Source organism: Rhinopithecus roxellana, chromosome 9 (genome assembly GCF_007565055.1).
Source record: "Rhinopithecus roxellana isolate Shanxi Qingling chromosome 9, ASM756505v1, whole genome shotgun sequence".
NCBI lineage: Eukaryota > Metazoa > Chordata > Mammalia > Primates > Cercopithecidae > Rhinopithecus > Rhinopithecus roxellana.
Window position 1 is genome coordinate 64,192,815 of NC_044557.1, and position 72,089 is coordinate 64,264,903.

The 72,089-nt window shown below is 37.9% G+C and overlaps 1 protein-coding gene across 3 annotated transcripts; it reads right to left on the reverse strand.

Annotated features, from left to right (window-relative positions):
* Positions 1-593: 593 nt before the first annotated feature.
* On the reverse strand, positions 594-55,178 carry RNF19A (ring finger protein 19A, RBR E3 ubiquitin protein ligase). 3 transcript variants are annotated; one of them, XM_010374168.2, is made up of 10 exons: positions 54,880-55,178; positions 31,969-32,735; positions 19,228-19,436; positions 13,849-13,993; positions 12,701-12,863; positions 8,240-8,354; positions 7,573-7,734; positions 5,076-5,289; positions 3,376-3,519; positions 594-2,763 (listed from the first exon to the last, which is right to left on the reverse strand). In XM_010374168.2, the coding sequence occupies exons 2-10, from the start codon at positions 32,640-32,642 to the stop codon at positions 2,073-2,075; spliced, it is 2,517 nt and encodes an 838-aa protein (XP_010372470.1). In that variant the 5' UTR covers positions 32,643-32,735; positions 54,880-55,178; the 3' UTR covers positions 594-2,072. The 3 variants fall into 3 exon arrangements, with proteins under 3 accessions (XP_010372470.1, XP_030793624.1, XP_030793623.1); XM_030937764.1 differs by lacking the exon at positions 54,880-55,178 and adding an exon at positions 45,615-47,274; XM_030937763.1 differs by lacking the exon at positions 54,880-55,178 and adding an exon at positions 44,755-44,773.
* Between the last annotated feature and the right edge of the window lie 16,911 nt (positions 55,179-72,089).

A 72,089-nucleotide genomic window follows, 5' to 3' on the forward strand; every position in this document is an offset into this window, starting at 1 on the left:
TTGGGCTACAAAGTGAGACTTCATCTCAAAAAAAAAAAAAAAAAAGAACAAAAAAAAATAGTATTTTCATGAAGTATTAACTATATACCAGAGAAACTGAAAAACCATCTATGTATTTTACAGAGGCTACAAGAATAGAAAGCATCTGATTACAATTAGCTTGAATTTAAATGGCTCCAGTTTCATAATCTAATGTTGCTAGAATAGAATCTCTTAAAACAGTCTTTTAAGATCTTTTTACTTTTTTCCCCTTTTCCCAAGTTAGCTGATCTTTCCACTTTTCTAAGATGAGGATTTATAATACTGATTTCTCTTCACAATTTAATGATAGATATATTTACTCAAGTTAAATTCAACCAATTTACTCAAAAAAATTATGTTGATGTATATGGCATCTTTTCTTCTGGTGGAAAAGCAGGAATTAGGAAAAAAGGGTAGTTTCTAACACTGTTGAAAAGTTCAGCAAATGCTTTCCTTTGGGCTGAGACCAAAAGGCAGAATAATCACAAAGGCCTGCAATATTTATGAATACTACCACAGGGCCAATGAATATTCCCATTCTTATAAGAAAACACTTGTGCACACACCAGAAGGCAGCAACACATTAGTATTTACATTTATTTAATGTATGCAGTTTACACACTCATTATTAAACAAAATTGGAATGCAAACAAATATACAAATACCATAAGCATTATCAAATAAAATAACTGGCACTAGTGTTATAAGCATATTAATGGACCTGGTAAGGAAAAGTGATGGAAGAAGACTGCAGCCCATGGCATTTTTCTTTTTACCAAAAGAAAACGCTCAGTAGCACCATAATGGTAATACTTAAAAGAAATACATAAGATAGAACATTTTAACTGCTATCATTGAGGTTAACCTGCTTTTATTTAAGTGAATTATACAGGAAATTAACAGTACAGGCAGTATTTTGGCCAACTTCTGCTTATGTCAGCTGAACATTGTCCATAAACAAAAGCAAAAGAAAATAATGCTAATCATACATGGACCTTTTGTACTTGGTACAAGCTCTGCACCGTGCTTTGATTTCATGGTTGGAGAAGATACGCATGTGTTAAAAATTGAGGTTATGTAAAGTTATTCACTAAAGCCTGAGTGTGTCTTTGGTAGGCTAATACTTTTTCAGCATTATTATTAATCACATTCATGTTTATCTATTTCCTGTATTTTTCTATATAATCCAAGGTGACCAGAGAAGACATGGAAAACAACACAGCAAAATCCTCAAATAACTAGGCCATTAAAACCCAGTCAAACCCAAAGGCACCAAGAATCAATGGGGTACAAATTTCCCCTTAGAGAAAGGTGGTTTTTTTGTAATACTTATAACCTAATGGGACTTTATTTTGTAGTTTTATATATCTTATTTGTTGCTGTCATATGCTTACTTACCTTTACATTTTTCCTCTAAGATGGCATCAACAATATACAAGATAGAGTACCAGGTATTTCTATTTCAAAGTTGTGCAAAAACTGCCACAATCTTGCTCAAAGTGTCTAAGTATCCAAATGGTAGCAAATGAGCTGCTTTAAGCTTTATATAACCACATTGCATATGAAGAAAAAAAATGAAATTTATACCCAGATATAAATAGAAATGTTACAAAGAGTATCATATACTGAGAGTAACCTATGCAGTTCCTTTAAACTTATCTCTTAGTGGTTTCAATAAAATATCACTAACCACTTATCCCTAAAGCCTCAAGTTTTCATTTGAATGCTGTAGAATTGCATTAGTATTTTATATTGATTATAAATTAAGACCAATTTCTATCTAAGCATGTGCTTCAAGCAATGTTTTGTGGCAAACACACAAAACATGCTTTGCTCTTCAAATTTATTATCCTTAAAATAATGCACTTTTAAAGCCTTCATTTCATAGTTTGGTAACTAAGATCCACATGACACACAATGCCTTGCTGAACACAGAAAATGATAATGAAACCTGGCTTTTGCTGGTAACCTGAAACTTAAGAAGTCACATGTAGTTCAACCAGCTCGAAACACAGTTGTACAGTGGTAATTATTTTGCAGCATTTATGGGCCTAAATTTCAGTCTGAATTGCAACTTTTAATTCCATTGTCTGATGTGAGTGGTTGTTATTTGTTTCTTTTAGTGTATCACCAAAATATAAATCAACATTAGGTTTTATTCCATTTTTACTATGTTCTTCAGCAATATGATTCAACTGTGGAACTTCTGAACAGGAAGCAGTTTGGGTAACCACAGAAATGCTACACTGATGTGGGGAATTTTCCAGACGGTCATTTTCTACCTCAGGAAGAATGTTAACAGTAGCAAAGCGGGTGTGATAATCACTGGAACCATGACTACAAGAAGTTTTCATACTTTCTAGGTCAGAACAACTAAATTCAGAGAAATGACTAGAGTGGGAATCTGCTACAGAAGGCATACTGTCACTGAGGGATGGAGCCTCAAATTCACTTGAGTTCGTGCTTTGTTGTTCTAACAACTGTGCATCCATGTCCTCTCTTGTCTCATTTATCTTCATGTTACCCTTTTTCCTCAATTTACCACTTTTTGATTTTTTCCCTGCTGTTGCTTCTTTGGACCACTTGGTGGCACTAGATTTACCTTCAGGCAAGCCACTGGATGAACCACCAGCATGACTTCGGGTGGCACTGCCATCATCCACACTACTGCTTCCACTGTTGTGCCTGAATTTGGATGGCTTTGACTCAATATCTACTTGCACTTCCATACTGTTGCCTTCTCTGAAAATATAAGAGGAACAAATACAAACATAATTGCTGACTTCTTTTTGTTCAGATGACTGGGGGCAGGGGTTTCTGTGTGGAAAATTCAGACTATACATAAGCTATGAGAACATCTTAACGCAGGATATGTCTACTTAAAAAATGTACTTGATATAAGAGAACTCTTTATAATGCTTCAATTTTTTAAAATAGTAGTAAATACATTTATTGCTTATGTTGTTCTAGACACTATGCTACTTTTTTTTAAAGAACAGCTTTATTCAGATATAATTCTCCCGTTTAAAGTGTACAATTCAGTGATTTTTAGTTGTGATCAGAGCTGTGCAACTATCACCACTACCTAACTTCAGAACATTTTCATGATCCCAAAAAGAGATCTTGAACCCATTAGCAGTTAGTTCCCATTCTTCCCTCTCCCAGCCCTTGGCAACCACAAATCCACTTTATGAGCTATATAGATTTGCCTACTCTGGACAGCTCACTGTTTCCTTTTCTCAGCGAACTTAACAGTTGGTAGTCACTTTTCACTGGTAATCTGTCTAATGATAGGAATTATTCCTTTTAAATTAATTTTAAAAATACTCGATTTTATAACAGTTTTTTCCTTACTTGTCCAATGGGATGTAGGAATTCAGAATGGATCCTGCCATTGCTTTGGTGCTGGCATTATCACTAACTGTTCCCAAGCTGACTGTGCCAGATTCTCCACTTAGACTGTACCGTTCTTTCTGTACATCTGCTTGTACTTCCAACCTTAAAGGGGGGGTATGAAATCACCAAAATTATATTTAATATCAGCACTACTGTAATATGTATCTTTAAATAATTCAGTTAAGAACCCTAGTAACCAGAAGCTATTTTAGGAACCATTTTTTAAAAATTTCCTTTTATTTAATTTAAATTCTACTGCAGCACACTGCATAGTACCAGTCATCCAAATAAAATGGGAAAAATTAGCTGTCTGCCAAGTAAAGTAGTAATAAAATAACACAAAAAAGACACAAAGGATTTTCACTTAAATGTACTCCATTATTCTCACTCAGGATACGGCACTTTGTAATGTTTCAATGCAAAACACAAAGTTAGAATACAGTATTAATCATTAAACATGAGAGACCAATGAATCCAAAAATCCTGGGCATCTATATTAAAAAATAGCTCTATAAATAACACCTGCCTTTTAATATTTTATTTATTTATATATATTTTTAGAGACAGGGTCTCGTTATGTTGCCCAGGCTGGTCTCAAACTCCGGGCCCCAAGCTATCTTCTCTTCTTGGCCTCCCAAAGTGCTGGGATTATAGGTGTGAGCCACTGAGCCCAGTCAACATTTGCCTTTTTAAAAAGAGGTAATATATACCACTATAATGTAAGAGTTTGTATTTAAAATACAACCTACCTAAAAATAAGATAAATATGTCAAATTTATCTTTTAATTCATGTATTCTCCCCTACATTTAAAAAAGGCAAGGCTATTAAGCCTAAGTGAAAAATAGTGAATTAAAGAGAAACAGGGGAAGATAATTTTTCCTACTTATCTATATGGCTATTGATAAAACACTTGGTGAGAATAAAGTAAGCAAGCATTAATACATAAAAGGACCCTAGCTGATGATCCCGGTCCCGGTTCACACATTCCTGGATGTCCTGACTCCACCTGTTCCCCAGGACTCAGCCGAAGTCCCATCTCCTAACATCCGGCTGTTGTCACCCACAGAGGTAAGATCTAGGCTTAAGTATTGGCTTTGCTTCAATGTCTATTGAAGCAGCTGCAGCAATGATTTATAATACAAAATCTGACAAGGACAGTGAAAAAAATTGGCAAAATGTTATTGCTTAGACTTAGAAACCTACCACCAAATTTTTTTCTTTTTTTTTTTTGAGATAGGGTCTCACTGTCACTTAGGTTGGAGTTCAATGGTGTGATCTCGGCTGACTGCAACCTCCACCTCCCAGGCTGAAGTGATCCTCCTACCTCAGCCTCCCGACCAGCTGGGACTACAGGTGCATGCCACCAAGTCCAGCTAATTTTTTATATTTCTTTAGTAGAGACGGAGTTTCGCCATGTTGCCCAGGCTGGTCTCGAACTCCTGAGCTCAGGCAATCCACCTGCCTTGGCTTCCCAATGTGCTGGGATTACAGGCGTGAGACACTGCACCTGGCCCCAAATTTCCTTTTTAACAGTACTATTTTGAACCTCGACATAGTAGGGTTATATATAATCATCATGCTTTATGTTCAAAATTCTCACCTAATTAATAATTTGTAGTTACCAGAAGGCAGAACCAAACCAAACCAAAACACACACCTGTTAAAACAGTTTACCATGGCACTTCCTGACAGACTCCCCGTTATACTGGCTCCAGCTAGTGCCATGGTGCTGGCCGTTTCACTCAGGTTGTCTCGGATGGCTCCTATTCGATCCATGTGGCTTCCACTTGCACTCAAACTGCCAGTCAGCCCACCAACACTTCCCTCCCCTATGCTCGGGTTGTGTCTTGCTTCTGCTACTGATGTTGTGTCTAAATGCAAATATTCCAAAGAAACTAAGTAAGTATGATTATCAATTTTCTCCTTCTTAAATTCCTCCATGATTTCAGAGAGGGCATTTTATAAGGTATAAAATATACACAGACATGGAAAAATATTTTTTTTCAGGCTAGTCCACTAGAAGCAGTGGGAAAAGAGCCAACAATTTTAAATGGTCACTAATTTATTTTTTCAAAAACCCAGATTTAGGAATTCTATGAAGAATCTGTTAAAAAATATAGCTGACTTTAGAGGAAAATTATGTGACAATTTTCATTAAGGGTGTCATTTAAAGAGCTTATTACTCTCTAAGTCAATAACAATAGGCTAAAAGTTGATTTCTAGATACATCCCACAGTTCTGTCTACAAGCTATTATTAAGATGTGGTAACACTATGTTCCAATTTTACAGTACCTCTCACACATTTTGTATTGAAGGAGTCATTTATTTGCACCAATATTTGAGTTCCTATTATATACCCAATCACATGGTGATAAATGCTATGAGGAAAAATACAAGAGAGTAAAGGGGAGGAGAGTGATGAGAAGTGCATGTACGTACATGTCTGTGAGCCATTTTATATGATGACAGAAGGCCTCTTTAATAAGGTAATACTTGTAGAGACAAATGAAGTAAAAAAGTGAGTCATGAAATGTTCTAGGGAAAGAGTATTCCAGGCAGAGAACTGCAAGTTTAAAAGCCTACAAGTAGGAGCATGCTTGGCACCCTCAAAAATCAAGCAAGAATGGTATTAAAACAGGAGGGTGACAAGAGATGAGCTCAGACACATAGTTGGGGCAGATCATGTGGGACCTTTTGGGCTATGATAAGGACTTTGGATTTTCTTCCCCAGTACAGTTAGAAGCCACTGGGGAAGTTCTGAGCGTAAGAAAGTCATAATCTGACAGGGTTTAGACATGTGACTACGGCTGCACTATGGAACAGTGAATAGAAGCTGACAAGTTGATATAACAGTTAAGAGGCTATTACAATAGCCCAGGAAAGAGGATAGTAGCTTGGTCTAAGAGAAGGGTAGTGAAGAGAGTAAGAAGTAGTTGGATTATGGCTAAATATTGAAGGAAGCAGCAGAATGTGCTGACAGATCAATCAGATGTAGGGTAAGAGGGAAAAGAGGGAGGCATTGTAAGTGAAGGTTTTTGGTCCAAGCAACAGGAGGAATGGAGAAGCTACTTATTGAGTTAAAGAGGATGGAGGGAAGAAGAGATTTAAGAGCAAGGAATTTGGCTGTAGACAAGTTAAGCTTGAAATTCTTGTCAGACATTCAAGTGCAGATTAAAGAGGAAACTTAGACATGCAAGTTTGAAGTTCAGGGGAGAGGTCAGTCTATATATTATTTAATAGATGAGATTATCTAGGACAAAAGTGTAGATACATAAGAGAAGAATTCTGAGAACTGGGCTCCGGGTAACAAACATTTAGAGGTCAGAAGAGGAAAATGAGCCAGCAAAGATGAATGAGACGGAGTGGCCAGAAAATACGGTAAGAAGTGGTTTCCCAGAAGAAAAGTGAAGTATTTCAACAAGGGCAGAGTCTCTACCATGTCAGATATACTGCTATATTAAGATGAGGACCAAGAACTGACCACTGTATTAGGTTACATGGAGGCCACTGGTGACTCTGCTTTAGTGAATAGTAGAAATAAAATTCTGGAGTGGTAGGGACAAAAATCTGATTGAGGTCAGTTCAAGAGAAAATGAGAGGTAAGAAAGTAGGCATTATCTTTACACATCTGCCTAATTATTTCCCTATGACAAATTTCTAAAATAATAATTGCTAGAATACAGAACATGCACTTTTTAAAAAAGGTTTATTGACATACTCCTACAGACAGTCTATGAAGGCTTTTTTATTCTTCTTAATCTTTGCTTGTTACTGTCCTAATTCACATTTCTTTGAATAACATTGAGTTGAAGATATTTTTGACTTATTGGTCATCCATATTTCTTTTATGAACTGTATTCCTCTTCATATCCCTTACTTAGTTATTTGTAATGTTTCAGGCAAAATTTAAGATGAAAAGTTTATGATATCTAAGATATTATATTCCAATTAGAAGTCAGGTACCCAGAATTACCCCCACCTCTTTCATCCATACTCCTCATTGGCAGTTTATTCACTGATGTACTTCTGAATGAATGCTATTAGGCCTAGTAAAAGGAGGGCAATGGAAATTCTGACCTGCATGTTATATCTGGCCTTCCCAATACTTACACTGTTAATAAGCACATTTTCTTCCTTTGCTTAAAGGACTTACCTACAGCTGTGTTAGTTCCACCAACATTTATATCATTTTCATCATCAAATTCAATCCTGACTCCTTTTCCATTGCCTGCTGAGACTCCACAACCTCCACTTCGACAAAGAGAAATGGGAACAACGCCATAGACATAAGCTAACATAATAGGAACACCAATACCTAAAGAGAAATTAAATCAGTCATTACAAACAACAAAATAACTTACAGAAACATGAGTTTTAGAAAGTCCTTTCAACAGAGGCATACAGAGAAAAGTGCCAGGGTTCTGAAGAATTGGCTGGAACATTTGCCAAAAGTAGAGTTACCCAGTTGTTAGGCAAATTCAAGGTTCCCAGCCTTTCAGGTAATGCACATGAGGAGAAAAAGAGAGAGATGTAAACTTTTCTCTTTTGAAGTGCCAGGCCTCTGAACTGTACTTGGGGTGGAGTTGGAGCGGAAGGGTATCAGCCACTAACAATTTACCAACTACTTTAAGGCTAGGCTCTTGAATCTCTAATACTTTTAACCAAGGAAAGACTTACTGTAGGCTCAATTTAAATTGTCCTCAAATTAAAAAACAAAAAGGTAAGTCTTATCTTCAAACACTTTGCTTTTAAAAAATCTTTCCATAAAACTTGAACTCCATAAAATTTTAGGTAATTAGTACTTTCCAGCATGTTCTTACCTACAGTCACCGCAGCTACCACTGGAGACACGATTACAGACAACGTTACACCACCTGCTATGGCCAAATTCCGTTTGTGCTTTGAAACATCCTTGCCTTCATAGCGATTGTGAATCTTGAATTAATAAAAACAGGGGTGGGGGATTAAAGAGAAAATACATTACAATTTAACTTAGTTGAAAAAGACCTATACTTGCTAAAGTGATTTTTCATAAAAGTTCGTAGCTGAGTATCCTAGTTCAAGGTAAACCTACTAGTGTCCTTAAACTATTAGTATATTCTCACAAATAATTTGCTCCTTTTTAATAAATTGCTTTAGACAGTGATTTAATGGATTTTACTTTGTGCTTAATTTTAAAAGTCTTGAGTAAAAGTAGTCTTTATAATTTTAATCAAAAGTAGTGTAATTATGTATTGAGCAAAGAGGAAGAAATTAAGATTTATTATTTTGAACACAGTTATGAGTTACATGGTTCACTAACAGGATAATTCTAGCATTCTAAAGGTTTCTTTCTAAAGAAGATTCTCTAAATGGTAAAAATTGGCTTCTAGGGAAGGTTTCTTTTTTAAAAATTGACCTTAAAAAGCAGTTCTAATAAACAAGTATGAATAAACAGTATTATTTTTTCTCAGATCCTTTTTATGAAGACAAATATTGACAAATGACTCAAATTCCAGGGCTTTCATTTATAGCTCAAAGTAAACGGCAGAGAAAGAAAAAAGATGATAAATAATGGCTACCAGAGGACAGGATTGAATTCACTCAGCAATCTCTGTACAGGACAGGTGTTAATAAGTAGAATTTGATATCATTATAGAAGCAGTGATTAAAAAGTGGCTTGTGAAATTACATGAACTTTGAGATCTTTATTTTCATGGTTTGCAAGGGCTAATAAAGTACATTTTCCCCCCTGTTTCAAGACAAATTCAAAACAGCCTCAAAAGTATGTGGACCCTCTAAAATAAAATGACTTATAAACAATATTACAGGTGGGACTTATAAAATAATCTATTATTACATGGTATAATACCTTTGGCCTTTGGAAGGCTGTAAAGTATGATGAGTGTTATGGAAAACAGTGGAAAAGTTGGGGTGGGAGGTAGGTGATGCATGTATGGGACAAGAAACTTTTCTATTTCCTAGTCAGAATCCCATTTCCCAGCACTGACTAGAGGTTCCTTGTCAATGAGCCTCCTCATTTCCCTACACAGTCCATGCAGGCAGAGATGGCAGACCTTCCCAAGGTACCTTTCATTATCCTTCAGCACTGCAGCTAATTCCTGCTCCTCCCCACTCCCACTCCTGGGAAACTTAGCACTGAAGAAGAGAAAAGGCACAACGGATGGAGCAGACTTGCAAAGGCAGGCTACCAAAAGAAAGGAGTCTTCTAGAAAATTTTTCAGCCTCAAGCACCAATGTTCGACTACAGTGATCACATCATTCCACTATTTCTGTTTCAACTTAAATTTTCTGTTTACTATTTTTTGCCACATTCTCTACTTTTCATTAAGTGAAGGCTCAGCTTTTGGGTACTTTATTGACTTAGTAGGTTTTCCTGGGCTGATTGGGATCCCAAAGCATCACAGAACATTATTTCAATGGAAAATTAATTCATTCATTTACAAATCTTTGGATACATGTTTAAAAAAAGGAGACCTGTAACTGTACCCTATGACCTAAACAATGAGGTAAATAATCTCTCCTCTATAAATTATTTGTAGGTACATGTGGTACAACAGTCTCTCTTTCCCTTCTATTTCTAAGTACCTGAATAAATAGTTTTGTTGGCCGGGCGCGGTGGCTCAAGCCTGTAATCCCAGCACTTTGGGAGGCCGAGACGGGCGGATCACGAGGTCAGGAGATCGAGACCCTCCTGGCTAACAAGGTGAAACCCCGTCTCTACTAAAAAATACAAAAACCTAGCCGGGTGAGGTGGTGGGCGCCTGTAGTCCCAGCTACTCGGGAGGCTGAGGCAGGAGAATGGTGTAAACCCGGGAGGTGGAGCTTGCAGTGAGCGGAGATCCGGCCACTGCACTCCAGCCTGGGCGACAGAGCGAGACTCCGTCTCAAAAAAAAAAAAAAAAAAAAAAAAAGTTTTGTTTTCAGCAAAACCTTGATTTGAATAACTACATGAAAAATTATAATCAGCTACTATATTTTGAATTTTTTTATTTTCTCTCTCTTTTTTGGAAATAGGGTCTCTCTCTCTGTGTCGCTCAGACTAGAGTGCAGTGGCACAATCACAGCTCACTGCAGCCTCAACCACACAGGCTCAATCAATCCCACCCCAACTTATTTAGTAACTGGGGCTACAGGCACGCACCACCACTCCAGCTGATTATTTAATTTTTTTGTAGAGACAAGGTGTCACACTGTGTTGCCCAGGCTGGTCTCAAACTCCTGGATTAACGCAATCCTCCCACCTCAACCTCCCCAAGTGTTAGGATTACAGATGAGTGAGCCACCACACACAGCCCAACATTTTTTAAAGTTCAAGTTTACTACTTAAAACCTTCAGAAATAAATATGTGGCTTATAAATATGTTTGTCATCAATCCCAAAACTAATTTTTAAGAAATAGTATATGTTATTTTTCTGATTATAAAATGTAAGGTGAATATAAAAAATTCAGCTGTTATACAGAAGAGGATCAACCTCATTCCCAGTGTGGTCCCAGAAGTTAGAAACAGAAATAAATGAAACAAAAGGAAACAGATCTGACTCAACATAAGAATTTTGTAACAATTAGTAGCCATTTTACAACACAATGGGTTGCTTCATGAGTTGGTGGTTTCCCCATAACTGAAGTTCCCAAATAGCTAATGAAACTTAATCAGGGAACTCATATTAAGAATTCATGCCTCTGAGTTCAAATCTCAGCTCTGCTTCTGTGTAACTGAAGATATATCACATAACCTTTCCTAAATCTCAATATTTTAACACACAGAGACCAAAATATCGAGGTTGCTGCAGGGTTAAAATGAGTAAAAGTACATACAACACCTATGACACGGTATGAAAACCTTTAGAGCCTTTTCTTATTTTAGAGATAGAATCTTGCTCTATCGCCCAGGCTGGAGTGAAGTGGCATGATCATAGCTCACTGCAGCCTCCACTTCCCCATCTCAAGCAATCCTCCCACCTCAGCCTTCCAAGTAGCTGGGACTACAGGTGCATACTACCATGCCCAGATAATTTTTAAATTTTTCGGAGAGATGGGGTCTCACTATGTTGTCCAGGCTGGTCTTCAACTCCCAGCCTCAAGTGATCCTTCTGCCTCAGCCTCCCAAAGTGCTATGATGACAGGAGTAAGCCACCATGCCCTGCTTGTTAGTTCCTTTTTTTTTTTTTTTTTTTTTTTTTGAGATGGAGTTTTGCTCTTGTTGTCTAGGCTGGAGTGCAATGGTGCAATCTCAGGTCACTGCAACCTCCACCTCCCGGGTTCAAGTGATACTCCTGCTTCAGCCTCCCGAGTCTGGGATTAGAGGCACCTGCCACTATGCCTGGCTAATCTTTTTTTGTATTTTTTTGTAGAGATGGGGCTTCACCATGTTAGCCAGGCTGGTCTTGAACTCCTGACCTCAGGTGATCCTCCAGCCTCAGCCTCCCAAAGTGCTAAGATTACCGGGATGAGGCACTGCACCCGGCCTGTTAATTCCCTTTTTAAAAATTGCTATCCCTTTGTTCTGCCTGGGTACAAGGTTGGGATTAGATAATTTCTTTTTATTTTTTAAAAAAAGTTTTAATTTTTTTGATCTTCTTGGATACCAAAGAAAATTTCTCTTTTTTTTCTTTTAGTTGACTCCTACTGAAAGTTTCTTCTCAATACAGAGATTCCATTAATTTAGGCAACAACAGACTTCTTAGGACCTCATAAATTATCCCATTAATCCTTAACAAAAGAACTATTTGCTTAGTTAATGAAATATAATTCATCAATTAGAGGCCAGTGGTACTCACTAGTGTGTGGACTTTCACAAGATTCTAATAATTTGCAAAACAGCGTATTTATTAATAGCAGTAATCCAAAAAACAAGCTTTGAACTGCAGCAGAAGTAATTCAAGAACTGGCTAATTACTTTTTCCCTGAGGGCATGTGTTATTTAGCTATTAACTTTCATTAAAAAGATCTCATAGACCTGACCTTACAAGGATATACCTATAGAAAAATCTCAGGTGTGTATCCTTCAATATTTTATACTCAAAGTTTTATAATATAAACATACTGAAATTTTCAGATTCAGAACATTTTAAAGCAAGTCTGCTTTATACATATTTATATAAGCTTGCCAAATACTAAACATTTATGAAAAAAGTAACTGTTTTATACTGAGGAAACTAAAGATACCCTTTGTCTAAAAAAAAAAAAAAAAAAAAAAACCCAAAAATCATCAATACTAAAAGAATACATCTAAAGATTTAGAATATCATAATGGACTAACAAGAATTATGCATTTTACCTTGCGGCCCACATACACAGGAATGCCAATAATCATTGCAGGAATAGCAATGCCAGCTATTAAAGCGATTCCGACAGGAGCACCAACCAGTGTTCCCAGCTGCCACAATATTTTCTTCTTTCGGCTCCAGGGTTTCTTCCCCCAAAAAGTACATCCTGATGGACTAATGGAAAAAATTATAATGTAAATAACTGCTGCAAAACACCACAATAACAAATTAGTACAATATATTAAAGCAATGACTATTTTTAAAAACTTCTCATAGTTAGGAGTTTTTTTCCCCTTTAAATTCTGAGTTCATTAAACTAAGGTAAGAACCACTATAAATTATATTAACAAGGTACTGATATATCTTATTTTATGTTATATTTTATTATGTATTATATATTTATTATATTATAATTTATATATAATTTAGATATTATAATTTATATTATAATTTATATATTTTATTTAAAAGATACTGATAACTGAGATTCAGGTTAAAAATTTATCCCTAGTCCTCCGTTACCCTCAAACCCTTAAGTCAGTTTTTTAATAGTAAATTAATGCAAAACATATGTATTTTTAGGCATCAATTACCTGATTATATCATAAACTCACTCTGTAGCCTAAATGATAAAATTTATATATGGGAAAATTCAATGGAAGTATAAGGTAAGAACCACCATAAATTATATTAACAAGATACTGATAACTGAGATTCAGGTTAAAAATTTATCCCTAGTCCTCCATTACCCTCAAACCCTTACATTAATTTTTTAACAGTAAATTAATGCAAAACATGCTTATTTTTAGGCATTAATTATCTGATTATATCATAAACTCACTCTGTAGCCTAAATGATAAAATTTATGTATGGGAAAATTAAATTAAAGTATTTATGGTTTAGCATAATCACACAGGGTATTACATACTTACCAGCATTCTAGTTTAACAAAAACAAAAAAAGGAAATACCCATTTCCTATTTTGACTAGTTATTAATTCCAAATGACTAGCATAATAACTTGGTTTCTTTTAAATTTATTTAACTAGAATAAAACCAATCCCTTTAAGTATCTTATAAAACTCAAATTTAAGACAAGTTATTTTGTCTTACAATATAAAATTACATTTACATATAAATAGCTCCTCCTATAAGCTTACCTTAGATAATGTAAATCTGAGATCTCCTTCATACACAACCAACAAAACTCACAACCACAAACAGCACATGTCATGTGATTGCAGCTCCCATCATTCATCTTTATTATATAAGCAGCACATCGTGGACATGGCTTTATATCATCAGCTATTGGGAACATAGACAAATCTATTAGGCATATAAAACCGGTCTAAAAATAACTTCTGGCAGTTTACCAATTGTAGTACTGCCAAAAAATCTTAAGATGTAGATAGTTTGTTAACTCATAGCCTCAGCCTGCTGTTTTTAGCATATAAAGCATTTTTTCTTCCCTTCTAAGAGAACATATTTTACATTAAAATATCAAGTTATAAACATTTTTTAAACATAGTAGTGAAACAATGAGAACAAAGAATAACAAAAGAATAAAAAGAGAAAGGAGAATCAAGGACAGCTCTAGCAAATTGTGAACTATGTAAAGTTTGTCTTTGTCCTGGTCCCACACAAGTCTTCTGAGTGGTAGTTCCTGGTTCTAGAACTTTTCTAACCATCTTCCCTTAATTCAAATGTACACGTTCTGTATACTATTCCTTTAGTGAATGAACACTAACAGGAGGTGACAATTTGATATTAATCTGAGGTGCTATATCCAAAGGACTATGAATTTATTTATTCTAATTACATCAATTATAAGCACTATAAGAATAGTAAAACAGGTATCTTTAGAAAAGCAGCCTTTTCCCAGTATTTTACTTCACACGAAAGAGAGATGGACCTTGCAAAGAATCAGTACCCAAAATACAAGGAAGGAAGGAAGAGATTAAGGAAGAGTCATATGGCTATAAATGTTATAAACCATGGAAAACAGTTTCAGAATAAAAGCAATCATTGTTAGTTATGCTCATGACTTTTAAATTAGTTGTGTTTATCCTTTTTATTCATTTATTCACCCGTTTACTCAACTGTTGTTGGTATATGCTCCTTGTATAATAATATGGTTACAATGCACAATGGTGTCACACAGTTAAAATCAAGTATAACATAACTTTAGGAAAATTATAACTATTTTGCATGTTGGCATCCGTTTAAATAGCAACTTGTAACAGCTATATTTTTCAACTACTCACAGTCTAGTAAAGATATTTATAGTGCTAACCACTGAATCTAAGTATTTGCTCCAATGTCTTACATTATAAAGCATTAAACTATATTCCATTCTTTCTACAAGTTTTATGGTCAAACTTTACCTGTGCTTTATCAGTTAATTCAGGTTTCCTTAGTGCTTCTTCTAGGACCAAAGATTTTTTTTTTTTTTTTAACTTAAGATCTGGTCAATGCTCACAATTAGTATTTATTTTAATGATTCAAGCAATTTTCAACAAACTAATACTCTAAGCAGCCAGACCAGACAATTGATAATTACTAGAATATACAAATTAGAAATATTCATGTCATGATTTAAATGATAAAAGAACACAAAGTCTGCATTTAACAATTTTAAACATTGGGGTATGACTAAAAAAAGCTGGCTTTTATGCCTGATACAACACATAGTATACCAAATTAAAGAAATGCTAATCCTATCCGCTTAAGCAGCATGTTAATTGATAAACTTTCTCATACCAGAGTATGCTCAAGTAGTAGGTATCTCAATAAGATGGGGGAGTAAAAAGACTCAAGCTTTGGTACTGATGCATGCAATCTTTGGAACAAACTAAGGTAACATCCCCATTTATTCCTATGGTTCTAAAAACATAAAAAAGCCTTTTAATATGCTAAAATTACACGTTAGAGAATTAATACCACAAGCAATGTATTTTTGATAGGTCTCTATATACTTATACCCACATCTTTCACTCTCTATACTTATTTACCTATGAAAGGCTGTTTAGTTTGCTTTGTGTCTTTCCTCAAAGCAACAAATTAGGAAAAATTTACTGTGCACATTATAGGATGACAAATTTCTCTCCAAATACTCTCATAATGCAAAAATGCTAAATGAAATTGTTTAAGGTCAGTTGATCCCCCATTCCCCAAGAATCAATTAAGCCACAGTTCCCTCATATGAAAAAGCTTCCCATTTCTATTTACAGTGTTTGGCTAAGCTTTTGTCTTCTTTATCTTTTTGTTTACTGCTAAAATATGGGCCACTGTCATATTAAGAAAAAACAACAGGTTACAAAACACCATGTCCTCAAATGTTAACAAAGATTATCTCTTAGGGTGGTAGTGGTAAGGGGACATAGGCAGGAGTGGAGAGCCAATTAAATAGTTTATTTTTATAAAATGGGAAAACTACAGTAACAAAAATGAAACATACGTGGTTCACTTAAAATTTAACTCCAAGTGCATAAACCTGGTAGCTATAAGAAAGAGCCTCAAGTGGATGCACTACTGTCACAATTTAAAGACAAATATAAACATTATACTATAAATACTGTATTATTTTATAAACACAAATATTAATGTACCTTATGTAACTAAGCACACATTTATCTTCAGTGACCAATTAGGGAAAAAGAACAACTAATTATTATACTAATAAATAATAAAAGTAAAACTAGTTTTTCAGCATATCATGATACAGAAAACAATACCAAAATATCTGGAATAAGAGTAATAAAACCATTTAGATGGTAGCTTCCTTTTTAACTTTCTACAAGTCTGTGATAAGCCAAGTTCACTACACTTTTTTAATTGTTTTTTAAAGAGGGTCTTGTTCTGTCGCTCAGGCTAGTGTGCAGTGGCATCATCTCAGCTCACTGCAACTCCACCTCCTGGGGTCAAGCAATCCTCCACTTCAACCTCCCAAGTAGCTGGGACTACAGGTGCACACCACCACGCATGGCTAATTTTTGTATTTTTAGTAGAGACGGGATTTCACCACGTTGCCGAGGCTGCTGAAGTTTGAGAACTTCTGAGCTCAAGCAATCTGCCAGCTTCGGCCTCCCAAAGTGCTGGGATTATAAGCACGAGCCACGGCGCCCGGCCCTCACTGCACTTTTAATTCTTCCTCTTGTTTTTGGAAACAGGATCTCACTCTGTCACCCAGGCTGCAGTGCAGTGGCACACACATTTCATTGCAGCCTTGACTTCCTAGGCTCAAACGATCCTCCCACCTCAGCCTTCTGGCTTGCTGGGACCAGAGGTGCCCATCACTATGCCTGGCTAATTTTTTAAATTTTTTGTAGAGAAGGAGTCTTGCCACCTTGCCTAGGCTGGTCTTGAACTCCTGGGCTCAAGCGATCCTCCTGCCTTGGCCTCCCAAAGTGTTGGGATTACAGGTGTGAGCCATTGCACCAAGATTTTTAAACAAACATGGAACAAATTCCAAATGAAGTTTTTTTTAAAACAATCACCTTGAGACTATTTATTCCAACAATGTTATTGTTTGGCTCAAAACATTTGGTAAGGTTTTCTTTCATAATTACCTTCAAATCTCCCTTATATAAAAGAAAAATCACTCATGATCATATAGTCACATCTCACTCTGCATCTATCTGAAACCAATAATCCAACCTGTTATGATACTCTAGCCGTTAGACTTAGCTCTAAAGGAACTTCTAGTCATTCTCAGAAATCAAACTGATATTAAACTGACGTAACCTAAAGGTTATGCCAATGAGGCATTCCAGGGAAGTACTGAGGAAATAAACACAAAAACTCCCATGGTGGCTACGTTGAGGAAGACCAATATTCATCTGGATAACTAAATCATTATCTTTATTTTAAAAAACAATAAAAGCCATTTCTGTCATTTTTTAATTGAATGATAGCCCAGACATACTTAAATCTCTAGAAAGTGACTGGTTTCTCTAAGGTCCCCTACCTCTTATCGCAAAAGCACTTACTATGAGCCAGGAAATATTTCAACTATATGGATATAAGCATTACTAGTATCTTTATTTACTATTATTATTATTTTTTGAGACGGAGTCTCACTCTGTCATCCAGGCTGGAGGGCAGTGGCACAATCTCGGCTCACTGCAACCTCTGCCTCCTGGGTTCAAGTGATTCTCCTGCCTCAGCCTCCCAAGTAGCTGGGATTACAGGCACCCGCCACCACGCCTGGCTAATTTTTGTATTTTTTTTAGTGGAGTCAGGGTTTCACCAAGTTGCCCAGGCTGGTCTTGAACTCCTGATCTCAAGTGATTTGCCTGCCTCAGACTCCCAGAGTGCTGGGATTACAGGCATGAGCCACCATGACTGGCCAGTATCTTTATTTTAAAGATGAGACAATGGCCGGGCGCGGTGGCTCAAGCCTGTAATCCCAGCACTTTGGGAGGACGAGACGGGCGGATCACGAGGTCAGGAGATCGAGACCATCCTGGCGAACACGGTGAAACCCCGTCTCTACTAAAAAAATACAAAAAACTAGCTGGGCGAGGTGGCGGGTGCCTGTAATCCCAGCTACTCGGAAGGCTGAGGCAGGAGAATGGCGTAAACCCGGGAGGCGGAGCTTGCAGTGAGCTGAGATCTGGCCACTGCACTCCAGCCTGGGCGACAGAGCGAGACTCCGTCTCAAAAAAAAAAAAAAAAATAAAGATGAGACAAGTAACTTGCTCAAGATTGCACAAGGAATAAGCAGAGGATGTGGGATTTGAATTCAGGCAGTCTGATTCCAGAGTCATTCTCTCTTGCTCTATGTGACTGTGTATTCTGTGACCAATAAATACACACCCCCTACTTGGAGGAGAGGAATATCATTTCCAAGTGAACTACCCAGTGGCTACTGCTGACTCTTTAGGGAACAGTTTAGGTACATTCAGGTCCTCTCTGAATTGCTTCTGGACCCATACCTACAAATTACTACTACTACTACTGAGTTCCAGAAATCTTTAGGAAAGAGAAACAAATCAATCAGCAAACAAGTATAAAAATACATTTACGTTACAAAAGTATTAAATGTCGAATACTCTGTGTTAAAGCTTCATGAGACTTTTTTTCTAGTAGCATAAAGTACATGATTATCTCAATACACTGCTGGCAGGAATATAAATTATTTTTAGTAGAGATGGGGTTTCACCACATTGACCAGGCCGTTCTCAAACTCCTGGCCTTAAGTGGTTGCCCCGCCTCAGCCTCCCAAAGTGCTGGGATCACAGGCGTGACTACCACACCTGGACAGATACCTTTATAATCAACAGTTTCAGACCATCTTTGGCTATCAGTTACATAAATTATCATGACACTTCCTTTTTTCCTTTTTTCTTGGAGAATAAAATCTTTCTAATTTCAGAACCACTTTTTTCCACAGGAAAGAATGAGTGCTTCTGGGATAGAAATGCACTTAAAAACACTTTTGGCAAGTGAAAGGAAAACAGGAATACTTAACTTCAAAAAGTTAAAATAACTAGTGTTTTGTGTCAAATATTTCATTAGAAAAAATTAGACATAAATACCTGCTGCTCCAGACTCTTGACTATAACTAATGGATGAAGAACGTATAGTTCTCAAACGTAAGCTCTGGGCTCTCTCTTGTCGAGCAGCATCACAGGTCTGGTTGGGGTGCCAAATCTGTTTACAGTGGTAGCAAAACTCTGTTCCACAGCCCTCTCGCCCACAAGTTAATTTTGGACAGCTGGCACATCCAAATGCTATCACAGCATATCTTGAAAGAACAAGAAAAATGATTTAAAATGTGACATAAAACAAGAGATACTCATTTCAATAAGTATCCAACTAACGATTATTCCTGAAAAACATTTTCTATTTATACATTAGCAAACAGTTATAAGCACAATCTCACCAATATAAAAATGGGGGAAAATGAAGTTTACGAATGAAGATATATAAATGGCGTAAAATATTTTAAAAGTTCAATTTTTAACTTTCAGGGTTTTTTTTTTAGATTCAGGGGGTACATGTGCACGTTTGTTACATGGTCTATTGCATGACGCTGAGGTTTGGGCTTCTAATGATCCTGCTGCCCAAATAGTGAACAGAGTATCTGACAGGTAGTTTTTCAACTCTTGCCCCTCTCCCTCAACTTTTAACTTTTAAGTAGGACACCAAACTGCATTTAGCCTAATCCCAATTTTATAAAAAACCATATTAAATTAATACAGTATTGTATGCACACAAAAAAAGACTAGAAGGAAAAACACCGAAAATCTTAATAATGGTTTTCTTGGTATTGAGTTTTAATTTTCTTGTTTATATGTCTATACATTTCTGATTTTCTACAATTACTTATTAAAGTGGAAAAAGTTAAAAGAAAAAAAGAATGCCTGTTTAAAAATGTAATGACTAAAGGTAAGTTTTAACTGTCAGGTAATGGCATACTGTGCCAATTTATAAATTTTGTGATAATCTTGTAGGTATGCAGAAGTCACACATTTTTCTTTGTAAGATACATGGCAAAAGTGGTCTTTGGTGCCAATCTCCTGCCAAAAAAAAAAAAAAAAAAACTAGTTTCTTTTTTTTTGCTTCAGATTAAAGACTGAGAACGGTAGATTCATGACTAGCATGAACACCTTTCTCTGACTTAATATTTCTGACACTTTAAAAACTTATGACTTAAATTCTGGGCATTCTTTGGCATTTATCCCAAACAAATGAATATTTGTGCTCACACAAAAACGTGTACACTAATGTTCACAGCAGCCTTATTCATAATAACCAAAACTGGAATGAGCCCAGATGACCTTCAAAAGGTAAATGGTTAAATAAGCTATAGTGCATACACACTACCATCAATAAAGAAAGTACTGACACAAGTAACACCTTAGGTGAATCTTCAGAGAATTACACCGAGTGAAAAAAGTCAATCTCAAAATGTTATATACTGTATGATTCCATTTATATAATATTTTTGAAATTCAAGCAGATTAGTGGTTGCCAAGGATTAGGAATGGGGATTGGGGCAGGGAAAGAGTGGAGGGAAGTACATGTGATTATAAGAGAGCAACATAGGCCAGGCACGGTGGCTCACACCTGTAATCCCAGCACTTTGTGGGGCCGAGGTGGGCAGATCACTTCAGGTCAGGAGTTCAAGACCAGCCTGGCCAACATGGCAAAACCCCATCTCTACGAAAAAAATATTTAAAAAACTAGCCAGGCGTGGTGGCACACACCTGTAATCCCAGCTACCTGGGTGGCTGAGGCAGAACTGCTTGAACTTGGGAGGCAGATAGAGGTTGCAGTGAGCCAAGATTGCGCCACTGTACCGAAAAAAAAAAAAAGAAAAAGAAAAAAAAGGAGTAAAATGAGGGATCTTTGTTGTGATGGAACTGGTTCAGTATCTTGACTGTGGTGGTGGATACACAAACTTAAACGTGATAAAATACATGTAACTAAATACACTGCACAGAAATAACTAGAAGTAAATCAGGAAATTTGAGTGAGATTGGTAGATTGTATCTATGCCAATATCCTGGTTCTGATATTGTTCTATAACTTGTGCAAAACGGCACCACTGAGACATACAGTGAGAAGGGTACATAGGATCTCTGAATTATTTCTTACAACTGCATGTGAATCTACCATTACCTCTATAAAACTTTCATTTTAAAAATTTCTAGAAGTTTCTAGTTCCCTTTGAAAGCAGCAACAATCAAGTTTTATCAATGCATGTCTTTTATAAATACTAAATATTTCCTTTTGCCTGGAAATATAGGGGAGTTTTCAGAGCTGGCAATAAAATTTAAGTAATAACTGTAACTGAGATTGCAATTAAGTTTCAAGATACTCTATAAAATTGTGCAGGATTTTAAGAGTCAAGGAGTTCCCTCCATTTTTGGACTTGTTGGTCCCTTAGTACCATACTCTTTTTTTTTTTTTTTTTTTTTGAGACAGTCTTGCTTTGTTGCCAAGGCTAGAGTGCAGTGGTGTGATCTCGGCTCACTGCAATCTCCACCTCCCAGGTTCAAGCTATTCTCCTGTCTCAGCCTCCCAAGTAGCTGGGACTACAGGCGCCCACCACCACGCCCGGCTAATGTTTTGCATTTTTAGTAGAGACGGGATTTCACCATGTTAGCCAGGATGGTCTCGATTTCCTGACCTCATGATCTGCCCGCCTCGGCCTCCCAAGTACCACATACTCTTTAAGCACATCTTAAATTCCATCTTATTTCTGAAAGACCAATTATCTAATTACCATTCTCTATCACACACATGTTCAAACAGGACTGAATTAAAGGCAATGTATAATCAGCAATGGGTCATTTAACAAAGCTTCATTTCCCTGAGCTTTAAAATTCCCAAGACAGCTTATTCATTGCAGTCCCAGATAAAGAAAAAAGACCTCATTTTTTAAAATCAAAGTTATAATCTAAAGTATCTATACACTAAAGTGCAGTCTTTGTTTTAAAACAATAATGTCAGTGAAAAGGAAATGGCATTCTCTTCCAAACTTTTTCTCTACCTACCTTTTATTGAAGGAAGGAAGAAGGAAAGAGGAGGGGCAGAATGGGGAAATCTGTGTATGCAGGAGACAAAGCCAAAACTATTTTCTGAAGTTGGTTACAATTTACAAAGGCAGCAAAGAGGTTTTAGCATGGCCAGTTCAAATTCTACTTCCACCACTTATTATTTGTGTAATTTTAAGTAAATTACATAATCTCCCTACAACTAAGTTTTCTCATACATAAAACAGGCATTCACTTTAGTTTGGCTTAGCCTCAGTATTCAGCCAAAATAATCTTCAGCTTTGGCCTTGGCCTTTAGAATGCCAAATAAGCAAATGGCTGCTTTGATGACATTTCTCATAGCCCTGCACTTGTGCTTGACTACTGACCACGTGATCATACAAGTGACTATCATTTCTACATAAATAATATAAATAATGTATGTTATTAGGACTGAATATTAATATCTGAATACTCATCTTAAAATAAATATTGGTTGGCACTTTAGACATAACTTAACAATACATATACTTTATATGGTGAAATTTTACTGGCTAACTTAAATGTCCAGTATGTTGCAAGAGTAAAATGCTATAATCTTTGTGATGACTGTAAAAGCCAAATTTAGGTACATGTTTAACTTTCAAATAATTAAATAGGAAAACAATTTACAGCTAATATGAACACTGAGAGTGCTTTACCTATATAAATTTAGGAAGAATACATCGTTTCTGAGCAAATAATATTTATAAAAATACACAAGGCAGATTAATAGAAATTCAGTTACATATAATTCCAACCTTTGTAGAAGACTGCTCAATATACTAGTATTCACAGCACTACACAAACTTTTAAGAACTGACCTAATTTTTCATGATTGAAGTAAAAAAAAATTAATGAATTAAGTTTTAAAAAAAAGTGTTTCTTGACAAGAATTAAAAGCAGAACAATCAATATTGCCCTTTAAAAATTTCATGACAAGTTCCAAAATCTGGTACAATTTCCATAAAAACATGAAGGGGTTTGGTGAGAAAACTGTGAACCTAAAGCATATTTTCTTCTCAATTTTTTCCTTTTATTTCTAACTCTGTTCAGATCTTCTCGATAATTAAACTTCAAAACAGCTTCATAAATTGCTTTCAGATGATAATTCCTTACAGTTCTGAGTCTAGAGACTTAAGCGCATCGAAACTGGCTGCTTATAGAGAACAAGATTTTTGAGATTTATCCAAACTTCATACCAAATTTATCCAAACTTCATACCAAATACAGTGTTCCTCCTATAAAATACATTACTATAAAACTTTCTCTTGAATTATATGAATAGTGTTGATGTTAAAGTGAACATCTATTTAGAATTTTTAAAATAGACAGTATAAAATATATATATACACACACGGTATATTTATCAGGAGCAAACTAATAGCTGGTAGTGTAGGGGAAATTACCAATCCTGCATTATCATGTCAAACATTTAATATTTGATTGCCAGTTTTTTTTTGTTTTTGTTTTTTGTTTTTTTTTTTTTTTAAGACAAGAGTCTCACTCTGCCACCCAGGCTGGAGCACAGTGGCACAATCTTGGCTCGCTGCAACCTCCACCTCCCAGGTTCAAGTGATTCTCATGCCTCAGCCTCCCAAGTAACTGGGATTACAAGCGTGAGCCACCAGATCTGGTCAATTTTTGTATTTTTATTTCATTTTTTATTTACTTTTGAGACGGAGTCTTGCTGTTGCCCAGGCTGGAGTGCAGTGGCACAATCTTGGCTCACTGCAACGTCTGCCTCCCAGGTTCAAGCTCCCAAGTAGCTGGGATTACAGGCGCGCATCACCATGCTTGGCTAATTTTTTTTGCATCTTTAGTAGACACGCGGTTTTGCCGTGTTGGCTAGGCTGATCTCAAACTCCTGACGTCAAGTGATCCGTCCGCCTCAGCCTCCCAAAGTGCTGGAATTACAAGTGTGAGCCACCGCACCCAGCCTCAATTTTTTGTATTTTTAGTAGGGATGGGGTTTTGCCATGTTGGCCAGCTAGTCTCCAACTCCTGTCCTCATCTGCCGGCCGTGGCCTCCCAAAGTGCTGGGATTACAGGTGTGAACCACAACTCCTGGCTTCATTTCTGATTTCATTGTTTAATTTTTCATAACTCCAATCCCTTAAGATAGCTATTCTTAGAGCACTTTATCTCTATACTCCCTATGATTACTTATAATCGTAATTCCTCCACTTTGATAATGAAGCTGAAATTAAAAGAAATAAGTAAATTGGCCAGTCATTGAGGGGCAGAGCTGGATTTGAACAAATCTCCATTCAGCGCCCTGCCCTTGATTGCTAGTTTTTAAAAATTAAATAAAAACTTCCATTTATTCTTGTATCCCAGAAGTTCATCATACTATGATGGAGATATCTGACTTTGGCCACCTGACATTTGGTCAAAATATATACCCAAAACTAGGAAATAATAAATAAGAGTTGTGAGATTAAAATAAGATTATACATATGTAGTGTTTGTGTGTCTGTGAAGAGAGATGGGGAGAGAAGAGAGGAAGACAGGAGAGGTAGGGTTACGGGGTACAGCGAAAAGGAGAGTTTAGTTCACGGCACATTATGTGTACTCAAATGTTAAAGTACCAACATTTTATGCTACTTCTATTTTTTAAATGGAAAAGCTAAGATGTCCTTCCCCTAGAACTAAACATTCAAGTCTACTGAATTTACACAAATTCCAAAGAAAAACAGGATTACTTTAATAATATGACCAAACGTTTTCATAAATGTATAATCTGATGGCAAAAGTTAGAGCAGTTTGTCTAGCAGTTTTTTCTTACACTAACACTCATTGAGTGCTTCCTACGGAGGTGTTTCACATTCATATGTATTCAATCCTAACCATAATAGTATTAGGCAAGTTCTGTAATATATCAAGAAATTAAATGTACCTAGCATTCACACATTTTGAAAACAGCTTGTCAGGCCTCTTGAAGATGACTTTCCTTTTGTGGGAGTTGAATTTATTTTCCACTGAAAAATAACTCTCAAATTATAATGGAAGCAAATGGTAAAACTAAATTAAATACAAAACCTTTGCTTTACAGAAAATTCCAGGAGTCTCTCTGCTCTGGTATAATAAGTGATATTTGGAAAAAGAACAGGCTCAATAGAAGGTCTCAGAAATAACTGAACACCTCTGGCTCAAACAGCACCCAAACCTTAGTTTGGTGGTTAGCTCCACTTCTTTCTATAGTCCATTATTTAATTCAAGCCTCACTTTCCTTCTCTATCCTTCAGCTGGAGGTCTCTAGCTACTGTACTTGAAATGCTTAACCTAGGAGTGGATGGACAGGAAGAAAGTGGGGAAGACAGGAAGGGGCTGAAACAGCAGTCTCTCCAGAAGTATCTTCTGTTCACTGCATTGTTAACAGGTGATCCACACTAAGAACTCAGTGGTCAAGTTAGGAAAATGCCAAGTAAAATTAAAGAAGTTTTTGTTTTCTATTATAGGATTTGCTAAAAGAATTTTTAACATACCAATGTTCAGTACATAGTATGCAGTATTTTCTTAATTTATTTAAATTAAGTCATTTATAATATCTCCTGGGAGAATTTCATAGTACTAACGTTTTACAAATTATACTATTGATAACATCAAGCAAGTAGGGATACCAGCTAGGGTGATATATTCTACCTGGAGCAAATTCCTTGTAAGGAACAAGTAAGAAGAAAAAAAACATACCTAACACGAAATGTAATCCTAAGGAAGACATGACAGTCTCAATAAATATTTTGATTAAAAAATGACACTGTCTCTCATGTCACTTCTGTAGATTAAAAGAGAATGAAGAAGTATCTGTAAGCCCAAAATAATTTTTTAAAGCATAAAGCTTTTAACAGATCTTTAAATAACTTTCTTTTATCTTTAAAGTAAGAACAGAAAGAAAATATAATCAGAAATACCAAAATTATTTGATCCAGTTAAGGGGAACAGTCAAGTTTTATATCACAATCAAGAGGCTCATGATTCTATTTTTAACGTTTTGATTATTCCAGTGAAAAAGGAATAACTTACTTAAGATACTTGAGAGAAGGTCTAGACAAAGTGAGGCTCATCTCCTGGTTCCCTTTTCTAGGATTTGCATCCTGCAGACAGGATGCGTTCTGTTCTGTTTTCCACTACATGCTGCAGGAGAGGCCTTCAGTTGTTCTCAGGCCTACATGCCTGAGACTAATTGGGGAAGTCTGTCCAACTTAGGGATGAAGTGCTAGCAAGCCATTTTGGCTGCATATCCAAAGCCACATTCTTTAGTCAACTAATTAGAGAAAGCTGACATGTCTCCTGGGTCATATGTTAACATGGTCTTGAATGAGGGTGGAGGGGAAGCATGTTATTTTTATTGACTCATTAAAACACCACCAAAAATCTTAGTATCAATTAACAATGTTTGGTACAGGAGTAATATACAGGTTGAGCATCCCTAGTCAAAAAATTCAAAATCTGAAATGCTTAAAGTTTATTACATTGTCAGAAGACACAGAAAATGTGATTTTTAAACTTCAAAGAACTACCCACATAGTATACTGAATTATTTAGTGTTAAAATATACCTGGATTAATTTTATGGTTAGGAAGAATAAATTAAAAATAGCACTCTCAGTTCAAGCTATTAACTCTTAGAATATGCTTATGTATGTGTGTTCTAACACATATAATTTATCACTAGTCATGAATTACAACTTCCCCTGAAATGTAGTTTATTCATTATGGCTCTTTATACCCCAAATCTGTTTTCTAAGTCCCATGTACTTATTTTCTCTGGATAAAACCTAAGTAGGATCTGTGGTCTCTGCAAAATTTGTAAAAGGCCAGTCTACAAAAGCATTTCCAGCATGTCAAAAGATGGTCAAGGTATAGCTAAAACACATCTTTGTAGGATGAGAATGAGAGTTACACAGACATTAATTAGAATTCTAAAAATACATGTTATTTAGTCCCTAAGCCTATGGCCCTATTTTTTTTTAATCCATTAAGAACAATATTCTCCACCAGAGTAAGTTATCATTGAAAGCCATTTAAATGTCATAGCAAACCAGCTTGAAGCTTGCAAAGCCAATTACAGTTGATTACATTACCCAAAAGTATATGAGTTATGCTAGTGGCATACAGTCAGGCTGGTTCATTGAACAATTTTTTTACTGAGCATGAGGTTAGCCTGTGGTTCCAAAAGCAAAAAGGAACTTTTCTGGAGGATCATTGGGAGGCTCACAGACAATAAATCATTAATTACGTCCCAGTATAATAAATGTTCTTGTATATTCAAAGCTCCCCAGCAAAGTCAGAAGCACTCACATGGGATGACAGGGATAATGTGTGCTGGTAGCAGGGTGGCCTCAGCCAACTGAAACAGGTGATAGAAACCAAAACAACAACTTTTTGCTGTCTGCCTAAATAATATACAAACTAGGACTCCAAGGCAGAAGGTAATCAGATATTTTTATTCAAGGCAGCTTCTATGTTTCTCCTCCTTGCACACTGGGATCCCTCCCCCAATTTTTCTCCTTAACTATGGCTGTATTTTTCTCTGAACCTGTGAGGACTGGCATGTTCTAGAAGCTGTCTAGCGAGACTCACTCTGGTTAAATCACAGTACTCAAATTTGGCCCTCTGGGCCCCTCCTCAAGTGGGATTTTTAGAAACACCGTCCTTTAAACAAGTGTGATCAGTCCTAGCCCTCAAGAGTGGAAAGAATATTAGGTCAGAAACCCCAAGAGATCTTAAATGGAAATCAGGTCAGGTAGAACTCTTTTCTACTCTGTGGTAAGTACAGTATTTCTCAAGGTGTGTTAAACTGTATGTTTAAGTAAAATTAGAGTAAATGTTATTTACTCTAATTTTATTATTTATTATTCCTTTTTCACTGGAATAATCAAAACGTTAAAAATAGAATCATGAGCCTCTTGATTGTGATATAAAACTTGACTGTTCCCCTTAACTGGATCAAATAATTTTACATTTAGAGAAAATGGCCATGTTTACAAATAACAAATGCAAAAGAAAAAATTCATAATTTCACATCTAGCATTTCTGGAAAAGAACATTTCAAGTGTGTTATATAATAAAAGGGGCTAAATACTACATATATGCCTATGGTCCTGGCACCGTGGCTAAACATTTTTATAAAAACCAAATATTCAGAAATTTACCAATATTCCCTATGCCAGATTTAAATAAAAAATGGGGTTTTAATTTAAAAAAAAAAAGAGGGGTCCTCTGTGTGTTTCAAAGGCTTCAGTAAGCTCCAATAGGTCAGGGATTTTTTGTCTTGTGTTCATTAATAAATCTCCAGTACCTGGCACATAGGTGCATTAAATATTTGAATGATTATCTGATTTTTTAAAAAAGCAAAACTTTGGAAATAGAGATGAAGAATAGTAAGTAAGAGCAATGACAAGTTTACTGTGTACTAGGAATTTTGCTAGTAATAGCATTAAAGATCTCACTTAATCCTTATAACATGATAGAATAGGGACTCAAAATCAGGTATTTACAGCTCATAATCAGTAAAGCTAACTTTTAATGAGGGTTTGTATAGTATCCTATGTTTTCAAAGTATACACACAAATTTTATATTATTGGGTGACATTTTCTTCAAAACACAACCACAAAACCTACATCATCAAGTATGTGAAATACGACCATAACAACTTACAGAGCAGTACAAGCCAAGTATAAAACAAAATACACAAAAGTAATCTCTGTGATTTTTTTCCTCTGTCCTTTGTGGGTAAGACTACTGACAACCAATAACACCAAAAATTAATGTATAGCCAAATTAATCAAGGACAATTATTTGTCAAACTTACGTAACAATCATGTGGTTGCTTTCATAGTAAGAGTCTAGTAAAGCAAATGTTTCTATTATTTTATGATATTTTATACTTGAGTTAACATTTGAATTATCGTCTCTAAAATATTAATACTGAGCCATTTTACTTTTTAACAATGAAGTCTCAATGAGAAGAAAATGTGCCAAAATATCCCAAAGTATGAGTTTCTGAAAAAAATTTTTATTAAGAAATATATAAAAGGGTTTATAAAGAATAGTAAAATAAATACTCCTGTATGTACCACACAAGTTAAGAACATTATCAGTAGGATGATTATTAACTCACAATCTAAATTGGAACACTTAAGAAATGTAGTGCTATTAAACATTATGCCAGTATACTAAGCATGAACTGGAAATCAGAACCTTTATTATCAGTGGCTTTAGAAGTAACCTGGTTACCCCTTGAAGTTCACATCCCCTCTTACTACTACTCTCAAGAGGTAACCAATAAACTAAATATATTTATTCTACTGTTAATGAACTTTTTTTTTTTGTTTTGCTTTGTTATTGTGGAACATCCTTATACAAATCTCCTGGTACACAAGTAAAGATTTTCTCTACAGTACTGATCTAGGAGTTGAAATTCTCAGTTATATAATAAATGTGCGTTCAATTTTAATACACAATGTGGCAGTAGGTTAGCTAATCATTCACCTATATTTTCTTTTGATTTTTTCCTTTTATTTATATAACCTACACCTCTGTAATCTGTTTTGATTTTAACATATGTGGTGACAATCTAATGTTTTCCCCCTCAAATAACTAATTCTATATGTTGAATAATCAATCCTTTTCTAGTTGGTTTGGCATGCTTCCCCTAAAATCAATTCTTATACAAATTATAATTTGCTTTAGCCCTACCTACTACGTTCAATTAGGTTGCTAATGTTAACTATATGATGACATTATCAACCAACCCAGGACAAGATAATATACAGCAATTAAGTGACCAGAAGGTTTGTGCCTGTGGATTTATTGTCTTAATATTTCCTGGCCAAAGGCTGTGACAACTTAAGTCTCCTTTTCCTTTGTTTTATCATTGTCAGATTTTTTTTTTTTTTAAGACAGGGCTTTGCTCTGTTGCCCAGGCTGGAGTGTAGTGGCACAATCACAGCTCACTGCAGCCTCAACCTCCTGGGTTCAAGTTATCTTCCCACCCTGGCCTCCCAAAGTGCTGGGATTACAGGCATGAGCCGCCACGCCCAGTCGCAGATTTTTTTTAAGCTATTAAAAATTTAGAGGAATGTATGAAGCACCTCTTGCACCCTGGGGTTCTATGAAGGATACACAGAAAACCACACTTTCTGTAGATGAAACATAAGAGACATATTCCTCAGTATTTGAACTCTTGCTATGGGAGTATTTGTTACAACAACTCACAAAAAGTTTTTTTAAAACTAAAATTTGCTATCCTACTTGAAATCTACTCTAATTTCAAGAGTATAACTTGCACTTGTGCACCAGTGGAAACGCACATTTGCACCTGTGAAAACGTTATGTGGGGGTTGGTTCACAGGATCAAGAGCGATTCAATCACATCCAAGCTGTTTTTCTGTCAGAATACTGTCTTCTGCTCAAGTTATTTAAAGCTACTGTTCATTATTTCTATTTTCTTCCCACCTTTTTCTTGAAAATTTAGCCCTGCATACATCCCAGAGTTTGCTTCTGCCATTACACCTGGAAACACAGCTAACCTTGGCCCAGTTTAGAGAGCATTCATAACATATTTTGTTGTTTATCTATATTACAGTATAAGTTCCCTGTAGTATAGGACAGCATAATTCAAATCTGATAATGAATAATATCTGAACCCTACATACAATTAATTAATTCATAAAATATTAATAAGGTAATTTAAAAATGTTGTATACTACACAGAAATCCTTGGTGGATGGTAAAGTGCTAGTGATACCTGGGAAAACTGGGATTTGCACAGGCAGGAAACACTACTTTTCTCATTTAAAATTATGGAATGTAGGTTAGATGCGATCTGAAAATTCACTACTCAAGAAACTTTTAAATAGTGGATTTGATTCAGGTAACGAGTCTTGAAATTGTAATTTGATAAATGAAACTCACATCCCAGTCTTGCCTCTGAGATTATACCCAGATAATCTCGGAAGTTCTGGATTTCCCCAAACGTTACTTATAATCTCTGGTTTACTAATAGTATGCTACATATCACATTAATTGTTTGTGGCTTTTACTATTCTTGAATAGTATATGACTACTGTTTCCCTAATTCTGACAACTGTACACAATAAATGCTCTATAAACAGGAGCTGCTCATCAACATAGTAATCAAATATATACACAAAATTATTTTGTTTTAAATGTTGAGAATATGGTATGTGTTAATTCAAAAACTTGAGGCAAATCAAATATTACATAACCCCTAGAACTTGAAACTAGCAAATGCTTATGTATATCAACATGAACACATCATACTGTGGCACATGCTAAGCTAGGTACCTTTCAAAAGGGCCATTTATCTCTCATGAGAAACACGTCAACAAAGAGAAAAAATAAGGAAGAGGGTCATTTGAGTTTATGACCACAAATAACCTCCTCTTCACAAACAATGCTCATCATTTCGTCTGTTATTCCAAAATGAAAATTCTCCAAATGGATGAGAAAACCAATTTTGTATACAACTAGATCCTGAACTCTACCACCTTACCCTTTTCTTCTAAAACTGCTCAGTGAATATGTAATGCAGAGACAATATAGAAATGAGTAAGGCAGGATCACTGCCTTTAACACCTAGTATAGTGCCTGATACATGGTGTGCACTCAACATGCCTGTTGAATGAATTCTCCAGCACGTAAAATTTTTTCTTTTGAGTAACAGCAAATTATTTTATCCACAGAGAAAAAAATTAACTCAAGAAAAATCAAACAATATCTTCTTACCCACAATCTGGAGCTGGACACCACCTGCAATCAGGATCTGCAACAAGCCACCGTCTAAGCATAAATTCTTCGTATTTTTCCATCAAGACATCATCACTTAATATCAAGCGAATATCATGGGGATTAAACCGTTCAGTACATTCTGGGCAACTAATATTAACTCTACTTTCAGAGATTTCTATCCTTAAATATTGTCGTAAGCAATCCACACAAGATCTATGATGACAAGTCATTATATCAGGAAATCTGTCTTTAGAATGCCGCAAAAGGCACAAAGGGCACTCTATGAAGTCTCCAATTTGTTTGCTGATGGAAGTTAATCCATTGTCAGAAGAGGTATTTGTAGAGAAAATGGAGTTCTTATCAGTACACATTTCAGAATGTATACTTTCAATACTTGCAATTCCATCCACCCCGCCATTTAGCTCCCTTGATTTACGTTTGCTATCTTTTTTCCTCCGAAACAGGGAGCCTATTGAAATTCTTCTTTTCTTGGGTGCCTTTTTGACTGAAGGCAAGCTCACAGATGAAGCAGAGGACTGAAGATCTCGATCTGAACCCATTTGCCGATGTAAACTCATGTCTAAAATGCTTGTTAGAATTGAGTCAGGGTCAGTGTTTACACACAGCCCTTCATTATATTTAGAGATAAAACCTATTTCTTGTTCTTGCATTCAGAGTAAGTCATGATGTAAGAATATTCTACTTGGTTCTTTCAGAGAATTCTTCGAAAGTTGGATTTACAGAAGACTGTTATCACAGATGTTCTGAAAAATAAAAAATAAAAAAATCAAGCTCATTTAATTATGTTCTTAGTTTGTATATTTTCATAAATATCAAATTTCAAACAAGTATGTTCCTTAACCATTAGTAGCTGTTGTTTTTTTAAATAAGGCCAATTTATTAAATAGTCTATAAGAAACTACAAGACTAACGCTGAAATAACAAAAAGGGCATACTTTAATCTTAATAAAAGATTCTAGATTTGAGCTGACCTAATTATTCTTAAAATCTTAGAAAAAAACTTTTGGTCATTATCACTCTGACTTCAATGATTTCTCACTGCCTTTAGCAGGTCTTTCTGTTGTTGTTTATAACTGACAATCAAGTATACATGCAAATACAAAGGGCTAAGAATAGCTTACACAATCTTGCAGAACAAAGTGGGGAAAGGGCTCTAACGCTGCTAGATATAATGACTTATTATAAGGTTACAGTAATCAGATAGTGTGCTATGCCACAAGGATGAATACAAAAACCAGTGGAACAGAAAGCAGTCCAGAAAAAGTCCCATATAGGCCGGGTGCGGTGGCTCACGCCTGTAATCCCAGCACTTTGGGAGGCCAAGACGGGCGGATCACGAGGTCAGGAGATTAAGATCATCCTGGCTAACACGGTGAAACTCCATCTCTATTAAAAATACAAAAAATTAGCTGGGCATGGTGGCGGGTCCCTGTAGTCCCAGCTACTCGGGAGTATTCTCCTGAGGCAGGAGAATGGCATGAACCCGGGAGGCGGAGCTTGCAGTCAGCCGCGATTGTGTCACTGCACTCTAGCCTGGGCAACAGCGTGAGACTCCATCTCAAAAATAAATAAATAAATAAAATAAAATAAAATAAAATGAAAGTCCTACATACACACACACACACACGAGACTTGACTTATGACAAACGTGATGTTGCTGAGGACTGAGAATAAATGGCCTTTAAAGAAAGAAGAGTACTATGTCTACCGGTTATCCACCTGAGAAAAGAAAGGAAACATGATGGATGGATGGCTCGCCCGTATGTGAAAATCAATTACAAATGGTTTACAGATCTAAATGTAAAGCTTCCAGGAGATAAGAGAAGAGACTATTTCAATGGAAAAATTCTTAAACAGAACACACAAGAATACCAACCATAAAATAAAAGACTGATAAATTGGACTAGAATAAAATCAACAGACAGTATTAAGGGTATGGGAGAAGACTTTTGCCACATACAACTAATAAAGGCACAGTGCCGAGACTATGTAAAGAATGCTTACAAATCAATAAGAAAACATACACAATCCAATAGAAAAATAGGCAGGGCATTTCACAAAAGCATATGAAAAGTGCTCAACATCATCAGTCATCAGGAAAAAACACATTAATGCCCCATTCAGAGACTACAACACACCTAATAGGATGGCTAAAATTAAAAGACTGTCATTTCCAAGTGTTAGCAAGTATGTGGAGGAATAGGAACTCTCTTACACTACTGGCGGGAGTGTAAAATGGCACAACTACTTTGGAAAACTGTTTAACAATATAAAATTGGCACACAGAGATAACCTATTGCCCAACAATTTTATTCCTAGAAAGGAACGAATAAGAAAAATGACATACTTAACAATGCTCACAACAGCATTAGTAATAATATTCAGAATATTGGAAACAACCATATTTTAATCAGCAGTAGAATGAATACATAAATTGTGGTATATTCACACGCTAAAGCAACGAAACAATGAAAAGGAACAAAATACTGCTACACACAAGACAGGACTCTCATACAAAAGTGTATGTGGTATAATTCTATTTATATAAAGTTCCAAACAGAGAGAATTAATGTACAATGTTAGGAGTCAGGATTGTGGCTACATTTTGTGGTGAGGCACAAAGGGAACTTTTTTTTTTTTTTTTTTGAGACCGAGTCTGGCTCTGTTACCCAGGCTGGAGTGCAACGGCCCAATCCCGGCTCACTGCAACCTCCACCTTCCGGGTTCAAGCAATTCTCCTGCCTCAGCTGGGATTACAGGCATGTGCCACCATGCCTGGCTAATTTTTGTATTTTTAGTAGAGACAAGGTTTCACCATGTTGGTCAGGCTGGCCTCGAACTCCTGACCTCAAGTGATCCGCCCTCCTTGGCCTCCCAAAGTGCTGGGATTACAGATGTCAGACACAATGCCCAGTCAAACTTTCTTAATATGTGCAGTATGCATAGTGTTTACAAAGGTATGTACACTTTGTGATACATATATGACCCAGAAATTCATGATTAATGTGCCTTTTTCTATGTGTTTTTTTCCTCCTATGGCTTACCTCATAATTAACATGTTTTCTGGAAAAACATTTCACTCAAACTTCACTCATGTTCCTCACTTTATATTTTCCCTCACAAACACAGGATAGATAAGGAACAGAGAGCTCAATCTATACAAATATAGTTATGCATCACTTAATGATGGCGATACATTCTGAGAAATGTGTCATTAGGTGATTTTGTTGTGTGATCAGAGTGCAATTACACGAACGTAGATGTTATAGCCTATTACACACCTAGGGTATACTGTATAGATTATTGCTCCTAGGCTACAAACCTGTACAGTATGTTACTGCAGTGAATACTGGAGGCATTTGCAACACAATGGTATCTGTGTACCTAAACATAGAAAAGGAATGTTTCATTCCTTTGGCTCTCCAATATCCTGCCAGTGCCTCACATTGAGTAAATCCAACCAGAAGCCAAGTGCCTCTAAGGCAGTCCTTCTAGTCAACCTCCTGAGGGGGGCACAGAGCAGGGTAGAGAAGGGTGAGTGAGAGTAGATCTGGACATGCAAACAAAAAAAATCCAGTGTTGTATGCATAAAGAAGAGAACTTGGGAGTCAAAAGACCTGGCTCAGCTATTTTTTGTTATCATATCCTAGATAAGACACATTCCTGCATCAGTGATCAGGACCACAAAATATGGATACCACTCACCTCAAACAGATGTTCTAAGAATAATGTGAAACTGACACGTGTTAAACATGCCTAACAAACCTGGCACCGTACTAAATGTTAGCTGAAATGGAATGTAACGTAACTTAGTGCTTTACAAAATGTGTACCTTACAGCAAGTGCTTAATACGAAATGAATGAATGATGCTTTTCAGTTGCTATTACTTTGTGATCCTTAAGCCATACAGCCTTACTACATCCAGTTTTTTAACTGTGGAAAGACAAGAACCTTTTACCTTCAGAAGTACTTCAGGATTCGTAAAACATGTTAAGTATCCTGACACTACAACTTCAAGAATTATACATTTACAATATCCCACCAATAAACATCTTCTAACCACAAACACTTCAGCAGGATCTAACAGCGACCCATGTGCCTAAATGATTTACACATCATTAGACAGGTATTCTGGAAATGAAGGTAGGGCAAAAAGTTTGCATACATAGAAAACACTTACTTTCCAAGAGGAAAATCTACTACATGGTCAAATAACAGTTTTTGCTTCTGTTATTCAGCTAAAATTAGGTTTCTTCTGTCACTTCTCAAACAGCTTAAAATATGGAGAAAATCCAGCAATTTTGTGCTGATGGTCAAAATATTAAATCTAAGAGCAGTGTACCTATGTCTTCTAATTTTAATTTGTTTTTTAGATGTCTGACATCCAGATGTATGGTACTTCTAAAATAAGCATGCAATAAAAGCAGCATGTGACAATATTTACTAGCAGTGTTGAAGAGAACCGAAAGAGGACTCTTTTTTTTTTAAGTAAAGACGGAATAGGTACACAGCAGAGTTTCTACTGATCACTAACTTGGTGACTACAGAAGCTTGAAGCTATTCTATACTCAAGTGAAAGCGTCAATAAAGACGACAAATAAAAAAGACTATTTTAAATGCTGCATTCTGTATTACAAAATAATAACAGGCTATTAAACTTCAGCATATGCTTATGCTGAGAAGACGAAAGATGAAGAAGAATAAAGAAAACAAATTTAAATTTAATGGCTATGTATTTGTATGTGAGATTGGAAATCCACAAGGAACATTTGCTTTGATGGGAAATACATTTTTAGTATTTTCTCACTACAACTCATTTACATTTCACTTTCTGTGAACTAGGCACATGTTCATATCCTGCTACAGCACTTTTCCTTACTGATGTGTAAGACATAGTTCTATTTAATAAAGAGCGTTGCTATCATGTGGGTGTGTGTGTGTGTATGTATAAATTGTATTTGACTATATGGCAATTTTCCAATGCAGATATTTCAAAAGTTTTTAACGTGCTCAGATTCACATATCTTTATGACTTTTGACTTCTACATCAGCCTTAGAAAAGCCTTGCCCACTCTAAGATTGTATTTTTAAAATTCCTTCACATATTTTCTACTGGTAATTTGATAGTTTATGAATAAGTCGAGATCAAAATTTGTTTTCTAAATGGCAAGCCAGTTACCTCAACACTAGTTACTGAATAATGATCTTTCCTCCACGCCCCATCCCCTACATACACACTGATTTAATTTTCTAATTTCTTATTTTTTATTTTTGAGACAGGGTCTCACTCTGCTGCCCAGGCTGGAGTGTAGTGGCACGAGATCACTACAACCTTCACCTACCAGGTTCAAGTGATTTTTGTGCCTCAGCCTCGAGAGTAGCTGGGACTACAGGCGTGCGCCACCATCCCCAGCTAATTTTTGTATTTTTTAAGTAACAATGCAGTTTTGCCACACTGGCCAGGCTGGTCTCTAACTCCTGTCCTCAAGTAATCTGTCCAGCTCAGCCTCCCAAAGTGCTGGAATCATAGATGTGAGCCACCTTGCCCGGCCAACACACTGATTCAACAAGTCACTTCCTGGTGTAAGAATCTACTATCTAGGTGGTATGGACTTCTAAAATAATCCCTTGAAATGGAATACCAAAATGTTTTGTTCCAATTTGTACTGCAACTCGCCAGAAAGGTTATTTCCCTGAATTCTCACCAGCATCCTTTATAAGAGTTTTTTTTTTTTTTTGAGTAGCAAAAAATACGTAATTTCCATTTCTTTGATTGTCAAACAATTTAAACATTTGTTCACATGCACTGTCCTCTTCACTACTTCTATGTTTTATCTGTTAACATTTTATGCCCATTTTTACACTGGAATATTAATGCTCCTCTTTGATTTTAAACAATATTTACTTTCTCTAAACACTTGTCCTTCAATTTTGTGATGTTTTGAAGTACAGTTATCTAAGTTTTTAATTTAGTAACATCTAAGAAGGTCTTTTATAAATTTTTCCATCGCTCTATAGGCTTACAAAGTCTTCTTTTGGAGGATGAAACCTAATTGTTACATATTTACTTTCTGGTATTTTTCATTCTTCCTTGTGCAGCGGTGCCCAAACTTTTTGGCACCAGGACCAATTTCACAGAAGACAATTTTTCCACAGATGGAGGTGGGGAGTGGGAGCGGGGATGGTTTCATCAGGCATTATATTCTCATAAGGAGTGTGTGACCTAGATCCCTCGAGTGCAGTTCACAATACTCCTATGAGAAATGAATGCTGCCACTGATCTGACAGGAAGCGGAGCTCAGACAATAATGCTCATGGCTGCTTGCCTCCTGCTGCGTGGCCCAGTTCCTAACAGGCCACACACAGTGGCCCAAGGGTTGGGGAGCCCTGTTCTTGTGGATCCACTTTTCACCTGGTGTCATGTATCTTCAGCCTCAGGAACTTCCATTAGCATTTTTTGCTATGCAGGTCTCCTAGCAATGAATTCCTTCAACTTTCATCTGGGAAAAAAAAAAAGTTATTTCACTTTCACTTTTTATGGATATTTTTGCTGAATACAGAACTCCAGGTTGATATCTTTATCCTTTCAGGACTTTAAATAGGTTATTACATTGTCTTCTGGCCTCCATTGTTTCTGACAAGTCATCTTTCCTGATATTTTAATTCCCCTGTATAGAATGTGTCTTTTTTTCCTTTGCTTGCATTCAACATTGTTTTCTATCTTAGATGTTCAGCAGTTTGATAAAGATGTGCCTAGATGTGGTTTTCCTTACATCTGTCCTGCTTGGGGTTCAACTGAACTTGTTGAATCAATCTCAATCTCTCTCTCTCTCTCTCTCTCTCTCTCTCTCTCTCTCCCCCCCTCCCTCCCCACTCCTGGAATTCTAATTATTTGTATGTTAGTTTGATTTCTGTCCCTGGAGCAACTGAGGCACTATTCTTTTTTGTAATCTTTTTTTCTTCGTTTGGTAGTCTGGCAAATTTTCATTGATTTATCTTCAACTTCATCAACTTTTTCTTCTGTCGTCTCTAATCTGCTGTTAAATCCATCCAGTGAAATTTTCATTTTAGATACTGTACTTTTGGGTTCTATAATATCTCATTGTTCTTTTTTTATAGTTTCCATTTCTCTGATGAGATTACCCAGTCACTAAGATATTTCCCCCTTTAAGTCCTTAAAATATTGCAGTTGCTATAGTCTGTCTGCTAATTGTAGGGTCTGCTACCTATTTTTGAGGGGGTCTTGACATGGAATGAACCATATTTTCCTCCTTATTTACATGTCTAGTAATTGCTTATTATAAACTGAATATTGTGGATATGTTATAGAGGCTCTGTAGTCTCTTATCTTCTCCTGAAGTGTGAGGACTTTTATTATACTGGGCAGTTAAGTCACTGGCTAGTCAACATGAACTTCTGAAAGCTTGGTTTTATGCTCTTTTAGAGTAGATCTGTGGAAAGCACTTATGTGTACCAATCCCTTCTATCTCGGTGGGAATCAAACAAATTCCGTCACCCCTGCAAAAGCCATCAGCTAAAATCTCTACTTAGTTTTTTCTGCCTGCCAGCTGTTCTTTTCCACTGAACTCCTTGGAATCTCCCAAGCACAGTTCTAGGGGATATCTAGGCATCTGAAGGGAGTTTACCCACAGATTTTTGGGCTACTTACCATAACTCCCTCCTTTCTGGGATTTATCCTATTTTTGGCCACTTAACTCCTTCCCCTGATACTTCAAGCCAGTAAGACTTCGACTTTCTGTTTGACTTTCAGCTGCCCTACACTACATAGACTATTCTTTAGGGGGAAAGATGTATAAATTTTTTAAGGAAAACATCTGGCAGTTTTCCAAAGGATATCTTCATCTAGGCTTTGAGATACAGTATTCTTGAATCTGTATACGATGCTGTCACAGGGAATTTTAGCCTACTTATGCATCCACGATCTCCACAATATAACTGCTTACCAGACTGCTTTATAAAAATGATCCTTTAAAAGATTTTCTTGCATTATTCAATACCTGGAACTGTAAGGTCTTCTATGAATGACTACATCTGTTCAACTTTTTGCCTTATTTGCTCCAAGTAACCTGTGTAAGTATTAATTCATTTATTCTTTCAACAAATATATTCAGTGCCTATCATGTGCCAGATACTCTTGTAAGTGCTGGATAGTGAACAAAATAGACAAGGTCCCTGTTCTGTGGAACTTTCATTCTAGTACATTTAAGCATTGAACAGATACTTCAGATGTCTTCTCCAAAGAGTAACATGCATAACTTTGCAAGGATCTAAATTTTAATGAAGTATCTCCTTCTTTTCTAAGCATAATTTTAAAGAAAAAAAATTGATTTTTATTTGGGCATATATGGTAGTCCCATAATTGAAGCCAGTATTTATTAAAATCCACTTTAAAGCTTTCTTCCTAATAGAGTTTAGATACTTTTGACAGCACTTTATTTTTCATAGTTACAATGGTTTTCTAATACCTGAACATTCTGGTAGACAATTTAAGTTGCACAAAAGAAATCACTATTTATCTAACCAAATGATCTAGTATAGAGAATATTCATTTTGCTCACTGGGCATAACTTTAGGAACCAATATTAGCAGATAAAAGGTGGGGAAATCCTCAACCCTAGACTCACTATTTCGGATCTGCTCAGCCTCTGGTGCTACATAAAGGTTCCTAAGGCAATGAACAAAGGAAGTATCTGTCTTTGTGTAGCATTTACTATATGTAGTGTTGCAAACACCACCTCAAATTTAAATAGCTGTATTCAAATTTAAATACAGCTATGTACAATTTAACGTAGTAGCTGACCACCAAAAAATAGATAATTATCATAAGCCATCCTTTGATCAGACCACAACTTTAAGTGATCTACTAGAAATGATGTATTTCTACCCAAGCAATTTTGGCCCAAAGAGAGTTTTTATAAATCTGAATCATATCATTAAGAGAGGTGTGAGACATTAAACTAGATTCTCATATATTGCTTTCTCTTAACAGAGATAAATCACTGAAGTTCATTATAATGAAGTTTGCTATTACTCAAAAATCTCATTTAAATGTTACTTTTAAGTTATGTCATTCATCATCTATGCTTACTTATGAGTCTTGCTTAAGAACCTCAAATTTAGAGATGTCATTATTTTCCTCTAATAAATTGATTCCCCAATATAACTACCAAATTCAGATACCAAGCAGCAATGCATTCTCTGGGCATTATTCTTTTTTTTTTTTCTTTTCTTTTTTGAGACAGAGTCTCACTCTGTCGCCCGAGCTAGAGTGCAGTGGTGCGATCTCAGCTCACTGCAACCTCCGCCTCCCAATTTCAAGTGATTCTCGTGCCTCAGTCTCCCTAGTAGCTGGGACTACAGGCACGTGCCACTATGCCTGGCTAATTCTTGTATTTTTAGTAGAGACGGGGTTTCACCATGTTGGCCAGGCTGGTCTCCAACTCCTGGCCTCAAGTGATGTTCCCACCTCAGCCTCCCTAAGCGCTGGAATTACAGGCGTAAGCCACTGCACCCAGCCTCTGGGCATTATTCTTACTGCCCAGGTGATAGTATTTATTAAACATCTCTTTCTACAGCCTTTAATAGTTTAATACTAAAAATATAACAAGCACAATACATTTTTAGAAAAAAATTAAAATGCTTAAAAATAACAGTTAATGCATGGACTGGCTTCAGAGAAATCCATGAAATCTCAAAGTGTATGTTAAACTGTGAATATATGTATATTCTAGTCACAGGATACATCCACAGCTTTCAACACATTCTCCAAGGAATCTAAAGTACAATGAAAGGTTAACTGTTAACACTAAGATGTCAGATTTAACTTGCCAGTAAAAGTTAACAGTTTCTGTAAATCCTTCTACTCTTGCTAATTTATATTATTAGTACAACATTCACAGCTGTACCAATTATAAGCTCAGTTAGAAAATACTTCTATTCCATTAGAAGCATTCCAGTTGAAGTTGCAACTCTTTCCACAAGAGTTAAGTTTTTGGAAAGGTTAAAAAACAACTCTCATCCCTAAACAAAGTCTCCGATTCATCACACAAGAATAAACATTATGTGGATAGATGGCCTAGAGTAACCCATCACATGTATTGAAAACAAAAATCATATAAAGGTTAATCAATATTGTATATTCAAAGGACAGGTGACCATAAATATGTCCATAAAGATATAATGCTATTGTGTCATCTTTACTTAAAATGGCAATTACCACCAAAAAAATTTTCAAGCTGATTATTCCTTATGAGGTAAGTCAATTAATAATCTATTTAAAATGTATTAATAACAGACACGAAGAGGTTAAGACATTTAATGCCCAATGCGAAAGAAAGCAATGGTACTAGACATACAATCTAATTATCTTTCAATTATTTCAATGTGTCCTTAGAAGTGTGAGCACATAATATACAGATCTAAGGAAACCTAGGTTCTATGATCCCTACCAAGTGGTTTTATGCTTTTTGTTCAGAAAGGCCCTCTCTGTATCATCTGTAAAATGGGGAAAATACTATTGTCAAGAGATGCTGTTATATGCTTATCTGCTTCATTTTCCTCCTGAGCACAAAGCAGGGCTACATTTTCCCATTCCACTTATGGCTAGGTGTGGCCATGTTATTAGTCCTGGCCAATGCAATCTGAGTATAATAATGTATGCCCTTTCAAGGACTGACCTCTAAATCATCCCTGAAAACAACCTTCAAGCTCTCTTTCTCTTCACAAAATGGCTGGCTGAATGGAGTAATTCTAGTGGGTGACTATAAGCAGAACTTAGAGGACACAAGATGAGTCACAAGATGGAAAGAATCTGGATACCTGAGTACTCCACATGGTTTTTTGTGTGAGAAATAAATTGTTATTGTGTTCCACCATGAGATTTTGGGTTTTCTGTTACAGACAAAATCACCTATCTTACCCACCTTAAAGTTGGAAAATATAATGAGGTAACAAAATTCAGATTAGCTTGGAGGGAAAGTTTTTTTAAATGCTATACAAATATGGGGTAGTGATAGAGTACATTTTATTGAGTGAGTAAAGCATGCTCTTTGGAGTCAGTATATCCTGAGTTCAAGTTCAGCCTCTGAAACTTACATTAACTATGTGACATTGAGTTAGATTACTAAGACTCAGTTTCTTCAATTGTAAAATGGGAATTACAGTACCTATAGTCCATAAAGATTAAATAAAATAACACATCAAGATTTCAGTAAAGGGTATGGTACATATAAATCACTTAAATATTATCTGTAAGTATACTCATCTGAGAAGATAGCACAAATATATCTAAATTTACCATGTATTGGGTAAAAAAAAACTTATCACACATTAGGTTACAAATAAAAACAAATGCTTGCCTCTGAAATGGCTTCCCTAATGTAATCAGAATAGCCACTTGGAAGTTTGGAATACATTATTAAAGTACACGAATTTCTCAAAGGTAAATATAAATGCACAGCTAGTACAAACTTACCTCAAGTGGTCTAATATTAAAAATGGAATAAATATTTTTAATTCAACTACTTATAAATGCGGAGATGGGGCTAATACAACTTATAATCAGTGTAGGCAAGTATCAGTTTCCAACAAGTTCTTTAGAAAGTAAACACTTATCAAGACCCAGATATACTCTCTTGGGTTCTAGCCTTAAGATAGTTTCTATAATCTCTCAGAAACAGAAACTCAAAGTTCAGAATAAGCTATTCCCATAAGCCACAAAGCCTCCCAAAAGAGGTATTTTTTAAACAGCTTCACAATCACGCACCTGCCACATTTACCTGTTTAAGCCTATATCTGATTGGGAGAAGAACAAAATGGTGCTTTGTGGTTTTAATAATACTCATTACAAGTAATATTCATTACTCAAGTCATTACAAAAAGTAAGCTGCTGCAAAAAGGAATAAAGCATTACTCATTCAATTTCCCTGGTAAAAAACATTTTGGTTAGCTTATTCCAGGCCTTCTTTGACAAGAAGAGCAAACAATACAGCATTAGGGAAACCACAGGAAAAGCAGAGTGCAAAATGCCAGGTATGATCAAGTGTCCAGAGACATGTAAGTTTTTAAATAGGTTTTAAAAAGATACCTAGCTGTCAAAAATTTCCTTCAATTGGTTAAAACAGACATTGCTGAAGAGAAACTAATTTGAATGCTGCATATCCAAAGGAAAACAGACACATTTTGCTTACTGTGTCTCTTGGTTCTCAACAGAAGGGAAACACTGACCTAGTATTAGATCTTAACCAAGTTTGTCTATGTTTTTGAATTTTAACTTCCACATTCAAAAACTAAGGTGATTAAGACCAGATAACGTCTAGGGTCGCTTAGTTTCAAAAGACTATGATGATAATATACAAATATATAGGCAATTTTAATACACAGAATACTCTAGGTTAAGTAGATGATTACAATCGTCTAGGGTAAACAAATAATTGTTGTTTCTGTTCTTTACAAAATGTCTCCAAATTCTCCCAAGTATTAGTACACTCTTCTTAGTAAATTCAGTGTCAAAGTGAATTTTACCAAGTCTCATGGTTAATCTGATTCTACTATTCGGACAATTAGAAGTATTAAGTGTTTGGACCAGGTGCAGTGGCTGGCTCACGCCTGTAATCCCAGCAGTTTGGGAGACCAAGGTGGGCAGATCACCTGAGGTAAGTAGTTCAACACCAGCCTGGCCAACATGGTGAAACACTGTCTCTACTAGAAATACAAAATTAGCTGGGTGTGGTGGTACATGCCTGTAATCCCAGCTACTTGCGAGGCTGAGGCAGAAGAATTGCTTGAACCCGGGAGGCGGAGGTGAAGTAAGCCAAGACTGTGCCATTGCAATCCAGCCTGGGTGACAAGAGCAAAACTGTCTCAAAAAGAAAAAAAAAGTATTAAGTGTTTGGACTAATCTTATCCTAACCACTTTCTCTGGATACCCCTCAACTCCACACAAATTATTGATTAACAGTAGCATCCCATCTCTCCAATTCTGGAAGCTCATTTGTCTCTTTCTCCTAAAGGACACCATGAGTAAGGGGGAGGGAAGACCTCTGGTTAGCTAAATCATTGTGTGTGCATATAATTGTATGATATACGTACAAAAGAGATAGAGTGTAATCTGTAAGAGGTGTTTGGGAGAGATCTATTTTCTTCAAACTAAAAGTAATTCTCAGATGGAATACTATCTCTTGGGAACCAAGAGGCACAATAAGCAAAATGTGTCTGTTTCCCTTTGGGTATATAGTATTCAAATTAGCTTCTCTTTACACAAGTCTCCTCAAAATGAGATTAAAAACTCATGTACAAAGGAAATATTATTAACTGTATAAGGAAAGAAAAGGGAGTATTTTCTAAAGACAGAAAAATCTAGGTAATAATTACACAGCAGGTAAACAATTATAAAGGTTTATCTCTGTTATGGTTTTCTTATTGAGAATTCAAAAGCAATAAAATCAGCTGGGCATGGTGGCTCATGCTTGTAATCCCAGCCCTTTGGGAGGACAAGGCAGGCAGATTACTTGAGCTTAGGAGTTCAAGAGCAGCCTGGGCATCACGGTGAAACCCCTTTCTACAAAAACTACACAAATCAGCTGGGTGTGGCGGTGCACACCTGTAGTCCCAGCTACTTGGGAGGTTGAGGTGGCACGGTTGCTTGAACCCAGGAATTCCAGGCTGCAGTGAGCTATGATCACACCAAGGCATTCCACCCTGGGTGACACAGTGAGACCCTGTCTCTGAAAAAAATGAAATACAAAAGAATTAAAAAATAAAATACAAAAGCAACATAATTAGTTTAACTACAATTCTAAAACAGACTATTAAATTAGATGTATCAGATATTTAACTAGTCAACTCCTGGGAGACAGTAATCCAAAGACTAATTTGAAAAAGTAGCCATCAAAAGACAGAGTGGGTCTTTAAGTAAGTCAAGAAGATACAGAGTGAAAAGGCTACAAATTCTGGACCTATTTCACACACACGAAAAAACTAGCCATGTAAAAGTCCATGTGCTCATATACTTACTTGCTCTTCTCAAGAGGCTGCACCAATTTTATGTGTCTGTGAAACCTATCTTTCTAGTGACACTAGCATTCTAATCTAACCTATTTTGTAAGTGAGAAAACTGAAGCTTAGAGCTACTAGGTTCGATGTACCACCACTAGTCACACGAGGCTATTTAATTTAAAATTAAATTTTAGTTCCTCAGTTGTGCTAGTCACATTTCAAATGCTCTACAACCATAGGCTATTGGCTACCATACTGGACTGAACAGGTCTAGAACATTTCCTTCACCACAGAAAGTTCTACCACACAGCACTGGTCTAGAGATGTGACTTACCCACACAGCTAAAGTGGCAGAGCTAAAGGCTCAGTGTTCCTACTATCTTACTGCCTAGACTAGGCCTTCATTAATCACCTGGTATTCAAATTACCACATCACCCTCTTTGTTAAAGTCTGCTTACAAATTTCCACTGGTTTCCCCGAGATGAAAAATAAATTTCAAGCTTCCTGTGGCATTAAAAGCCCTCCACAGTCCAACCTCAGTTTCTCACTGTTCTACATAAAAACCCCACACTTTAGCCAACTGACCTATTTGTTAAATATCTTAACAAAACATACATAGTTTCACCTCTATGAATTTTCCTAAGCCTTTGTCTCTGCCTAGAGTATTCTTTTCCATCTTCTGTGCTAGTCCTACTCCTCTTTCAAGGCCCAACTCCTATCTTATCTCCACAATCATTCTAGGTCAGTAACTATAAATAACCATTACTAAAAGTTACTCCATGCTCTTATATACAAGTTTACAATTTTCTAAATATCGTCTAAATATTTTAATATTCTTCTCTACTAAAAGGTGGGGAAAAAGTTTGGCAGAAGAAAGGAGATCAGTGTCTGTGTGGTGCTGATTACTATTTTAAACAGGATGATCAGAGTCTCATTGAAAGGGTGGCATTTAGCACAGACCTAAAGGAGGTAAAGGAGGTGTTAGCTATGTGGAAATCTGGGGAAAGAGCATCCAAGGCACAGAACAGCCACTGCAAAGGCCCTAAGGGAGGAATGGGTCTGGTATGCTCAAGGAACAGCCAGGAGGCCCTAATATCACTGAAAATAAATGAGCAAGGCAAAGACTATCTGAGATGCATGAGAATGCCAGGTTGTGTGGGGTTAAGGCCACTGTAAGGACTTTGGCTTTTATTTTAAGTGAGACAGGGAAACTTAAGGGGTTTCTAAAGTGACAGAGATAGTTTACAATCTAAGAGTTTAAAAGGATCATTCTGGTATTGTGAACAGATAGAGGTATCAAGGATGGAGCATGGAGAACAGTTTAAAGACTATGGAAGTAATCTATGAGAAAGATGACAACAGCACATCAGTGAAGGTGTTGAGGACATGTTTTGATACATGTTTTGAAGGTAGAACTGTAAGGACTTCCTGATGGATCACAAGAGGATATGGCCTGATTAACCAGAAGGCTGAAACTGCTATCAACTGAAATGGGGAAGGCTATGAAACACAAGTTTCAAGAGGGAGTCAAGACCAGAAGTTCATTTTTAGACATTTATATTTGAGATATCTCTTATACCTAGGTAGAGATGTATATCCAAACACCCGTTTGATAAGCCTAGAGTTTAGGAAAATAGTAAAGCCTAGAGCTGTAAATTTTGGAGTTGCTGTTATTTGGATGGTATGTAAAATCACAAACACAGACGAAATCACCAAAAAGTAAATACTAAAGAGTAGGGAATGAGGCCTGTAGCATTTTAACATTAAGATGTAGGGGAGAAGAGGCAAATCCAGTAAAGGAGACAAAAAGGTGGAAGGCAGATCATGGAGGAATTACACCTTAAAGAAGACAAACCCTGTTGGTCTATCCTACTAGTGTTTTACTCATTCCCCTCCTCCACGTCAACTACATCTTAAAAAGCATACAAAGAGCAAAGAAGGAGCAAGTTAGGAGAGAGAGAAAGAAATGATACAAGCAAAAATAACAAAATGCATCTTACAAGATATAATCGATTCCTGTTGAGACTGGAGGGTATTAAAACACTTCCTCTGATATTTCTCAGAATTAGAATTCTAACGAAAGGGCTGTTTAGTCTCTGACCATCACAGCACATGATATAAAACAACAATAATTAGAGATTTTTGGTTTACTGAAGACTTTGACTGTATATTAGTTTCCTGTGGCTGCTGTAACAAACTACCACAAACTGACTGGCTTAAGACAATGGACATTTCTCTTACAGTTCTGGAGGCCAGAAGTCCAAAACCCAGCAGTGCCATGCTCCTACTGGGGCTCGAGGGGAGAATATGTTCTCTGACTCTTCCAGCTTCTGGTGACTATAAGCATTCCTTGGTTTGCAGTTACATCACTCCAATCTCTGCCTCCATGAGCACATTGCTTCCTTCTTTTCTGCGTGTCTTCTCTGTAATTTGTCTACTTTTCCCTTACAAAGACACTTGTCACTTGATTTTGAGGTTACCTGGATAATTCAGGATGATCTTATTCAAGATCTTAATTACATCTGCAAACCCCTTCTTCCAAATAACATTTGTAGATTCTGGGGATTAGGATGTGAACATATCTTTTGGGGGGCTACCATGCAACGCACTACAATATGGTTCTGGAAATTTTTGCTAAGGACATCACTAAGGTATGCTGTATTTATGCAAAAATCTAAAGGATATTTAACTTATGTGCATAATTTAAACAATGGGCCAGGTGCAGTGGCTCATTCCTATAATCCCAGCACTTTGGAAGGCTGACATGGGCAGATCACTTGAGTCCAGGAGTTCGAAATCAGCCTTGCCAATATGGCAAACCTTGTCTCTTGTAAAAAAAAAAAATACAAAACGATTAGCTGGGTGTGGTGGCAGGTGCCTGTAATCCCAGCTACTGGCAGGCTGAGGAATGCGAATCGCTTCAACCTGGGAGGCGGAGGGTGCAGTAAGCCAAGATTGTGTCACTGCACTCCAGCCTGGGTGACAGAGCGAAACTCTGTCTCCAAAAGAAAAGTTTTTATTTACTTATTTATTTTTAAGACAGAGTTTTGCTCATCAACCTGCCTGGAGTCCAATGTCGCAATCTCGGCTCACTATAACCTCCACCTCTCAGGTTCAAGCGATTCTCCTGCCTCAGCCTCCCAAGTAGCTGGAATTGCAGTGCCCACCACCACACCCAGGTAAATTTTATTTTGTTTTTAGTAGAGACAGAGTTTCACCATGTTGGCCAAGCTGGTCTCCAACTCCTAACCTCAGGTGATCCACCCACCTTGGCCTCCCAAAGTGCTGGGATTACAAGCATGAGTCACCATGCCTGGCAAAAGTTGGTTTTATATTAAAGGGTATGGCTATAAGGAGAAATCTATTTGATATGGTTATATATACAACCAGAAGTCTCAACTGCTTACCAGGTAACCACTGCCACCCTTGGTTTGCATAAAAGAATTACAGTCATTGTGCTATAGACATCATATACCCTGAGATAATAGGCTTTTCTAAATGGTTATTTTATTTTCCCCACTTACCCACTCACACTACTTACCAGTTCCCATCCCCACTTTCCAAAGGACCTTATTTCATGATTCTGATTTAAGGATGCCTATATAAAAAGTCCCATTTATTCCATACAAAAACTGAAAAACAGATTTGTTCAGGCAATATTAAATAGATGAGAGATTTAAAATCTGGTGCTCAAACCAACCTAGTCGTCTCTCTTGATTCTATTTAAGAGCATCTTGTATTGATTTATTGTTACTGATTCCAGTGTGGGAGGTAACAGTACATTCTACATGCACTAGTCTCATGGGAACTTCTATCCTGTTTTTTACACTGAGCCTTGCTCTGACTAGTTACTAATAATCAGAGGATCTCTTTTATAACAGTATTGTCTGAGTAGCCCAGAGTGTTTCAAAGGCATAATTAACTTATACAATCCAATGAAATAGATGATGAACATCCTTCCTTATCTTATTTTAGAGATGGTGTCTCGCTCTGTCACCCAGGCTGGAGTACAGTGGCACAATCTCAGCTCACTGCAACCTCTGCCTCCCAAGTTCAAGTGATTCTCCTGCCTCAGCCTCCCTAGTAGCTGGGATGACAGGTGCCTGCCACCAAGCCCGGCTAATTTTTGTATTTTTTAGTAGAGGCAGAGTTTCATCACATTGGTCAGGCTAGTCCTGCCTGCCCTCAGATGATCTGCCTGCCTCAGCTTCCCAAACTGCTGGGATTACAGGATTATATATGGGGAAAGACAGTAACGCACAAAGTCATTTTTGGGGGAGATGTAAAACTGAGAGAAGACAGGTAGCCTGACTTTCAATCCAACTCAGTAACTCCAATTTGAAGGTGTATGCAACTCTGTATTTGGCCTCAAAAGACACAACAATCAGTTAGAAAAAGACTACAAAAAGACAAAGAAGTTCTGCAGAAATAAACATGTCATACAAAATGCCCCTAGAGCTACGCTGTCCAATACAAATAAAAGTATGTAAAGTCACTCTATGAAAACTAATTTTGCCTGTTTCCTTTTACTTCTTTAATGTGGCACTAGAAAATTTTAAATTATATTTGTGGCTCACATTGTCCATTCTATTGGACAACACTGCTGAAGAGATAGTTATAAAATAAATACCTTAGATTGTAGATACTTTAATTCTATTAGCAAATACTTACTCTACATCTTTTACTGTCAGGCTTATGCTAAGTGCTGAGATTTGAAGAGTGAACAAAGAAAATGGTCCCTGTCATCACAGAGCTTGCATTATCTCCTATACTTCTGCACATTTCACATAGTCCCATTTGTGATTATGCATTAGAATAACTTAATTTAGGATATCTTACCATTTTCAGGGGCAAATGCCATACTTGACTTAGAAATCACAAAATATAAGTCAATAGATTTATGCTAGAGTTAATTTTTCTGATATAATATTTATATTAATATGCTATATAATATTTATCTGGAAGCCTAATATCATCACATTCCCAAAAGCTTCTTCTGGTTTCTTGCTCCTTCCCTTTAACAACTCTGGCTCCCTCCTTATGGCTCACTTCTACCAGAGTCTCTTCAACTGGCAATCTGCCTGCTATTCAAATCATAAGGACTATTTTTACCCTCAGGGGTCTCCCCAACAGGACAGAAGTTAAAAATGCTAAGTATACATAATTTTATGGGGCCAACTCCAGTTTTCTGGACCAAAGACTCAGTTTCGAAGTTTCTTTTGGGCATAAACAAGCTAACGTGATTTCCGAGCAGGATTTTGTTTCAGAATTCACTGCACAAACTTATTTGAGACTTAAAACAACGGATCACTTCTGTCATATTGAGAGTTTCATGTAACAACACCTTCCCAAATAGGACATCTAAAACAAATTAACACTAATTCTTTAGTAAATGATTTATAAAATAAAATACTAGATAACATCAATCGGATAAGACTATATAATGGTTTTAAGGCTAATGGCATAACTTTCAAAAAAATGTTACCAATAAAAATAATTCTTCAGGTGTTAATGACAGTGATAAAGAGAGCAACACAAGCAAAACCTACTTTATCAAAAAGTGTTACTTTTTTCCACTTTGATACATAAAGTATCACTGACATATGATAGCTTTTGAGAAACAAATGAAATACACAAGTTTTAAACACCCTAAGTGATTTCAACCCAAAGTGATTTCAACCTATTTGGTTGAAGCCTGCCACCATCTGAAATACAGGTATGTTTAGCAAGGAAATATTATCCCTTAGTCTTAAGATGTGCAGGTATGGTTAAGTAAATGAATTGTTTCAATGTTAGGCATCTTCTGTCTGCTAACAAAGAACTGGCATGACTTACAAAATTCATAATTACTCCTAGTTGGAGAAAAAAATTTTGGAAGAAAAATTTAGCTATTCTCTGAAAATAGTAAGATGAACATTTTGATAAATAGCTTTTAAGCTGAAGTACTACTCCATATACAATCATAGGTCCTTTCAGACAATGTAAATTAAACTACCATTTTGCTATGATATGCTAGTTTGCCAAATACAATGCAATATGCAATCAAATATAAATTTAGAAATTCAACTTTACTTTGGGCTTTTGCCCAAGGTGGCCTAATTTTTATCTTGGTGAAGAATGTTAAAAGAGCATGAGCTTATTAGTTCAGTACAAAACCAGCCTGCATTTGACGGTCAGTTTTCACTTGTTAATGACATTAGAGAAACGAATAACAATTCCCTAAGATTTCCTATATAACCTGAGTACAGATGATATAAGTGAGCAATTCAGATGTAAATATTAATATAACAAAATTTATCTCCAGCTTACTCTGTGCTCAGCACTTGACTAGGAACTTTTACATGTTATCACAAATATTTTGCCTTCTTTTCCCTACTTGGAAATTTCAGAAAACTATGTATCTCAACCATCTGTGTCCTGCAGATTAAAAACGACAACAACAACAAACTATGTGTGTTGGAGAAGGGGGAGAAATAATTTGAAACCAAAAAATTTCTATATAAATCTAAATAAGTGTTCAAGATATAAACTGCTGCAACAGGAACAACAAAAAAAAAAAAACCGTGGGGGGCAGGGGGTGTCAGAACCTTGCATAATATACAAGTGATTATTTCAAATAGTTAAAACAAAAAGTTTGCTTTTAATTACTCATATTTAATACTAAACAACCCCATAACAAATAGTATCCTTCGATCCAACCCCATTAAAATAGAAGTGACCCAAGTGTCTTACATCCTCAACTGCAAACATACCGCTTTACGACTTCACTTACATTCCAATTTGGGAAGTGCATTTACTTTCCACCAAGATGCTAAATATTTTATTTATTCATCCATGTTCTTGAATGAAGTATCTTTAAAAATACGAATCTTAGCGCCTCTCATATATTAAGTAGAAAATAATAGTTTTAGTCAAGCAAAATACATCAAAAACTCAAGAAATCACCAATTTTTTTAAAAAATCCCAACACTGGTTGACAGTATGGACAGTTTTTTACATTAAGTCTACTGATCAACTGAGGGATCTCTTAAATGAGAAAACAAAATTTCCAGTGGCCACTATTTGGATACTAAGAATTGAGTTGTGCTTCAACTCCTAAAATAATGTTGCAGTTTTAAAAATTAATCTTACTGGAATCTCCTGGAAGCTGAGATAGTGAAAAAAGTACACTAACATTAGTTGCCAACTGTAATTTTTTCCTCAAAAAGACACCTTGCGATGACATTAAAATATTTTTCCATGGACACGTAAAATTTAAACTTCAGTTAAATTCCATACAGTAATTTTAAAAAAGAGAACATTAACCAGGGCATTAAACTAACAAATTTTAAAAGTGTTTTTTAGCACAATTTGGTTTATTAAGTCCCAAGGCTTAATTCTAAATCTTTACCATGGAACTGTAGCAAGGAAAGAACATTTGAAAATACGATCATCGCCATTTTCTAAATAGAGAAGTATTTACATTTTAACTCAATTCAGATAGTTCAGTGTTAAATAAGCATCAACAGGTAAATACGGTAATGGCTTGCATTATAAACAGAAGTGGTAAAATGTGTATGAAAAGGGGTAATGGCAAAACTGAAAATAAAACTTAGGTAAACCGTCAGACTTCAACCAACCAAAAGTGTCAATGAATCTATGTTAAAATAAGAAAAGATACAAAAAACAATAAAAAGATAGCCATGTTCTTAAAAAAAAGTGGAATGTAAAGATCACAATTTAAGGCAACCAATCAAAGGAAAGGACTGCTTTAAGCCTCCACTGTTTACTAACACTTAAAATTAGCATTTCCAGCCAACACTTAGGTTTGAAAATTGCAGCGGCACTTAAACGCTGTCTTTTCTAACGTCACCCCAACAGAACATTCTGCAACACTGTGGACAGTAAACATTAAGCAGAGTAAAGCATCGTTCGTGTATTTATCTCTCCAAGGGCCAATGGGAAAAAATTAAACCTTTCTCTCTCCCATATATAGCCTTAACCACTCTCTTCTCTCTTTTTATTTACTGCCCTTGTCGCGGGGTTAATGAACCCTGAACTTCTTTTTCTTCTTCCCATTAATGGAAATGGGAAAAAAAGAGCAACTGCAGAGTGGAACTCAGATAGGAAAAACTGAAAATTCAAAGTAGTAGCATTACTTGCTGGGCGAGGGCTGGGAACACCCTAAAGGCTTAGCATGAGGAGACAATCCCGGAAGACCCCCGTTAACACATACTTCAGTCCAAGGCTACACCGTTTTGGTGTGTTGTGTAATTTTTGCTTTTGAAGGAGGTGGTAGCAGTCCCAAACGAACCTTCCCCGGAACACAGCTCCCCTCCCTAGGGCCCCTGGCAGCACGGCTTGCGGGGCGATGTCCCGGCTCCGAATTTGCAGCGAGGCCCGGAAATCGGTCCCGTTAGAGCCGATTTCACCCGTCAGGAATGCGTTCCGCCCCCGCCGCCTCCCCGCGGCAGTCGCCCTTGGGTCTCCCCTGCTTCAGGGGTAGCAGACAGCTCGAGGGGAGCGCCGCCTCGGCCCGTCACAATATCGCCGGGCCGGCCGCCGGCCGCACAGGCACTCGGGCCAGGAGGACAGGGCTTGGGGCTGATCCCACGCTCCGCCTCGGCCCCCGAGGCCCAGGAGGCGCCCGCGCCTGGGCCGGGTAGGGGACCCGGAGCTGCCCGAGGCCTGACCCCCGAAGCCGGCCACGGCCCCGGACCCACGCTGGACACTGGAGGGGGGCGCTTTTCCCACGGGACTTCCGAATCGATTTCTGTCCCGGGGAGGGGCGCGAGGGCTGCGGCCCGGCCAGAGCTCCCTGGGTCGTAAGCGAGAGCCGCCCCTGCTCTCCCGCTCCGGGGCGCAAGCTCCTCCGGGTGCCCGCCCGTACCTTTAACTCCTCAGAGAGCGTGCAGCGCAGAGCGGCAGGCGAGTAGGCCCATCTCCCAGCAGCCGCGACAGCAGCCTGAGGAAGCGCGGGGGAGGGTCCCTCCGATGCGCCGAGGCGCCTCTCAACCGGGGCGGAGACGACTTAGGGGAGGGGTCCCGACGGCCGCTTTCCCGAACTCCTCCTCCGCAGTTGCGGCTCGACGGCTGCTCCCGGGAACCTGCGCCGCAACTACCACCTCCCCCTCCCGCAGTCCCCGCTTTCCCAGCCTCCTCCTCCCACTTCTTCCTCCCGCCCGCGGCAGCCCCGCCCCGCCCCGCCCCGCCCCGCCCCGGCGCGCCGCCCGCGTGCTGTGCGTCATGGCGTCACGCCCACCGCGCCCGCCGCAGGCGGCTCTGGACGCGGTTGTTCTCTTGCGCACGTTCGTTCCGCGCCCGCGCAGAAGGCGCCTCGTTGCACCCGGGTGGCCCAGACTGCGGCCCCCACGCCTGTCAAGGCCTGTCACTGGCGGAGGCGACTTCGCCTCGAGCGCGCCGGGCGTTGGTACCGGTGTCTCCCTGCCCGGTTCTCCGTGGCCCCGAGAGCGTCTCCTGCAAGGACAGGTCGGGGTGACTGGAGCTGCACCCGGTTGAAGGGAGTTGGCAGACTTGGCGACCCTGGCTCTTGGCAGTTTGCCGGGCAATATTCATTCCTTTGTGTTCTCAGGGTTCACCTGCTAGATCGGCCGGCCCAGGGAGAGAAGTGCCGGAATGTTGCAGCTCTCGGCGAGGAAATGTCCTTTCCCAGAGGGCGGCAGCACCCCGTGCGTCTGCAGCCGCCCTCTTAGTCTTAGTGGACCTGTCTGCAGAGGCTGTTAGGAGCAGTACTTAGCCACAATAGCAAGCCTTCGTGAGGGTTTGGAGAGTATCTTCCACTCATCTCTTTTATTTCTTTTTTTTTTTTTTTTTTTTTTTTTTTGCTATTTTGCAGTCACGTAATCAGAATTCCTAGTTCATCTCTAATACATTCCTAATTACTTTAATCCAGCTTTATTTGTTCCTTCCTCTCATATCTTTTCAGCCAGTTATATCCCCTTTGAATGTTTCAATCTACACTAGTCTTGGTATTCTTAATTGAATAAACAAATGAAGTCTGGGCCTGATGCATTTCCTCCTGGTTTATTTCTCTTCAAGATTTAGATCACTCTTCCGTGGAATACTGAGAAACGAATGTTACAGAGGCTGGACAGAATGTCCATTTGCCATCTGTTACTTAATATATCACTCTCTCAGTCCTTGTTTAGTGTGTCTGTGTAATTTAAATTAGGAACAAACCAAGGAGCCATGGTCTTTCTGAATGTACTTGGTATCTTTGGTAACCCAGTAAATGTTTACCAATTAGAAAATTGAACAAGCTAGGCAGTTTAGGTTTAAGTGTCTTTGACCTCGAATCTTAAAGGAATTAATTATGGGTATGTTTATTTTCATTTATGGAAAGTTTTAAAGCTGTTATACCTTTAAATGCTACTTGAAGGCTGCCAGCGACTTTACATATGGGATACTTTAAAAAGCCTACGGATAGCACAAGAATAGTAAGTTAAGTACCCATACATAATATCCTTCTTGAAAAAACATCAATATGTTGGCCGGGCGCGGTGGCTCACGCCCGTAATCCCAGCACTTTGAGAGGCCGAGGCGGGCGGATCACGAGGTCAGGAGATAGAGACCATCCTGGCTAATACGGTGAAACCCCGTCTCTACTAAAAATGCAAAAAATTATCTGGGCTTGGTAGCAGGCGCCTGTAGTCCCAGCTACTAGGGAGGCTGAGGCAGGAAAATGGCGTGAACACGGGCGGCGGAGCTTGCAGTGAGCCAAGATTGTGCCACTGCACTCCAGCCTGGGTGAGAGAGCGAGTCTCTGTCTCAAAAAAAAAAAAGAAAGAAAGGAAGGAAGGGAGGGAGGGAGGAAGGAAGGGGAAAAGAAAATATATCAACATGTTAAACAACATTTCAGTACAGATGCTGCTTCTGGCTTTCTTGTCTTCCTACAAATTAGAAAGACTTTCTATTCTTCACTAGGCCAAATAAATCTATTAAAAAACACTTATTGAACATCCCCAACTTGAATTCCTAGAGGCACCTTAGACTCAGGCCGTCCAAGATGTAGTTTGTCCTTTCCTCAAAGCGTGCTTCTTTCATTCACCCAGACACAAGCCAGAAACCTAGGATTCTTCACAGGCCACATTCTTTTTATCGCTTCCAATTAATAACTAACCACCAAGTCCTGTTTATTATACCCCAGAAATATCCCCGTGCTCTCTCTTCTATATCTCCCTCCACTTTTAGAGCAGTGTTTTCAACTTTGGCTGCATACTCTTATGTCCACGTTGCACCCACCAATTAAATCAGAATCACTGAGGGTGGTGCTCAGGCATTAGTAGTTTTTAAAACTCCCCAAGTGTGCTGGGCACGGTGGCTCACACCTGTAGTCCTAGCACTTTGAGAAGCAGAAGTGGTTGGATCACTTGAGTCCAGGAGTTCAAGACCAACCTGAGCAAGATGGCGAAAATACAAAAATTAGCCTGGCATGGTGGCCCACATTTGTAGTCCCAGCTACTCCAGGGGGCTGAGATAGGAAGATCATCTCCATAGCATTAGTAGGTCAAGGCAGCAGTGAGCACTGGTCACACCACTGCCCTCCAGCCTGGGCGACAGAGTGAGACCCTGTCTCAAGAAAGAATGAAAGAAGGGAAGGAGGGAGGGAGGGAGGGAGAGAAAGAAACCGGGCACAGTGGCTCATGCCTGTAATCCCAGCACTTTGGGAGGCTTAGGTGAATGGATCACTTAAGGCCAGGAGTTTGATACCAGCCTGGACAACATGATGAAACCTCATCTCTACAAAAAAATGTAAAAATTGGCGAGTCATGGTGGCACACTCCTGTAATCCCAGCTCCTTGGGAGGCTGAGGCATGAATCGCTTGAACCTGGGAGGCAGAGACTGTAGCAAGCCGAGATTGTGCTACTGCACTCCAGCCTGGGCAATAGAGCGAGACTCCATCTTAAACAAAACAAAACAACAACAACAAAAATAATAGATAAATAAATAACCTCTTCCCAGGTAATTCCAATGCATAACCAAGGTTGGAAACCACTGCTGGGGCCTCATTATTTCTCACTGGAATACTGCAAAAGCCTAATTGGCCCCAGGTGCCTTATTTTTTGGCTATATTCTCTTTTGTTTCCCTCCTCTTTTCTAATTCATTTAACATCAATTCGATAAACATTTGAATGCTTACTATGTTGGGGATGGGGTGTTTGCCGTTATAGGCACTGAGACTATAGCAATGAAAAAGCCTACATATCTGTTTGCATGGTGCTTACATTGGGGGATGAGGATTAAAGAAGGAAAAATAATGAAAAAGAAATACACCTACCAGAGTAACAGAAACCAGAGAGGCTGTAACTTAGTTTGGTCTCTCAAACTAACATCAATTCTTCTGACATTTGAGCTGGATTCTATAAGACAAGAAGAAGGCAAACTAGTTAGGAGGTGGGGAAGACAGAGGAACAGCAGATGCAAAGGTCTTAGCCAGAAACACTTGTCAAATCCAAGGCAGCTAGAGGCTGAACATAGTAAAAGGGAGGGGAGTATGACATGGGCCGGGGAGCAGGTGGGTAGTCAGAAAAGTAGGAGGCAGCCAGATTGTTTAATACCTTTTTAGGTATGGTAAGGAGAATTCTAAATGATTGGTATGAAGTGTGATGAGACAATAGATGTTTAAGCAGCGTAACATCTGATCTGTCTTTGAAAAAGATCACTCAGGCTGTTCTGTGGATCAGGTTAGGGCAGAGCAAGAGTGGAAGTAGGGAGACCAGTTAAGAGGCTATTCCAGGAATCTAATAAAGATGTCATAGTTCTTTGAACCAAGGTGGAGACTGTGGAGACAGAAGTGGATGGTTTTGGTTTTGGTTTTAGAGGTATAATCAGTCAAACTTGTATGGAATGGAATAAAAGTGGCAAGTAAAGAGAAAGAGAACTACTTTTTTTTTTTTTTTTTTTTTTTTTTTTGGGACAGAGTCTTACTCTGTCACCCAGTGCTCAATCTTGGCTCATTGCAACCTCCACCTCCTGGGCTCAAGCAATCTTCCCACTTCTGCCTCCCGAGTAGCTGGGACTTCAGGCATGTGCTACCATGCCTGGCTAATTTTTGTATTTTTTGTAGAGATGAGGTTTTGCCATGTTGCTCAGGTGGGTTTTGAACTCCTGGGCTTAAGTGATCTGCCCACCTCAGCTTTCCAGAGTGCTGGGATTGCAGGCATGGGCCACGTGCCCAGCCAAGAACTACTCTTTAGTGAGTACATACTATATATACTCTTTTTTTAAAGAGTGCATATATTTATTGAGTATATATACTATATATACTCTTTATTGAGTACATATACTGTATGACAGGCACTATTTTGATTGCTTTATAAGTATTAAGCCACTTAGTTTATCATAAAGAGTCCCTAAAGCTCCTAAAGCTCCCATATTAGGATCTGAGGCACAAGAGTTTAAGTAATTTGCTGAAAGTTACGTAGCCAAGTGGCAGAGCTGGGATTTGAACCATCCAGTAGGCTGGTTCCAGAGCTCATGCTCTTCTCTTAACCCTACCTCTGGCCCCTTCGCTGGTGTCACAGTCCAAGTGAACATTTCTTTAGCCACAGTAAGCTACTAGCACGACCACAAATCCCCCCATCCTTTCCTCTCTTCCTTCTCTTCTCTCTCTCACACACCCTGCTAACTTTCTTTCTCTTTGTAGGTACTACCTAGCTTTGCAGATGCTGCTATGCCTAAAATGCCCCCTCCCCTCTCCTCTGCCTGGCTTATTTCTATCAACTCTCACTGGTCCTGACAGGCTAAATCAAGCTCACGTTCCCTAGCTCCACAGCAATCATGCTTACCTCTATAATTTTTCTGTATAAAGCACTTCACTGTCATTATTTGTAGGCCTTTCCCACTAAACTTTGAAGGCAGAGAGCTTAATGCCTGACACCTAGTGAGAGAAGAAGGAAGCAGGCAAAGAAGCTTAGCTATGCACATGACATGCCTTCCCTAGGTGCTGTGAGACACCAATATGGTAAAGTATTGTCCCTCCCCTTGAGCAGCTTGTAAACTTGCCAGGGAAACCGACATGGAGAAAATCACTCTAGGACAGTGTGGTGGCACACGCCTGTAATCCCAGCACTTTGGGAGGCTGAGGCAGGCAGATCATTTGAGCCTAGGCAACGTGACAAAAGCCATCTCTAGGAGTTTTGTCATGTGCCCAAGCATGGCAGCACACGCTTGTAGTCCCAGCTACTCAGGAGGCTAAGGTGAAAGGATCACTTGAGCCTGGGAGGTTTAGGTTGCAGTGAGCCAAGATCACACCACTGCAATCCAGCCTGGATGACAGAGCAAGACTCTGTGTCCAAATATATATAATCACTCTAACATAAGAGCCAATAAAGTACATATGATATAAACACAGGACAGGGTACCATTAATTCTGCTTCAAGATATCAAAGGCAAGAAGTTTGGCCTTATGTTTGTTTCACTGGGGAAAATAAAATGCAACCAGGAACGAATGGGAGGTTGGGGGCTTTATTCTCCACCATCCTTTCACCTGGCTTAGGGAGGCAGTCTTGGGCCTTGTCCAGGGAGAAAGAGATTCTCATTTGGTACAACTGATCATTGGAATGTGCTACTTCTTGACTCTCCTCCTTACCTGTCCTTATGTGACTAAATATACTGATTTCCAAATTGATTCAGTTTCTTTCCCAGCAGGGTCATAGAAAGTTTTCTTCTTCTTCTTCTTGTTCTTTCTTTTTCTTTCTTTTTTTTTTTTTTTTTTTTTGGAGACAAGGTCTCACTCTGTTGCCTAGGTAGGAGTGCAGTGGTGCAGTGCGATCACACCTTGACCTCCTGGACTCAAGCGATCCTCCCACCTTAGCCTCTTGAGTAGCTGGGACTACAGGTGTGTGCCACCATGCCTGGCTAATCTTGCTTGTAAAATAGATTTCTGAGTTTCATCTCAGACTAACAGAATCATTATCTGTGGGGTTGGGGTGCTAGAAACTAGTTTTCCACAAGCTCTCCAGGTAATTCATATCACATGTTTGAGAACCACAGCATAAGTGTTTCAGTCATTATGATAATATCCCAACTTCAGGAAGTTTTCTTCCACTAGACCTCTCACTGGGCCCTTCAGAGAGTGCCAGGGGAAAGGAAAGTGTTTCTTTCCTCTTCATGGGACCCATGCAATTACTTAGAATCTTCTTTATTTCCCCTCCCACCCATTCTCCTGACATATCCCCAAAGCTCTTCTTGATGAATTCTCAGGCGACTGTTCCCATTTGCCTACTCCAGTCTTTCTTGGTTCCCTTCCCTGTTTGACTCATAGGCCAGCCCATACTGTACTGGTGACCTGGACCAGAATCCCCCAGAGGCTCCTGCAAATTGAGCTGGTTAGACTCACTCCACGTTTGACAGGATGAGATTGGCTCACTGTGTCTAGAGTGGCAGGATGCACTGGGGCAGGATGTCAGCAGGTGATGAGCAATGACTTAGATTTAGCTTGCCCAGGACAGTCATGGCTTCCACCTATTATGGGGGCCTGATTGTTAATAGTACCCTCTTTCATTCTCAAAAAGTCCTGGGTTAGACAATAAATTACATGGTCACCCTGGTAATAAGCCTCATGTGAAGGCCAACTGTTGTGACATTTTAGCCCCTAGATAGGGCCTAGACCACCCCCTCCCCACCCTCTGTAGCCCCTGACCCTGTGCCATGGCTCCTTCCTCCCCTCAGATTTCCTTAAAGAATCCCCTGTGGTATAATACTTTGGGCCTATATTAAGGGATTTATAGGAGCCATGAAACTTGTTGCTATATTTACTCTCTCTGACAATATCTGGAAAATATTTTTCTTTGGTTTTAGCACCTGGTATAGTTGTGTTTCCCTTGTTTATTATCCCCATTTGTTTTTGCCTTCTGGAAACCTAATTGTGGAACTGACAGTATTTCCCTTGGCTGTGAGAAAGCTTAAAGCCTTATATGCAGTCTCCTTCCGGTCTGTGTATAAGATTTAACAGGATGTATTTTATATACTTAACTCACTCTTGGCTTAAATTCTCTGTTCCCATTTCTTCACTGCCTTCAGACTGAATTTTTCTGGTGCTATATTTTATGTATATTTCTAGCCCTTTCATCAATTTTGAAACAAGGCAAATATAAAAAAATGTGTATGAATACATGCACACAAAAAAACGGGTACTGATTGTTATATAACTGAAAAGGATTATATTTAAATGTATACACAGAATAACTTCCACACTTATGAAATATAATTGTAAGCAATGAGTAGCACTTCAAATAATGCTAGCTTTAGCATTCCTCAGCTACATTATTATCTAGAGAGTGAAATGATTCCAAACAAAAGCAAACAAACAAGAGATTAAATTAATTTTCAAGCTGGAACAGTTTTAGGTATGACCCAGAACCTTGATACCAAATAATGTAACAAAGAACACTCACTGCCGGATTTACGTAGCCTAATTTGATAGCATGCATGATTGTTTACCCTCAGAGTGAAATCCTATGCTGTTGAAAATGAAGAAAGGGAGAGGAAGAATGATAGTTGGGGGAATCATATTTGGGAATGCACAGTCCAGATGATAACAGTGACCCACAAGAAGGAATTATGGCCAGAAGCACATGGCCCAGAGCAATCCCCAGGCAACTGTTCTTCCTGTTGCCCTGGATAATGTTGTGAGAGGCTGTAGAGACTGGTACCCTGTGGTTTGCAGCTAATGTAAAGCTGAATAAAGAAATTCACCGTAATCAAATTACTAAGGAATATATTTTACAACTAGCTTATTTTGGAGGATACATTGAGTTTCCAAGACTCAAAGACAGACATTCTATGGATGGTTTACTATTTTATGGATAAATTGAGCTTGTAGTTAAATCTAGTTCAGATTTAATGCTAAATTTTAGCTAAAATTTTAGTGAGATTATGTTTTATATGGTGATTCCTGCTCTTTTCCAGCAAGAATATGAATTTTTCTTAATGGAAGTTTTTTTCTTTTAATACAGAAGCTTTCAGAAAATAAGGTAATAAATCCATGTAGACCCTGTAAGAATAAATGTTAACTTTTCTTATATTTGTATTATTATTTAAAACAAGATAAATTAAACATAGAAATTGAGTTGAGGCCTACTTCGCACCTTCCCCTAGTGCACCATTCCTTTCTTCCCTCAAGTAACTGCTATCCTGAAGTTTTACCTATCTGGTTCACTTTTTTTGTTTTGTTTTTTTTGTTTTTTTTTTGAGACAGAGTCTCACTCTGTCATCCAGGATGGAGTTTAGTGGCATAATCTCGGCTCATTGCAACCTCCCCCTTCCAGGTTCAAGTGATTCTCCTGCCTCAGCCTCCTGAGTAGCTGGGGATTACAGGCACGTGCCACCATGCCCAACTAATTTTTGTATTTTTAGTAGAGACGGAGTTTCACCATGTTGGCCAGACTTCTCGAACTCCTGACCTCAGGTGATCCGCCCACCTCGGCCTCCCAAAGTGCTGGGATTACAGGCGTGAGCCACCGTGCCTAGTGTTACCTCATTCACAATTTTATACTTTTACAACATAAGCACAAATTCACAAATAACATAGTCTAGTGTTTTATATTTTAAACAGTTTTTACTAAGCAAAATTTTATATAAATGATTTTATACTGAATGTATCATTTTATAGCCTTTCTTTTTTAAACAACAACAACAACAACAAAACACTATTTTCAAGATATACCCATGTTGATATATGGAAGTTTAGTTTATTCATTTTGACTGCAATGTAAATACTTGCTCATGAAGGAGAGTTTCTCTAGGGTATATGCCTAGAAGCAGAATTACTGAAGAAAACCTTTTAAAAGTTGAAAAATACTATAACCAACCTCTCTTGTTGGTTTTACTTGTAGGTGCTAATATTCACTGGGTGGAAAAATAACAGGTGCATTTGGATTCTCAGAGCCCTTCCAGTAAAAGGTCTGAAATGACTAAATCAGGGTGATGAATGCCCATACATCAAGGTCCTTTAGGCCTGTTTTCTCATCTTTATAATGAAGGTAATAAAAATACCTTCTTCATAGGGTTTCTATGTGGATTAGATAAAATAATACACATAAAACATTTAGCACAGTGTCTGGCACTTAGTAATAGCTCAATACAGACATACCTTGAAGACATTGTGGGTTCAGTTCTAGACCACAAAAATAAAACAAATATTGCAATAAAATGAGTCACACAAATTTATGGTTTCCTAGTATATAAAAGTTATATTTACATTATACTGTGGGCTATTAAGTGTGTGATATCATTATGTGTAAAAATGTATGTATCTTAATTTAAAAATACTTTATTGCTAAAAATACTAATGATCGTCTGAGCCTTTAGCAAGTCAAAGACATAATCTTTTTGCTGGTGGAGAGTCTTGCCTCGATGTTGATGGTGGCTGAATGATCAGGGTGGTGGTTGCTGAGAGTTAGGGTAGCTGTGGCAGTTTCTTAAAATAAGACAACAATGAAGTTTGTCACATTGATTGACTCTTTCTTCCACAAAAGATTTCTCTGTAGCATGCACTGCTGCTTGACAGCATTTTACCCACAGTAGAAGTTCTTTCAAAATTGGAATCAATCCTCGCAAACTCTGCTGCTGCTTTATCAACTAAGTTTATGAAATCTTCTAAATCCTTTGTTGCCATTTCAACAATGTTTCCAGCATCTTCTCCAAGAGTAGATTCCATCTAAAGAAACTACTTTCTTTGCTCTTCCATAAGGGATCAACTACTCACCTGTTCAAGTTTTATCATGAGACGACAGCAATTCAGTCACATCTTAGACTCCACTTCCAATTCTAGTTCTCTTGCTATTTCTACCACATCTGTGGTTACTTCCTCCCCTGAAGTCTTGAACCCCTCAAAGTCGTGCATGAGAGTTGGGAGTCAACTTCTTTGAAGCTGCTGTTAATGTTGACATTTTGAACGCTTCCCATGAATGACAAATAGCTTCCAGATTGGTGAATTTTTACAGAAAGTTTTCAATTCGCCCGGATCCATCAGAGGAATCACTATTTATGGCAGCTATAGCCTTACAAAATGTATTTCTTAAATAATAAGACTTGAAAGTTGAAATTACTCTTTCATCCATGGGCTGCAGATGGATGTTGGGTTAACAGGTATGAAAACAATATTAATCTCCTTATACATCAGAATTCTTGGGTGACTAGGTGAATTGTCAGTGAGACTTAATATTTTGAAAGACATCTTTTTTCTGAGCAGTAGTTCTTAACAGTGGCTTAAAATATTCAGTAAACCATGCTGTGAACAGATATGCGATCATTCAGGCTTTGTTGCTCCATTTCTAGAGCACATGTAAAGTAGGTTTAGAAAAATTCGTTTTTTTCTTTATCAATACTCTGACATAATTTAGCTTAATTCTGAAAAGCCCTAGCATTTGTGGAATGGTAAATGAACACTGGCTTCAACGTAAAGTCACCCCTGCATTAGCCTCTAACAAGAGAGTCAGCCTCTCCTTTGAAGCTTTGAAGGCAAGGATTGACTTCTCCTCTCTATCTATGAAGTCCAAATGGCATCTTCTTCCTATACGAGTCTGTTTTGTCTATATTGAAAATCTGTTGTTTAGTATAGTCCCTTTTACTAATGATCTTAGCTAGATCTTCTGGATAACTTGCTGCCGCTTCTACATCAGTACTTGCTGCTTCACCTTGTACTTTTATGGTACAAAACAAACTCTTCCTTATACCTCATGATCCAACCTCTGCTAGTTTCAAACTTTTCTTCTGAAGCTTCCTTACCTCTCTCAGCTTTCATAAAATTGAAGGGAGTTAGCGCCTTGCCCTGCATTAGGCTTTGGCTTAAGGGAATGTTGTAGCTGGTTTAATCTTCTATTCAGACCACTTAAACTTTCTCCATATTACCAATAAGGCTGTTTCATTTATGAGTTCACTGGAGTGGCACTTTTAACCTCCCTCAAGAACTTTTCCTTTGCATTTACAACTGGGCTAACTGGCGTAAGAGGCCTAACTTTCAGCCTGTCTCAGCTTTTGGCCTGCCTTCCTCATTAAGCTTAATCATTTCTTGTTTTTGATTTAAAATGAGAGGCATGCGACTCTTCCTTTCACCTGAACACTTACATGTCATTGTAGGGTTACTAATAGGCCTAATTTCAGGATTGTGTTTCCAAAAATAGGGAGGCCCAAGAAGAGGAAGAGAGATGGGGGAATGGCTGCTCAGTGGGGTAGTCAGAACACACACACACACATTTATTGATTAAGTTCACTGTCTTCGGTGGGAGTGGTTCATGGCACTTCAAAACAATTACAATATTAACATCAAAGATCACTGATTAACAGATCACCATAACCGATATAATAATAACTTAAAAGTTTGAAATATTGTGAGAATTATCAAAATATGACACAGAGGCACGAAATGAGCACAGGCTGCTGAAAAATGTTGCCAATATACTTGCTGGATACAGGGTTGCCACAAACCTTCCATTTGTAAACAAAAACAAAAAACAAAAAAAAATCTGTGAAGTGCAATAAAGTGAAGCACAATAAAATGAGGTAAGCCCACAAATACTAGCTGTTATCCAGAGTGTTAAGATGATGGGATATAGGACTCAATGGCTTTTATTTGAAGATAGTATTTCATAGAAAGTTTTTAAGGAAGAAAAAAACTTTATTCTTCCCTGTAATATCATTTTTTGGAGTTTTATCTGAGTATTTTCCTTTTCCTTCCATATTGTATTTAATTCATATTCTTGGCAGAATCTCAGCACTGAAACAGTAAGAAGAAAACGGTAGAGAAAGGTCACTAAGTAGAAAATAACTCCTGCTGAAGCTTGACAGCCTGTTTTTGCAGGATGACCACTTTTCACCCTTCTTTTCTGCCATCCAGTCTTAGAATCGTCATATTAACTGCACATATACTAGCGAAGAAACTCATCAGCAATTACCAAAAACAGTTCTGTTTCTAGTACGGCTCCAGTGTTTAAGATCCCATCTACCTTTGCCGGGGGAATCCCATTAGAAATGTGTTAGGGGAAGACATATTTAAATAGTAATTTCCTAGCAAATGTGGTCAGAACCCAAAATGGCTAATTGAAAGTTTGTGTGATATAAAAAGATAGGCAAGAGATGACATATAATAACTTGAACATATCAGCTGATATTTATGGCTGGAAGGGAAAATTTAGGGCCCTGTGTTAACTTGTTGAAATTCATACTTGGGAGTTTTCAACAAACATCACAAGTTGTTTGTAAAATGACTGTGCCAAGCCGACATTCCTATCAATGATCAAAGAAAGTAAGATTTTTAAATGGTTGGATAACTCAGCAAGGGAGAAAAATTTATCTGAGGACTTGGGGCCAGAGATCTGTATTCAATTTCAAATTGTTTCTAAGGGTTTAGTATCCTGTGATAAAAGCAAAGCTTTGTACAATGTATCCCAAGGACATGAGGGAAAAACTGAACAGTTACTACAGAGCTGTGATTTTGAGATGACTTTGGTCAAATAAAATTCCCACATACTGAAGTTGCTACTATAATTTATTTTTTAGAGGGGGAAGCCCAATCTAGATTTATAAAGTTAGTTCCACAGATCACATGAGCTCTTTCAAATGATCTTCTGCGTATTTCAGTGTTGAATAGAAGAGGAATAATTTAGTGGCAAGCATTTTGGGGTATAGAAACAATACTTGAGACTATTTTCAGAAGTACAATCTGCAACACAATCAAGTTCAAGAGTTTGGATGACTAAAGTAGATGATTAATCACAAGAAGTATTTCTTTTGTTTCCACCTTAATATTTACTGATTTATAGACCCAACAGGAAAACAAATGTGGAATTTTTGTTTTCCTTTAAAACAAACAATGGATTCCCTTGAAATACCACATTTTAAAAGCTAAGGAAATCTGGAGGAGAGTGGAAGTTCCTTTCATTCTCTCCTCTGTCCAAACCCTATTCCCACTTTACCAGCATCTAGTAATGAACCACTGTTTTCTTTTAATTAGGCTTCTAACATACCTTTGCATTGATTTTTCACAAACGAAGAATTTCCAACCTGAGAACCTAAATATGAATCTACGTTTGCTTCAAGAAAATTCAAAACAAATAAACAGAACCTCATGACAAGACATTTTGATAAGAGATGATAGGAAAATTGATTAAAAGCATTGATCTTTCTTTCTTTCTCTTTTTCCTTCCTTCCTTCCTTCCTTCCTTCCTTCCTTCCTTCCTTCCTTCCTTCCTTCTTTCCTTCCTCAATTTTCCTCCCTCCCTCCTTTCTTTCTCTCTTTCTCTCTCTCTCTCTGTCTCTTTTTCTCTCTTTCTCTTTCTTTTTCTTGACAGAGTCTGACTCTGTCACCCAGGCTGGAGTACAATGGCATGACCTCGGCTTACTACAACCTCTGCCTCCCAGGTTCAACCCATTCTCCTGCCTCAGCCTCTCAAGTAGCTGGACTTACAGGTGCCTACCACCACACCCGGCTAATTGTTTGTATTTTTAGTAGAGATGGGGTTTCACCATGTTGGTCAGGCTGGTCTTGAACTCCTGACCTTGGGTGATCCACCTGCCCTGGCCTCCCAAAGTGGTGGGATTATAGGCCTGAGCCACTGCACCCAGCTTAAAAGCATCAATTTTTAATAGAAAATCCTAGAAGAAGAAACGTGTTTGATACTGAAGGCAGAGAACTTAAGAGCCTGAAGGGTTTTCGCAGAAGGTTTTGTTTCTGAGTCTTCCAAAAAGTAGTTACAATGTAACTGTGCAAATATATAAATTATAAAATTACAAAGTAATTCTGGACCTGCCTATATGGTGTCTGCTAATTTGCCCCTCTATTTGACCTGGCCAGTTTCATGGTCTCTGATGCTGTTGAGACCATGCCTTGTCACCTCTAGGTCCTCCCTTTTCAGTAAGTGACCTCTGAACAAGACATTTCAACTTTATGTATACCCAGGAATTTGGATCTAGTTCTCTGCCCTCAGCAGCACCACACCTCTAGTCTCCCCCCTGGGTCCTCAAGCCCAGCCTATATTTACCATATCTTGGCCCCATCCTACAGTACAGAAGATTGAACACAACTTAACGGACCGATTTTCTAGTCATTGTTATCAACTCCAATATTGCAGAAAATATCTGTGGATGTTTATGGATGGTACATGTATTTGTGTGTGAGTATGTATTACACACACATACACACACACATTTATATCCATAAAATCTAAGCTCATTTCAATAGATATAACACATGTCAAGCAAGACTTTAACTCATTTTCTTCCTTCTCTCCTCTTTTCAAAATTTATTTAATTAACAAACTGAGCTACTAGAGAAAAGACATCAGACACAGTCCATGTCTGAACACTCACAGAATTCAGGTTATATATTTGAGTTGGACACTTATCCTATTACAAATCTATGTGCTACAAAGCTTTATGCTATCTGCTATTTTGGTGTTTTATGCTCTCTGCCTAAAGCCTTCAGAAGTGCCTATAATCTCATGACCTTGTCAGTCTATTGCTGTTTTCAGTCTGTCTCCACCCTTGACCTCATTTCCAGCCTGGCTTTCATCACCCTCACATGCATACGAAACTCTCTTACCCTGTTTCCATTCCACTCTGCTGGTCATGCCAATTCCCATCTGCCTGCTTTTTCTGTTCTTTCTTCTGAACTTCAGAAAAGTGCTGATTCAATTCTCTTTAAATGCATACCACCTAACCTCAGTTTAGCAACCTCATTATTCATCTCTTGTTGATTCCAGAGCACAGTTCCTAACGCAGCGATTCCCAGCATTTTCCATTCTTCTAAGTCCCTCATGCCCACATTCTTTCATTCCTTTTATTTAGCAAATTCTAATTGAGAATCAAAAATATGCTATATACTGTGCTGGGCAGAGGGCATTACAGTAGGGGCAGAACAGAGCCAGTCCCTGCCCTAACAGATCTTGCAGTCTAGCGAGGGAAACTGAGGTAGCCCCTCCCCCTTTCCTGCTTTACTGATAACATTCAATAAAGGGCAAAGCTCTTGACCCCCTTAAGCACCTTTGTCCCATGCCATCTCTCCCTGTCTTCCCTTCAAGTTTCTCTTATTTCCTTCCCATGAGCTCTCGAATTCATTCCCTTCTTCCTTCTTCCAAGACCTTACTCCTTATGGGCCTAAATATTTTTTTATTCTGAAATAAGTGATACTTATCTTAAACATTTTAAAGAGTCTGTATCAAACACAAAACTGTATTTCAACTGTCTTTGATGAAAGAAGTGCTGAGCATATTTGCTAATATTTTCAAACTCAGAATTGGCACGGTTTGAGTGTTATCTTATATTTCTTTTCCTTTTGAAATTTGGTTCTGTCCCAAAATAATCAGCAGAGGAGCCAATGGGTTGACATCCTTGGATCTGGTCTAAACATTCTGATTAACAGTTTCTCAGCAGATGTGTCAGCATTACTTCTCTTGAAATGATTTTATGTGGATTGTCTTCCAGGTACTTTTTATTTTGCTGTGAAAGAAGTCCCACACATCTCTGATTTGGTTTTTCAGTTTTTAATCTTAGCCTTGCTAACAAATGTAAAGAAAAATTATTCTCATTTTCTGGCTTACTAATTTTGAATTGGTAAGGAAGAGTGTTTGAATATCTAGGAATTCTTATAAAATTTAGCAATTACTTCTTCTTCTTCTTTTTTTTTTTTTTTTTTTTCAGACAGATTCTCACTCTGTCACCCAGGCTGGAGTGCATAGGCATAATCTTGGCTCACTGCAACCTCTGCCTCCTGAGTTCAAGTGATTCTCATGCCTCAGCCTCCCGAGTAGCTGGGATTACAGGCGTGTGCCACCATGCCCAGCTAATTTTTGTATTTTTAGTAGAGATAGGGTTTCACCATGTTGGCCAGGCTGATCTCAAACTCTCGATTCAAGTGATGTGCCCAACTTGGCCTCCCAAAGTGTTGGGATTACAGGCGTGGGGCACTGTGGCCGGCCACAATTACTTCTTATATGCTACTTACTGCATCAGTTCTTGAAAAACTCTCTCCTATAGGTGATGTCATCTATGACTTCATTGTGGTCATAACCTGGGAAATCCTGAGTGGATGGTCCCTCAGTTCCAGTGTCTTATTTTTCAGAAAGAGGGTGTTAGAAATTTCCCTTTAGGAAAACATCTGGTTCCTCTTTTGAAAATAACACAAAAAGGGCATCACACAAAACAAGTTTGGAAAGGTTATAAGAGCATCATGGATGTTCTGCTTCACCATTGTTCTTCAAGGCACCATTTCTTCTCCAGGGACTCAGAATATGTGAGCAAGAAGCACAAATATATCATTTCTTTATTGCTGTTGACACAATCTGACAGCTATTGCAGAGACTTGTGAGAAAACTGAGAAATAAATACTAGCAAACAGGTAGGCTCTTCAAGTGTTTGAGTTGAGTCTCGCATTATGATGAGTCTGAGAACTCAGTTCTTTTATAAGAGTAGCTGTCTTTGCTCTTGCATGCATGCATTATGAGAGGAGAGATGAAAGGGCAGGTGGTATCTCCATCCCCCCACTCTCCACCCACTCCTCGCACAATGCACCTCCCTTTCTTTGAGTCAGGGAAGACTCTACCTTCTGCCACACCCTCAGTGTCCCAGTTGCCCATTCTCCTTAATTATCATAATTGGCACTTTCCCAGAGCCTCAAGGTACTTAGGACCTCGTGGCAGTGTTGGGGCTGAGACTCATTGAGTGAAAAGATCTAGCCTCTGCCAGGGAGAGGTCAGTAGTGGAAATTATCAAATCCAAGAGACAAGGTGAACTTTAGTTCATTGTGTGGTCTGTCTACATGCACAGGATCTAGTCTAAGGGGACTGGGACAGAAAGCAGGGGAGGACTTCTAGGCGTTAATGTTTTTGTTTTTTGTTTGTCTGTTTTTGAGACAAAGTCTCACTCTGTTGCCCAGGCTGGAGTGCAGTGGCACAATCTCGGCTCACTGCAACCTCCACCTCCTGGGTTCAAGCGATTCTCCTGCCTCAGCTCCCTGTGTAGCTGGGATTACAGGCACGTGCCACCACACCCAGCTAAATTTTGCATTTTTAGTAGAGACGGGGTTTCACCATGTTGGTCAGGCTGGTCTCAAACTCCTGACCTCGTGATCCAACCCCTCT

Coding starts and splice junctions, on each gene's coding strand:
- RNF19A (XM_010374168.2), bottom strand. CDS start 32,642: ATGCAAGAACAAGAAATAGGTTTTATCTCTAAATATAATGAAGGGCTG. Junction 12,864..13,848: donor TCAGATTTACATTATCTAAG/GTAAGCTTATAG, acceptor TTTTTCCATTAG/TCCATCAGGATGTACTTTTT. Junction 8,355..12,700: donor CTGTGTATGTGGGCCGCAAG/GTAAAATGCATA, acceptor TATTAATTCAAG/ATTCACAATCGCTATGAAGG.